Consider the following 72,089-nt stretch of genomic DNA (forward strand, 5'->3'; position numbering starts at 1 on the left):
AAACCACCCCACCACCTGGCCTTGCCCCATTCACCATTCCTCTTTCCTGATGAAGAAAACTTTCTTGCCCAGCAGGTGGTGGGGGGGGGGCCCACAGTGCTATGCAAAGCTTCTCCTCGCTTCTACTCTTCAATTCATGACCTCACTGGTAAAGAGCCCCATCTTTATTATTGTTAGAGCTCGGCAAAGCCAGCTGGAAGCCAATCAGCGTGACTCCCGCCCCCACCCCAGGCAAATGAGGGGAGCAGGCAGCCTGGCCCTAGAGCCGTTCTGGGGCTTCAGTTCTGTGGGTGCAGTATGAGATGTGCAGCCTGTGGCTGGGAGGGGGAGGAGAGAAGCGAGCCCTGCCTGCCGATGCCTGTCCCCATTGGATTCTCTGGGGCAGCTTTGTTGTACTTCTGGGGGAGTCAGTCCCCAGCACGCTGCGAGGGCAGCTGCAGTGGGGGAAGGGCCGCCTATCACGGCTCTCAGACACAAAGGGCCCTGGAGACTCCTTGACTCTGGAGGCTGACGCCGGATAACTAACCTCCCAGCCTCCTTTTCAAAGCACAGTGGTCCTGGCTGCTTCTCGATAGTGGCCACTTTATTTGTGTGCAGGACAATATATATATTGCCTCAGCAAGAGTGTTTCCCAAGTTAGAAATCAGGTTGCCGATAAGGCAACCCCACCCCACCACCCTTTACCAGAGACCAGTGATGCACTCAAGACCCTCCACCATCCAACACACTTTCCCCCTGCACCTCTTGCCTGACCTCCAAGGGATCCAGATTTAGTGCCTGGTCATCTTCCAACCCCGTTGAGCATACCCTCACCCCCACATTTGAGCAGTGTCATTTCTTCTGTTAGGCTACATTCCCTTCCTTCTTCCACCATGTCCCAATCTATTCTTCAAAGGCCATCTAGACCTGCTACTCTCCAAATACCTCTGGCATTTATTGTCTGTTTACCTTTGGGGCACTTAATATACGTCTTCGAGAATTCTTAATGTGTGCCTTTTCTGATTTTCTTGCCTCTACGGATAGATTGTTAGCTCTCCCAGGGCAGAAATTTTTCTTATATCCCTTTCAGAACTTACTAGAGTGCTAGGAAAATAGCAGGGGCCCAGTCAATATCTGTTCATTTGACCACTTACAGATTGACAACCCTTGATAGCATGGCTTAATGTTTGTTTTTCCTGCATTGGGCCTTTGCCTACCAAAAAGGGGAAGAAGGCAGCTCGGTGGCTCAGCGGTTTGGTGCCGCCTTCAGTCCAGGGTGTGATCCTGGGGTCCCAGGATCGAGTCCCGTGTCGGGCTTCCTGCATGGAGCCTGTTTCTCCCTCTGCCTGTGTCTCTGCCTCTCTCTCTCTCTCATGAATAAATAATAAAAATAAAATCTTAAAAAAAACAAAAAGGAAGAGAAACTAAAGTTTGTGTCTGTACAGTATATGGCTCACAAGCATATATCTGCCTCATTTATTCCTTTCAATAATTTTGTGAGGGTTGTTATTCCTACTGTATAGAGAAGGAAAACCAAGGCTCAAAAAGTGAGATGATTTGCTTTGGTTTACATAGCTGGAAAGTTGCAGTGCTGAATTTTAGTCCAGGTTGGTCTAATGCCAAATCCAAAGATTCTTATTTATTTGGTTTTTTAAAAATGTTTTATTTATTTATTTATTCATGAGAGACAGGGAGAGAGAGAGAGAGGCAAAGACATAGGCAGAGGGAGAAGCAGGCTCCATGCAGGGAGCCCGACATGGGACTCGATCCTGGGACTCCAGGATCACGCCCTGGGCTGAAGGCAGGCACTAAAACCACTGAGTCACCCAGGGATCTCCCCTATTTGTCTGTTTTTTACTATTATTCTGCCTCCCTGACTCTCGAGTACCAGTGTCCGGGTGGGGGTGGGGGACTGTAGTTTAGAAAGAATAGATTTTACTTTCTGATTATGCAGTCATATGTGATTCAATAAGAATTTGATTATTTTTTTTAGACTTTATTATTTATTTATTTATTTATTTATTTATTTATTTATTTATTTATTCATGAGACACAGAGAGAGAGAGAGAGAGAGAGAGAGGCAGAGACGTAGGCAGAGAGTGAAGCAGGCTCCATGCAGGGAGCCTGATACAGGACTGGATCTCGAGACTCCAGGATCACGCCCTAGGCAGAAGGCAGACACTAAACCACTGAGCCACCCAGGCATCCCAGCATTTCATATTTAGTAAAGCATTTTATATGTATCATGCTAGATACTGAGAGGGATGTGGGGAAGAACAAGACTTCTAGGAGCTCATACTCTCACAGAGGAAAAAAATACCTATTGAACCAAATTCAGATAAAAAGCTGGCCCTGACATTGAGCTATAGGTTATGAGGAAATGAGAGAGGGATTGATTTTGACTGAAACTCTCAAGGAAGTAATCTTGGAGAAGGTTGAATATTAGTTGCATTTCAATGGAAGGGTCAGGTTTTTACAAATACAGATAGAGAACCTTACAGACTAGGGGACATTTGGAGCAAAGCAACTAAGGTTGGATAAGTCCTAGGTGTATGTATGGATATGAACCTATTCTGGAGCCCAGCACCATTGGCTGAGTAGTGTTGTGGTCACAAAATCCTGGTGGAAGAGGTCCTATCTTGTTCGCTTTATGCACTATGCCTAGGCCATAGTCCATCTCTAAATAAGTAAGATTCTTGGGCTCAGTGATGCAGTACCTGAAGTCTTCAACTCAAGCGGTGAAGAGCCCAATGTAGTGAGCAACAGATCTCTCCTCTTTTGACTCAATGGCTTATTGCAGGCTCATGATTTCATGGATGGTAAAAGTTATGAAGTCTAATATGAAAGCTGATGAAGTTTAATATGAAAATGAGAAATGGGTTATTAGAAAATGAAGAAAAGGCTATCCTCATTATAAAGTAGCAAAGAACTTGGGTGATTTGTGTTCATGTTCTAGTGTTTTGTGGTCCTTGTGAGCTATGAAATTGGATATTTAAGCTGAAGAAATTTCTTTTTTTTAAAGATTTATTTATGATAGACATAGAGAGAGAGAGAGGCAGAGACACAGGAGGAGGGAGAAGCAGGCTCCATGCCAGGAAGCTGACGCAGGACTTGATCCCAGGACTCCAGGATCGCACCCTGGGCCAAAGGCAGGTGCTAAACCACTGAGCCACCCAGGGATCCCCAAGCTGAGGAAATTTCTGAGCGAAGTATTAAAGGAGTGGCTTGGCTTTTCCTGACTGCTTATAGCAAAATGTGAGAGAAATGACTTAAAGGTGGAATTGCTAAGCAAAAATGAAGCAGAACTTAAAGATTCGGAAAATTCTCAGCTTATCCATAGAGCAAAAATGAGAGCACTAATGGTGTGGTCAAGCAAGCATTTGATAAGGCAATCAGTATGGACCAGCTGTCTCAACAGACACCAGGCACTATTCTTCAAGACAATGGAAGAATGACCCTGAAGGTGATACAGAGATCATCAGGCCTGCCATTCACATTGCAGGCCCAGGGTGCACAGCTCAGAAGACATGGCTGCCTCTACTTAGGTTTCAAAGGGCAAGGTAAAGACCTCAGTCTAGGAGAACCACAGGCACAGGACTCCAACCTGGGAGAGATGCAGGTGTGAGATCCAAGCCTGTCAGAGTTGCAGGGTTCTTGCAGAGGTGCTGTGTGGGTGGGGCCCAGGCAGAGAGCGGCTGCAGAACCAAACTCCCTTGTAGGGATGGCGTCACTACCCTAGTGGATCTGGAAGGTGAGCCATCAAGCCAAAGGGCATCATTAAATCATTCTTGAGCCTTAAGATTTAATGTTGTTTGCCCTGAGGAGCTCTGGGTGGCTCAGCGGTTTAGTGCCTGCCTTCGGCCCAGGGTGTGATCCTGGAGTCCCTGGATTGAGTCCCACATTAGGCTCACTGCATGGAGTCTGCTTCTCCCTCTGCCTGTGTCTCTCTCTCTGTCTCTCTCCTCTCTCATGAATAAATAAATAAAATCTTATAAAAAATGATGTTGTTTGCCCTGTTAGGCTGTGGACTTACCTGAGACCCATTATCCCTTCTTTCCTATTCTTCCCTCATCTATCCTATGCCTGTTTCAACATTGTGTTTTGGAAGCACACTTCCTTGATTTCCAAGGTTCACAGCTAAAGAAGAATTTGCCTTGGGATGAATCCTTACTCAAGTCTTACCCATATCTGATTTAGATATTAAGATGAGGCTTTAAACTTAAACTTTGGAGTTGATGCTACAAGTTAAGACTTATGGGGCTGTTGGGATAGAATGAGTGTCTTGTATGTAAGAAGGATATGCATTTTGGGAGATGAGGCATAGAATATTATGGACTGAATGCTGATGTCCCTCTAAACTTCGCTTGTTGAAATCCTAACCCCCAATGTGGTGGTATTAAGAGGTGGGACCTTTGGGAGGTATCTGGTCATGAAGATGAGGAGCCCTCATGAATGCGATGAGTGCCTTTATAAAAGATGCCACAGAGAGCTCTCTCCCCCATTCCTCTATGAGGATACAGCAAGAATACAGCCATCTGTATTCTCCAGCCACCCCAGGAAGTGGGCTCTCACCAGACTTTGAATCTGCCAGCACCTTGATCTTGAACTCCAGAACTGAGAAGTGTTTATTGTTTAAGTCACTCCATCAATGGTATTCTGTTATAGAAGCACAAACTGACTAAGACAGTCCATGTGGATGGGAAATTCTGGTTGCTCTCTTAAGTCCCTATCTACAGGCAAGAGAGTGTCCTGGAAAAAAGGTAGTCTTTGGAATCAGACACACATGTGTTTAAATCTCAGCTCTGCAACTTTGTAGATTCATGATCTTGAACAAGTTATGGTACCTCTTTGAACCTAATTTTCTTCATCTGTAAAATGAGGATAAAAAGAGCTTCCTTGCTAGGTTATTGTGTGGATTTAAACAGGTAACATATATATGGTAACTGACTCAGTACACATCATATAGTTAAGTCCTCAATATATAATACTGATGAGTCAAATTTTTCTGCTTCCAGCAGAAAGGCCCCCATTTTATTATAATCCATATAAAGGATAGGGACCTTACTTGCTTTGTCTCATACCTAATACATTGCATTGCTATTGTAGGTACTCAAATATTGGTTGGTTGGCTGATTGGTTGGTTGGTTGGATGGATGGATAGATAGATGAGAAGAACAGCATTTAGCAAAGTGTCTGACATATAGTTGACGCTTAATAATTATTCATTAAACTGACTTAAAACCAGCCCAATCGGGTAAGGGACAGGGAAACAGAGACCAGATAGTTCAAGAATCCTTAAGTCTTATATCAGCCATTTTTTCCCCACCAGTCTTTGTGAATGGAGAGTTAAAAGTTTCCCTTCTCCCCTTTTAGTGATCTATCAACCTTTCTAAGATGGAAATTAAACAGATGGTCAAAGGTTAACTTATCAACCAACAAAGTAAAAGCTGACCAGCCACAAGGGTTTCTCTTTTTAAGGTAATTGCTTACTGCTAAGCTCTTGAAAGCAGCATCTTCTGGGAGGCTGAGAGGGAAGATATTCATTGCTTACAGTGAGCTTGAAATACAGCTTTGGTAAGGTCCAGAGAGGCCTGAAATTTGTTTGGGATCCAACAGAGAGGAAAAGATAGTGTTTAATTCATTTTAGATGAAATTAAAAATCTCTACCTTGGAATTGCTATTTCTTTTCCTTTTGTCCTTCTACAGTTTGAAACCAACTCCTTGACAGTTGCTTTCCACTCACTGTAGTAGCCAACATTTGTGTAAAAGGTTTAGTCTGCTCTAAGACTTGGGCTTGTGTCTTCATTAAGGACATATTTGCTGAGCACCCTGCCAGGCCCTGCAACTCTTCTAGTGGCTCATATAAGTTTGCTGAATCCCAGGCAAGTCTCTCATTAAATGGTATTATAATCTTTGTGTGCTAAATTTGATTTCAAGATTTGTAGAGATGCTTCCATCTTATTTATGTCAGAGTAGGCAGCTGCCTCCATGGCAGTAGTGGAGGGATGTGGAAAATAAGTCTACCCTAAAATATCCCTTTCTTAGCAGGCTCAAAACCTCTACCCTTAGCGTTACCAAAAAGGTCAATAGTAAAGGAGGGAGCATTATCTTTTTTGTAGAAAGTCCTGGGTGACAAAAAATGTTTTACCATTCCTGTTAACATGGTGACCCAGTTCCTTGGTCTGCTGAGCTGCCTTGAAGCTTGGCCTCTGAAGGGTTTCCATGGGGCCAAAATGACTAATGCCACCTGAGTTGGGGGCTAGAGAATAGAATACTTGAGTAAGCAACCATGAGATAAGAGGGAGCAGAAAAGATTCCTGAATGGCAGAGCCTGGAACAAATATGATCTGCTTCATAATCTTGCTTCCAAATGACCCTGTAGATGAGCCTCTCTTAACAGAAAGCAAAATGTAGTCTGAGTAACTTCAAGTTCAAATTCAATGAAAACCATACTTTGGGACCATTGCCTACTATTTTGTATGCATTGAATGCTACTTTCTTTGTTTTCTCTGACATAAGCGCATTCATGGTGCTCTCTTTCCAAATGTCATCAGCATTATCACCTAAATTTAAGTTCAGAGGTCAAGGTATCCTTAGTCCACAATAAAAACTCTGCCAAAAAATCTTCTCAGATCTGGAGTAACTGATCTTCCAAAGTTCTAGGGAGGGGATTTTCCTTCCTCTGAAACTAATCTAGACAAACTGAGAAGTTGAAAATGGGCATGAATTATCTTTCATTACACATATGTCTACTTTAGCCCATCTCACTTGCCACAGCTCTAAATGTATAAATAGATCAGGGTACAAGGCAATGGGAAGGAAGGAGAGAGAAAACTGTTGAGAAAGCCAGGACAGAGAGATGCATGGGGACCAGGACAGAGAGAGAGAGAGAGTAAGGGAGGGGATGAGAAAGTGTAAGAACCAAGGAAATGAGAAGAGCTATAAGGCTATATTTTGTTATATGCCAGGTGTTTTTAGAGGTACAGATGATGTAGTAGGAAACAGAACAGAACAGACCTACCTAATCCTTGCTCTCATGAAGCTTACCATTCAATGGGGGGAAGGTAGAAAATAAACAGGATAACTAACTGAAATATACAGTAAGTCAGTGGTAAGTACAATGAAAAAAATCAATTAGGCAACAAGAATAGCAAGCATGCGCCAGGGACTTGCTCTTTTAGATAAGGTCAACAAGAAAGGCCTCACTGAGAAGCTAACATCTGAGTCACTTTCTCAGCTATTCCCTAACTCATAGTTCTTGGTCAGGGTGAAGGCTATTCAGTGTGGAGCAGGAAATTGCAGGATGTGAGGTGATGAGGTTTGGCTCCAGTGGAAACAGTATCTCTTCTGGTGGCAAATGTCCTCAGAGGTCATCTCCTCCAGCTCCTATATCTGCATAAAGGTGGTAAGTGATTTGCCCAAGCATAAAGGCAAGGGAGGAGCAAAGCTAAGAAATCTGTTGTTTTAATTCCAAATCCAATGTCGTTTCCATGTTACCTTGGGGCAATGGGACATAGCTATTTCCTCTTACCCCCTTGAAGAATAGAAAATGTGGATATTACCTTAAATGTTTATGTGAATCTCCTGGGAAGCTTGTTACAAATGAAGATACCAGGGCCCACCACCAGAAGATTCTGATGTAGATGGTTCACAAATCCCACTTTGAGAACTCCACCTAGGCTCTTGGGCAGAATAGTAGACCTTTTTATCAGTTTTGTTTTGAGTCATTTTCAGATCTTAGTTCCTCACTAAAGATGCTTTGAAGTCATTCCATTTGTCCAGCAAGTCTTGTCATATTTTCTCGAAATGGGTCACCATTCTTCTCATCTGTGTTCCTTTAGAATCTTCTGTTATGCTCATTGGGCATGTGAACCCATAAAAGAAATAGTCCAGAGCACAGAGACTGTGAAAAAATGTAGTGGATATAGGGGCACCTGGGTGACTCAGTTGATTAAGCATCTGCCTTCATTCAACTCAAGTCATGATCCAGGGTCCTGGGATCGATCCCCATGTTGGACTTCCTGCTCAGCAGGAGAGTCTGCTTCTCCCTTCCCCTCTTCCCCTATCATCACTTGCTCTCTCTGTCTCTCTCTCTCTCTCAAATAAATAAATAAGATCTTTTTAAAAATGTCATGGATATGAAGCTGAAAAAGAGATTTGAAGGCAGATGATAGAAGAGTTTTAAGGTCAGGCCAAGGAATTCAGACTTTTTTTTAAATTTTTTAATTTAAATTCAATTTGCCAACATACAGTATAACACCCAGTGCTCATCCCATCAAGTGTCTTCCTCAGTGGAATTCAGAATTAAACCTGTTGAAAGGACAGCTTTTATAGAGTTTTCAAGAGACAGATGATGTTATCACATTTTTTTCTCAGAAAAATAAGTCAGGCAAGATTGTGTGGGATAGGTAGTGGTGAGCAACTGATGACAGTAGGATAGTTTTATTAAATAATTTTAATATTTCAATCAAGAGCAGAAATGAGCTATAGCTATGAGCATGAATCAAAAGAGGGCATGAGCAATGGAAGCTATTGGAGAGGTTACAATCCACATGATTTGATGACTGATTGGCTCTGTGTGGTAAGAGAGGATAAAAGAGTCTGAACGACTTCAAACATTCTGGGCTTGCAGTGTCATGATCTGAGATAGGAACTGCTATCTCAGGGAAATAGGAAAGAGCAAATTTGGTAAAGCAAGAGGCAATGGGGCTGCATATTTAAGAGAGGGGTTAGATTTAGAGATCCAGATATGTCAGTGATTATTCAACAAAATCTTTTGAGCACTTGCTATGTTCCAGGTGTTTGGTGTACAACAGTGAACAAAGAGATAAAATCCCTTTCTTTTGTGGGGCTGACATTCTAGCATGGGTGAGGTGGGGGCATTAATAAACAAAATAAATATGTATATTATCTTATAAATCAGAACATAAATGCTATGGGAAAAATATTTGAGATCAAGGGAATGCCTATGATAGCTCCAGAAGAGAGGGACACAAAGGGAGAGTGCAGAGTGAGAAGCAAAGGGGGCTAAGAGCAGATCCTTTGCAACACTGACATTTAGAGTTTGATGGGAAAAAAAAGAGTTTGATGGAGAAATAACAGTGATTAACCAGCAGAGGAGACTAAAAGTGAAGTAGAAAGGCTAAGAGGAGTACAAGGTGATGGGAAGATAATGTTTCAATGAGAGAGTGAGTATCAGTGTCAAATGATGGCAGGCGGGGTCAGAAACAGAAGGCAGAGATGAGGCCATTGAGATCAGAAACTAAGAGGCCATCAGTGGAGTGGCAGAAGCAGAAGCCAACTCATAGGTGTGACTTTCATTTATAGTATGATACACAATTGTAGGAGATTAAATAGAGAATGAACAATAAAGAAGTAGAGATGAGGAATGAAGGCAACTCTTTTTAAAATTTAGAAAATAAAAGGAGCGATTAGGATTGTACCTTGAGTTAGAAAGAAATAAAGTGATGGGGAGCATTTTTGGTTGGGGGATGGTTGTGAGGAAGACTTGGGAGTGTCTGGTGGCTGAGAGAAAGGACCCAATGGGGAGGGAGAGTGTGATCATTAAGAGAATGGGAAATTACTACATGACAGTAGAATTGAGAGTATAAAGAAGAATTTATATTTTGGCACTAAAAAAAAAAAAAAAAAGGCTGAAGTTAACATTGGAAGCAAAAACCAAACTATAACAGGAGACAAGGAAAGCAACAGCCAAGGAAAACAAAAGTTGACTTGAAGATATGGAAGGATTGTGGTGGAAGGGAATGGGAACTGAAGACGTTTATGTTTTATAACTTGACAATTTGAGAAGCATGAAAATGGTCAGAAAAACAATCATGAAGAGATAAATGAGAGAATTGGGCAGCATTGTTCTTGGTCTGATTGGGGTTGTATATATGAGTGTGTTATGGGGTCACTCAGCATGAGTTGCTTGTGTGTTCACTAGGATCTCTATAGATGGGAAGGATTAAAACTATGCGTGCACTAAGGATTGAGTTTAGCACAGTAGTCTCAGAAGAGGAGGAAATTAGGGAAGATAGATTATCATCGCATTTAAAGTAGAAATGGTTGCCTCTGGTTTCCAGAATGGGTAGAACTGGAGGTAAAAGCAAGTGCTGTTGGGAGACAAGAATAGAGAGGAATCAAGAGAAAAAGTCCAATGGACTGTTGGAAGAATAGATTTAGTGGGAATGAGGGAGAGCAGAGCTAGAAGGCTCCTGTTGGAGACAGAGCTTAGAGAGGGCATTTATAATAATTAAGATCTCAAGGTTAGAACCATTTGAGGTAATAATAAAGTCATGGAGTGGCCACTGAGTTGATTGCTCAAGTACAAAGGAGATGAAAGTCACTGGAATAAAAGAGGTTGTGATATTGTGATTTATAAGAAATACATATTTGGTCAGTCAGCTGACCAAATATATATAAGAAACATACAATATAATATATATAATATACAATATAAGATTTATATTATATATTTATATACACATAAAATGTACACATAATATATAACATACTATACACATAATATATGATATATAATAATAGTACATAATATATAGCACATAATACAGAACATATATAGCATACATATTACATATATAGCACACAACACACAATATATAATACATGACATATGTTATATAACATATATACTATACATCATATACAATATATGAAAATATACTATGTAATATAATATATAACACACATATCACATATAGTATATAACACATGTAATGTATAACACATATATCATATAACATATCATATACAGCATATGTAATATATAAAATATTTCATATACAATGTATTATATATTATATTGCATAGTACATATACCATATCACATACTATATGATAATGCCATATATTATATTACATATTACCCATAATGTGCAATATACATATTACTTTATATAATAATTCACTATATATCATATATTTATTAAACCTATTATATATCATATGTAGTATATGGCATATATAATGATACATACCATATCAATATGTATATGTTACCATATAATGCATTATTTGCATAAGATATATAGAATATACCATATATTACATATGATACATAACATATCACACATCACATCATATATGCACATATAATATACACCATGTATTACAGATTGCATATAATATAATGTAATATAATATGAAATACATATAGCATAATATGCATATAACATATACAATATATGATATAATATAAAATACACATGATATATAACACAGTTATGACATATAACACACAGTATGCATAACATACAATACACACAATATGCAACACAATATATAACACACAACATATATCACATGCAGAATACCATATCACATGCAATATGTTGCATATTATATATGCTATATATCACAAATTACATACTGTACGAGCTGCATATATCATATATATGCCACATCATACATCATATATTGTATATCATACCATGATATCCCATGGTTTATTGCATATGGGATGAATTGCATGCTGCATATGCAATATGTGATATATTACATGGGACATATATGCATACTGCATATATGATGTATGCAATATAACATGTCACATATTGCATGCATTTAATATGTGGCACATTATATGTTCTGTATGCAATGTATTGTGTATCATATGTGTAATATGTGATATGTAGTATATCAGATATGATGTATGGTGCATATCTCATATGATATACAGATATGATGTATGGTGCATATCTCATATATACATATGATATATCTCATATGATATATGATGTATGTGATACATCATGTGTGGTATGTGATAAATGTAGTATATAGCATGCATGATGTATGCAGTTTATGCATGTGATATATAATTTATAGTATGTATAATGTATGTGATGAGATATTTCACATATATGTGGTGTATTATATATTGTGTTGCATATTGTGTATGATATATGTTATACCCAATATGTTATATGTCATGACTATGTTATATATTATGTATTATATATTATATCATGTTATATATTGTATATGTTATATACATATAATATATTTATATATTTCCTTATATTATATGCAATATGTAATATATCGCATATATTATATATGCATAAACAACATGTGGTTTATGATATATATTATATTGTATATTATAATTTTTCATACATATTATATATGATATATTCTATATATGATACATTCTGTATGTGATATATAATGCATGTTATACACGTATTATATACATATTAATATGATATACATTACATATTACATATCCTATATTATTATATTATTATGATACATTATGTTATATGTAATATAGTGCATGTAATAATGTATATAATAAATATTAAAAATTAAATGAATTAATATATAACAAGTATATAATGTATAAGTTATTATGTACTGTAATATATATATACTGTATCATATTATATATGTAATATATCATATAGTATGTGATATATAATATATGGTATATAATATATAATGTAATAATATATTTTTCTCATATCTATTTGGTTTTTGTACACAGTTCCTGGCTCAGAGCTCCCCAAACCCTTAGAATTTCCTGAGCAATAGGAATATCTTTTGTCATAATATTTGGTCTCTTGCTTCATGAACTGAGGATTTTCTGAAATTGCTTCAGAGCAATAAAAGTGAAATAGGTTTCTTGTTATTCTTAACAAGCCCCTTTGGCCAAGACTGGATTTATGTTAATGAGGTGACTTTCAAGAAGCACCATAAGATGGAGGTAGGTTGCCAGGGGAACCAATCCTGACTAGAGGATTGGAACTTTCAGTCCTACCCCCTGATTTGAGGGAGGGGAGACAGGCTGGAGGTTGAATCAGTCACCAAAAGCTAATGACTTAATTAATCATGCCTATGTTATGAAGCCTCCATAAAAACCCGAAAGGACTGGATTCAGAGAGTTTCCAGGTTGATGGACACATGGAGTTTGGGAAGAGTGGTGGCCTGGAGAGAGCATGAAATTTCATACCCTTTACCAAGACCTCACACTATATATCTCTTCATCTGGCTGTTGATTCATATCCTTTATCACATCCTTTACTGGTAAACATGAGTGTTTCCCTGAGTTCTGTGAGCTGCTCTAGCAAACAAATCAAACCTAAGGTGGTTGTTGAGATCTCCAATCTGTAGACAATCAGTCAGAAGCACAGGTAATAGCCTGGGGCTCCCAGCCAGTGCCTGAAGTAGGGGGTTGGGGGAAGTCTTGTAGGGCTGAACCCTTAACCTGTGGAATCTGATACTAGCTGTGGGTAGATAGAGTCAGCATTGAATTGAATTCTCAAGACACCCTGCTGGTGTCCAAGAGTTGCTTGGTGTTATAGAGGGAACTGTCCCCGCTCCATTGGAATTGGATCTGGGAACACCAGTTCTAAAAAGAGAGGTCAAGGCCAGTGTCATGTGTGGGTCACGTGAAGACTCAAGTTGTTCAAGAAGGTAAGAGGAGGATATATGATGGAAAGAATATGACAATGTGGGTTCCAGGTTGTTCAGTGGATGCAAAGGAGTGGCTATGTGGGGGATATGGAGATGATTGTGAAGATAGTTTATCTGTCAGATGATGAGGGCTTCAAAAGAGAAGGAGGAGTTATTGATGAAAGGAAGTCTAGAAGATACAGTGGGAAGTCTAGAAACTCCTACTAGTTTTCTTTACCCCAGGAATATATGGAGTGGGGATGAGTGAAGGAACTATAGTTTTGCTAATTAATGTGTAGCCTGTGGACCAGCAGCATCTGGACTCACCTAGGAGCTTGCTAGAGATGCAGAATCTCAGGTCCTACCCCTGACCTACTGAATCACAGTCTACATTTTATCAAGATCTTTGAGTGATTTAGATATATAATACAATTCAAGAAGTACTGAAGGAAGTGCCATTATCAGAGGAAAGCTAATGTTTGGTGAAGGAGTAAAAGAAACTTTCCAAAAAATGTGTTAACAAGGCCTAGGGATGTGTGTAGTTGGCCTAAGTGGAGAACTAACCAGTTACAGTTGGCACTAAGGTATGAACTTACACTGATTAAGATGTTCCTCTGGTGGGGTGAACCCAGCCAGATGATCTTTGTCCTGGGTTAGCTCTGGGTGATGGAGGGAACTGCTTGGTTGTGGCTGCTCAGGCAGCTGGTAAATCTTCCTGGAAGGTTCTTCTTAGGGAAAAACATCAGTGCTTATAGTCTGTAGCTTGGTTTGTAGCTGAGGCCTGGTGGAGTTACTTAGAATAATGAGGCTTCTTGCTGTGGAACAGAATCCATGTTGGAAGGCAATGTGAACATTTTCTCTTAGTTGATGAGATAAATCCTTTGTGAGGTGATCTGTTTTGAATCAATAGTTAAGTGTGCGATGGTGGTGTCAGCAAAGTTCTTTACAGAATGTTTACCCTCCCCACCCCGAGATTTTGAAGTGGGTCTGGGAAAAAGTTGAAAATGTCAACAAAAGAGGACAAAGGTTCTTCCAGCCAAAAACTTACCAAAGTTGCCTTTAGCTTTGTTTACTGCTTTTTCTTTCTATATTTGTTTTACTAGCTTCATCATTTTCCTTTCCAAATAAGAGGTGAATATTAATCTGGCAATATTAATTAAAATACCCTAAAAACTCGAAGTCTTAAAACTTAAATGAGTACAACGTATACTGGCTGAACATATGTGCATGTAATAATATCAATATTGCAAGCCCCTGCTGTGAGAAGCCATAGCAAAGCATTTTTTGCAGACTTACTTCTGGGATCACTAATGATTAATTAGTGTGTATCATAATGTAAAGCAAATGTCACCCTCGCTACCTGGGGTTGCTGTCATTTGAGAGCGGAGCGATTTCCTGTTGCTCCCTGACACTAAAATGTAAACTGCCTGCCACCTTGTGGAAGATGGTAGGTATCTCATGCCCAGAGTAAAAAGCAAGTGAGTCTCTGATCCAAGTTCTCTTGGGAGTTTTCATGGATGCATTGTTGCCTGCAGATAAGTGTAGTAAGAATTGAAATGGAAATGATCACATCTCAATTAAAAATTGCACAACTGCATTTCCTTTCTCATCGTGTATTTCGAAACGGAGGCATTGATACCAAATGGTAAACGAACAGTGTCTTCCCGTTGGACGGCTGTTTCTTGAAGAACCGTGAGGTGGCCAGACCTGCTCGGTGTATTGGCTAGCCCCAAGAGAAATCACAGCTGATTGAGCATTTGAGACCGCTAGCTCCGAGGCAGAGTGCTGGCTACGAAGCAGTGGACTGAATGCCACGCCAGTGGTTCATGTAGTTTTCGACCGAAGTAGGATTCTTGGCGCATTCCGGAGTTTAACCTGCTCCTCGGGGGCCCTCAAATGGCTCTACTCAGGCAGCCATCAGCTCAGTTGATTACTGTAACTCGCTCAATCCCAGGAAAATGTGTGTCCTGGGGAATAAATAGTTATTCCCTAACTCCAATCACAATTTAGAAAACAATTGCATCAGTAAAGGGCCGCTTGGAGGAGACAGGCGAGTAGAGCCGTGGAGGGAATTGGTGTTTGGAAGAGCAAGAAAATAAGACTGTCCGCAAGTTCCCTAACAGGTGGTTTTGGTCAATTTGAGGTGGGAGGGAGTTAAGTGGCTGTTTCATGAAATTGACTGGTCAATTTAGTCAAAATGGTCAATTTGGTAAACTTGGATAGACTCAGTCAGAGTTTTTTCCAGAGGGACTGTGACAACCTGGATTCACTCTCATCTTACAGCCCCAGTCCTTAGGAGTGCAGTCTATCTATCTATCTATCTATCTATCTATCTATCTATCTATCTATCTATCATCTATCTATCTATCTATCTATCATCTATCTATCTAATCATCGTCTATTGGCTTTAAATATCAAATGCACTTCTGGGCTTTAAGTTCATCTTTGCATTCCTGACTTTCTAGTAGTAGTGCAGGAGCTAATCTTAGTGATATCGAGATTTATTTTTAAAATATGGAAGGAGGGACGCCTGGGTGGCTCAGTGGTGGCGCATGCCTTCGGCTCTGGGCTTGATCCCTGACCAGGGATCAAGTCCCGTGTTGGGCTCCCTGTGAGGAGCCTGCTTCTCCCTCTGCCTGTGTTTCTGCCTCTCTCTCATAAATACATAAAATCTTTAAAAAATAAATTTAAAAAATATGGAAGGAGACTATATATTAAAAATAATGTATACCCAGGGTGCCTGGGTGGTTCAGTTGGTTAAGCATCTGCCTTCCACTCAGGTCATGATCCCAGGGGGCCTGGGATCAAGCCCCTCATCAGGCTCCCCTCTGCTGCTCCCCCTGCTTGTGCTCTCTCTCTGTCAAAGAAATAAATAAAATCTTTAAAAAATAATGCATACCTAAACACACTCATAAGTTCAGAGAATAAACTTACAAGTGCCTGAGGGGAGGGAGGATGGGCAAAATGGGTGAAGGGGAGTGGGAGATGCAGGCTTCCAGTTAATACAATGAATAAGTCATGGGAATGAAAGGCACGGCATAGGGAATGTCGTGAATGGCACTGTAATAGGGCTTTATAAGGACAAATGGCCACTACAGTTGTGGAAATCACAACATAATGTATAAATTTATCGAATCAGTACAGTTGTACACTTGAAACTAATGTAATATTGTGTGTCACCTATACTTCAATTAAAAAAATTTAAATAATACACATCTGTTGATGAATGACTTAGGATAGTTTTTTTAAATTATTTTATTTACTTATTTCAGAGAGAGAGAGTGTGCGTGAGAGCGTGCACACAAGCAGGGGGCAGGGGGCAGAGGGAGAAGCAGACTTCCACTGAGCAGGGACCCCAACCCTTGACTCATCCCAGGACCCCAGGATCATGACATGAGCCAAAGGCAGATGCTTAACCGACTGAGCCACCCAGGTGCCCCAGGATAGTTTTGATAAGAACTTAAAATTATTTTTGCTACTTTGCAGCCTATATTTTAATTGAAGGGCTTCCATGCTAGCTCTCCACAACAAATAATTATAGAGTCATCAAAAATAAACTTTCAAGTATTTATTACTATTATTCAGGAACAAAGTTATATATGAACATGTACTCAAAACTTGTATTTCTCCAATGAGAAACCACACAGTTGTACCATCAAAAATGAAATGAATAAAAAATACTACATTCACTCAGTAGAAAATAGATCACTTGGTGACCTTGCCTTTATGTTTCCTTTTATCCAATTTCTTGTAAGAATTTCAGAATGTGCCCCCTCCTTATAAATTCTGATTCAAGCATTTTTATCCCTATTAGTTACCTAGAAATGAGAACTATATCTTTGAGGAAACCCAGTAGCATTTTGACACAATAATGGCCAATGGTAAAAACAAACAAACAAAACAAACAAACAAAAAACAGTTCAAGTATATCACAGTAGTCTCATTCTCTTTGGATATGTGCTCGTGTACATTTTTTGAGACAAGCATGAAGCCGGATATGCAAGTTGAAAACAAACTAACGGGAAAAGCTCCTCATTTTCAATTATGCTCTTGACAAAGTGTGAGTTTAGCGTACGTTCTTTTAAAATATGAATGTAGCTATGTATTTATACCTATAAGAATAAATGTCAACCATGAGCATTTCAATTTTTTAAAGGTACTTAGAACTTAGTAAAGAGTTGGAATTTTGGAAACCAAAATAAGAATTTATGTTTTCCAACTGAGATAAAGCTTTCTGATGGCTGGAATATAGTCTAGGTCCAAAAAGGCACAGTGGTGAGAATAAATAAAATAAATTGCTTCCCAACTGCTGAAAGAGTATAATACCCCTCGTATGATTGTTAACAAGCTGCTGTTAAGGCTGTTCTAGGACCATTCAAGCGGTGGGTCTTAGCTTTCTCTCCCTCAGCATTAGATGATACACATCATTTAAAAAGAGGAAGTTCGTTAAATGTTTTACCCTTTATAATTTCAGGCTACTGGTGATGGACAGAACCGTATTATAATAGAGGTGGAAGTTACTGGTATAAACTATTTTCTTTCACTCATTAGGAAACACTGAGTAGCTCACTTAAGGTTATGTTACCCTGGGGCACAGCTATTATACTTTTAACGGAAATATTCTACTAGACTTGAAACTACTATGCATTTTGTTTATTAAAATAGTGTTTAAAACTACATGTTTGTTACAGAAGATTACACACTAAACAGGAGAGCAGCAAAAATAGTCTCCTTCTATAGTAGAGGACTCAAACTGATAGCGAATCCATCTGCAATTTAAATTCCTTTTTCTATAGGTATTATCTCAGGTCCTCTTTGTGTGTTTTCTCCTGTTTTTCTTTGTGTTAGCTATGGCTTGTGCAATATGAACACTGTGCCTTGCCTTTGGCCCACAGTTGAAGCAGGTTTCATGACATCAGCGTCATCTTGTTCCTCCTCCTGATGTGTCTTTGTTTGATATGCAGTTTCATTTGCTGTCATTGTTTAGCTTAAGCAGTTGGCACTTGGGAAAGTCTGTGGAAACCTTCAATTCATCCAATCAGGATGGGCTGGGAAAAATATCTCTCACTAATACAGACAGCCCCATGTTTGGTTACTCAAGAATTGCATGTGAATTTCAGCCCTGATTAGAAAGAAAACCTTTGGGGGTCACACAGCTGCCAAGGTAGGGGGAGGTGCAGAGAATGGTTGGAGAGGCTTAGATGAGAAAATCTCCAAACAGGAATGACTTCAGGTGTCTAATATTTGTAGTCTTTCGAAAGGGGCATTTGAGAGGTGAAAGGAATCTGATACCTTACTGAGAGGGAGGACGCTGATTATACAAGAGCCCTGATTATATAAGTAGTGAAAATTTGAGTCAATCAGTTGGGTATTTTGAATTCACGACATCAAACAACTGATCTGGCTGTTCTCCACCCCCACTCCTGAGGGGACTAGAAGGACTGGTTGTAGACAGCCTCTTAAACCACTGTTTGGTCTTGGGTTCATGCTGATGATCACAGCTCAGGATAGGGATGTGATTACATCTGCCAGACACTAGCATGCATTTCGATTTATTTTGTTTTTATATCTTCCTTTTTTTTTGTCAATATAGACAAAACACTGGGCTGCACAGTAGAAAAAATACCAGTTAAACCAGTCATTTGGCTGGTCTCCTATCTCCATTTACTGACTAGTTCCACAAAGCCAACTGCTTCAGAAGAACTCTACAGACATAGACTGATCGTGTCCCTAGGACCAGACACAGGAATTAGGAATTAGGACTCAAATTGTACGTTTGCTGACAACAAATGTTGACAGTGTGACCCAGTTGGCAGGGATGCTGAGGTTGATTTAGTTTCAATTGTTCATTCACTCATCCACAGTATTTTTCTTTTCTTTTCTTTTCTTTTCTTTTCTTTTCTTTTCTTTTCTTTTCTTTTTTTCTTTCTTTTTTCTTTTCTTCTTTTCTTCTTTCTTTCTTTCTTTCTTTCTTTCTTTCTTTCTTTTTCTTTCTTTCTTTCAATCTAATTGGCTTTATTGATTCACGAAGTAGTCAGCATCCCATAGCAAATTGAAGGAAGCTCTTCTCATCCACAATATTTCCTGAGCAGCTACTATGTGGCAGTCACCCTGCTGATGATGAACAAGACAGATCAGTTGCCCGGGTATAAAGGCATTAAAGAGGAAAATTATAATACTGTGTGTTAAAAGATGTGTAACTGACTTTGTAAAAATCTTCTTCCCTTCTTCAACCCCTATTTTCTCAGGCAAGATGGTTAGTTCCTGCTTCCTACACTCTCTCCCATCAGGTGATGCTTTGAAATTCCAAAATGTTCTAACTAACACTTCTGTGTTATGTGTCAGCACTTATTTCGCATCAACTTGAAACTGCCACTGAGTCTGGGAGCACACATGAAGGATTTCTCTGTGGCTAGTTCCACAAAGGAAATCAATTGTGCTCCAGCCCAGCAGCTGTGGGTTGGCTTTGCTTGCAGAGTATACCCTCCTGCCTGTGAAGTGCAAAAGGATCTCTAGCCGGCCGACTTTCTAGCCCAGCTGTGATTGGGTTTGCTCTTATTCTCCTCTTGCAGATCCTGCATCCAGCCATCTCCTGCTTAAGAAGAGCTTGAGACATTGTAACAATCACTGCTACTTTGGAAGGCACCAAAGGGTGTGCCTCACCTCCAGGAGTAGTTTGACAAAGTGAAGACGGTCCTCAATTCTGTCAGTCAAAACAGAAAACATTAGCTTTGGCCAATCCTAGAAATGAGTTGTCAACAAGATCATCTTCAATAAGAGAAATTACTCCCTTTCTTTCTGTAACTCTGTACTCTCTCACTACACACACACACACACACACACACACACACTTGCCTTTTAGGACTGAAATCTTCCTGATTTGGCTCTCAGTAATCTCTTCCTCCAACCTACGTATTCTTTAAATCACTCACTTGACACTTTTGACCCTAGCTATAGTGTTGTTAATACAAGTTCTATCTTTCTCTCACATCCTACATCTAATATTTCAGCAAAATCTTTTGGCTTTTTTTTTTTGGCTTTATTTTTTAAATATGTCCAGAGTTTGACCACTTTTCATCATCTCCACAGCCAATGTCCTGGTCCAAGCCACCATCGTCTGTGTCCCAAATTACTGCAATAATTTTTTAACTGGCATTCCTGTTTCTATTCTTGACTCATAGAGTCTATTTTATATACAGCTGCCAGAGTAATTCTTTCAAAACAGACAGTAGATTGTTACTCCTCTGCTCAGACCTCACTATTGTCTGCCCATTATCCTTAGTTATAGAATAAATTATTTACTGTGGCCTCCAGGGCTCTACATATTCTGCTCCATGCCTAGTCTCCAATCTCATTTTGTTTGACTTTCCTCTCTGTTCACCAAGCTCCAGCCACAATGGTCTTCTTTTTGACTCAAACATGGCCAACCTCATTCCTAACTCAGAGCCTTCATATCAGTGATTCTGTCTGCCTGCTTCAACCCAGATCTTCTTATGGCCTGCTTCCTCGCCTCACTCTGATCTCAGCTCAAATGAACTCCTGCCTCTAGATCTTTACTTGATTAGCTCCTTTTCATCATGTGGATCTCAGCTGAAGAATCCTCTCCTCAGAAAAGCCACTTTGCCCTATCTATAGTAATTTTTCTCTCTGCTCTACACATTTTAAAAGTCAATTATGGGATCCCTGGGTGGCTCAGTAGTTTAGCGCCTGCCTTTGGCCCAGGGCGTGATCTTGGAGCCCAGGGATCAAGTTCCGCATTGGGCTTCCTGCCTAGAGTCTGCTTCTCCCTCTGTCTGTGTCTCTGCCTTTCTCTCTGTGTCTCTCATGAATAAATAAATAAAATCTTTTTTAAAAAAGTCAATTACTTGTTATCATTATATCACATAACTATTTGAAATTCTCTTATTTATTCCTTATTCATTATCTCTACAACCCTCTTCTAGATGTGCCTTCCATGAAGACAGAGACGATCTACCTTGTTAATTACTGTATCCCTAGCACCTAGAACAGTTTCTGACATATAGCAGATATGCAATCAGTATTGTTGAATAAATGAATGAGTGAATGAATGCTATGTAGCAGGCACTATTACACAATGAATTGATGCAAAAAAGGAAAATTGGATTAGTACATGATCTGAATAATGCATATGGATATGCTTTTATTTCCAGGTAATAGTTCCCTTCTGTTTTGGTGAGGTATACCAGGAATAGCCAGTGGACAAGCTGCAGTTAAAGTTCACAACTGATTAAAGTCTTAAAAATTTCACTGCTATTGCATGTCAAAAGGTGTTAGTGTTCCACCCACCATGAATGAAATGCTCTCTAAGGAGTGATAAGTTTCCTAAGGAGACTTGCAACTTTTCCTGAATATCCTCTTTCCTGCCTCATCTGTCAAATTCTAAAGAGAAGCACGGCCAGCATGAAGATAGTGGGGAATCATTTACTGTGAGAAGACCCCTTCAGGTAAGCAGCACATTTACTACTCCCCTGCCATAATTTCCCATCACCACCACCATTAACCCATGTACCACCTAAATTCCCCATTCGATACTGAGGCACTCCTCCCTTAGACTGCTGGGCATGCTGGCTGCTGATGACTCACAGCTGAGTCCCTCTCCAGGCTCTGGCCTCATCTCAAGGGAACCACCTCACCTAGCATTACACCCTTCCTCTGGAGAGCAGCTCCTATCTAGGTACTTGATATAGGACTATGGGACCTAGTCCCCTTGCCTCAGTTCAGTACAACTTTGAGGGGCCATCCTAACTCTATAATCCACTGTACGATTGGCTGGAGCCTCTATTGCAACTACATGGTGGTTTAAATTCTTCCTGTGTCCAATCCTGCTTCCCCAGTTCTCTTAGAGGTGTTATTCTGAAAGAACTCTCCTTCTCCAAAACTCCTGTATTCAGATTCTGTCTCAGAGTATATTTCCCAAGAATCTGACTTAAGACTTGATTCTAGGAAGAATATTCTAAAATGGGATTTTGGAAGTGTATTACCCACCAACAAATGCAAGTGAAAACCTTTTCACTGGTGGTAGGGGGAATTATAACATCGATTCCTGGCATCCTGTAGCTCTTAAATTGTTCAGATTTTTATCAGTGGTGAACTGGGATGTAACACCAGAGGAAATGAAGACTGGCAGGAGCAATATCTTGTGCATTTGAGTGTTTGGGTGAAGTAATAATTATAAGGACTGGGGAATTGGATGGCTTTTTTTTTTTTTGAGAGGGAGGGTGAGGAGGGGCAAAGGGAGAGAGAGAGAGAGAGAATCCTAAACAGGCTCCATGCCCAGCACATGAGACCAACGTGCGCCTCAATCTCACAACCCCAAGATCATGACCTGAGCAGAAATCAAGAATCAGACACTTAACAGACTGGGCCACCCAGGCGCCCCTGGATGGCTTTTTTCTGAGATGCTTTTGACAAAGACAATGAAACACTAATGAGGATTAGTAGCTGATTTAAGGTGGAGTGTGAATGCCAAATATCCTTGGCAGCATAGAGATTCTCATCTCTTTCAGCTGAAAGATAGAAAAAGTTGAAGATTGAGACCAAGGCATAACTGTAAGGATCTCAGGTTTCCAGGTAAGGTTGAATTCTCAACCCTAGCAAGTTGGTTATGCCAAGGTCAGGACACTGATGGAAAGAACGGGTACTCTGAGGCATGGGGTAAGGCATCTGGATCAATTCGTTCTAAGTTCTTGACTTCCAAAATTGCCCCAAACTCTCTATGCCTTAGAAATGAGTTACTCCTCCTTGTTGAAGCTTAGTACTCTCCCTTTGCTGGAAGATGTTATAGTATAGTATAGTATAGTATAGTATAGTATAGTATAGTATAGTATGTATAGTATTTCTGCCTTGCAAGAAAACATGTACCCCTCTCTCCTCAGAATCTACCACCAGCTCCCACCCTTGCTGCCATATCCATGACTTAAAATTAAGTTACATTACCCAGTCGTGGAAATGCTAGGCCTCTTAAGGGAGAAAAGTGTATCACAAAGGAGCCACAGGACCCATTCACCATGGATTAACAGGGGTTGGGGAAGTATATATGGTACTGGATTCTAAGGGTGCTGGACCAAGAGAAGCAAAACATAAAGTTGGATAAACGAGAATTTTATAAACATAAGATTACTTTACTATGATATAGAACTTACTCTGCCAAGGACCCTGTAGGGTATGCTAACGTGCTACTAGGATGACTCCTAGAAGCTTGGGGAAAGTGACCATTCAACACAAAGTGAAATAAAAATGCTAGAAATTGCATGGCAAATGGTGGAAGAAGAAATCAGAAGTCTCCAGAATTGGTCATGCCCCTGAAAGGGAACACACCACAAAACCAGAAAACCCACCAGAGCTGAAGGTTAGAGAGGTTAAGGCTCATACTCAATATCTCTTGAGTAATAATAACAGAATTGGGAACCTAGGTCTTCTGATGAGAAAGTCCAGGGATCTTTTCAATACACTAGAACTGCCTTGTGGAATAAAGGGGAAAGGAGAAAAAATGAGTGGGAAATATCAGAAAAGGAGACAGAACATGAAAGACTCCTAACTCTGGGAAACGAACTAGGGGTGATGAAAGGAGAGGTGGGCGGGGGATGGGGGTGACTGGGTGACGGACACTGAGGTGGGCACTTGACGGATGAGCACTGGGTGTTATTCTATATGTTGGCAAATTGAACACCAATAAAAAATAAATTTATAAAAATAAAAAAATAAAGCTGCCTTGTGACAATGCAAGAAAGAGAAAACATTAAGTGAATCAAAGACAGTCCCAGAAGACAGTAGGGCATAAGGAAAAGCATTCAGACATTTTCAGATATGTGCATATTTTTTCAACTCGTTTTTCTCCCTTAGAAATTTTAACTGACGCTTGTAGAATGATTTGATCATCCCAAATTCTTTTCTTGAGAAATCCAAGACAACATAGAAGTCATATTTATGGGGAGCCGGCTATGTGTCAAGCACTGTGCAAGATGATTTACAGAATTAGTTCTTATAATCTTCGGTTACCCTATTATTTTACAGATGAGGAAATTGTGGTTCAGAGGGGACAAATAACTTGCCCAGACTTCCACAGCTTATAAGGACCTGCACTGGGAGTTCAGCCCAGGTTGTCTGGCTTCAAAGTACTTGTTACAATAGTTAATCAATCAATTAATCTAGAAGCATTAATTGGCCCCAATTATGAGCTCAGCATTGTGAAGGTGTATACAAGGATTATAAACTAGGCTCCCTGGTCTCAGAGGCTTGATAACCTATATGGCGAGGTAAAAGATTAGGATTAACTGTTCAACTGTGTGGCATAGACTCGTACTCCTCAAAGTACAGGTCGATGGATCAGCAGCATTTTTGTCAACTGGGAGCCCAACCAAAATACAAAATCTCAGGTGCCAGTCCTATTAAATTAGATCCTGCATTTTAATAAGATCCTCTGGTTACTTGCATACATAGCAAAGTTAGAGACATTCTCATATAGATAATCAGTGCTATAGGGAGTAGGCATTAGGTGTCAAGGAGGAGATGCCTGGAACTGGGTTTTGAACTGGGGAAGGATGAATGTTACTCTTCCTGTTTCTTGCAGGTTGGCTTGTTTCTTGTGAAAGCCATTTCTAAGGACCTGGGAAGGGCCTATCTGAGACAAGTAATGGGATGAGAGAGGGAGATAGGGTTCTCTTTGCTTGAAGTATAAGGGAGGGCTTCAGGGAAGCAGTTGAAGGAACTGAGAAGTGATGGGAGCTCAAGGGATGATCGGAGGGGTCCGATTCTACCAACAGGAATGGAGAACGCAAAGATTCATTTACATCTTACTTCACAACCTTCCCTTCCCTCTTCCCTTGCATGATTACCCCCTTAGTAGTCAGGGAGGGGGCTGAGAGACAGACCACTAGCTGGCAGTCTGGGGTGTGAGTGTGTGTGTGTGTGTGTGTGTGTGTGTGTGTGCATGTGTCGTTGTGTGTCTTTGGATGTGCACATACATGCTTAAGCCTCTACCTCTGGACTCCTTTAATGCTATAGGCCTAATTGGCACATTTTAATAATAAAATCTCTTTCCAAATAAGCTCATACCATAGAGCTACATTTTCTCTGGTAAAGCTGAATACAACTGGTCTTCAGTACAATTTCCATTTGCTCTAGGGACTTAAGAACATTAAATGTCTTAGTCTTAACCAAGCACCATTCTAATTAGGAAAAAAATTGCATTAGGGAGCACATGAATGTCTGAGAAGAACACATTCATTCTTGATTTTGATATTTTAAAATATAGCAGATTGCAGAAATGCAGATTACAACGTGTATATAGTGTTAAAATTGCTTTTGCTATTATAAAGATAAAAATAGCTCTTGGTTCAAATTTCCTGCTGCTTCTTTCTAAATGAAGGAGTTAAATACTGAAAGGCAGGTGGATGCTGCCGCTCCTTTAGAATGAGCTGAATAGGGTTGATGGCAGGAGCTACAGGGAAGCTATTGAGGCTGCAGATGCATATGCTGCCCTTACTTCCCACGAAGTTCAAAGTGGGGTGAAGCTGCCTGGGTAATTGGCTATGAAATAGCAAACCCTCTGGATAAAAATGGCCCTTGTACTTAATTACCCATGGTTCTGGGCAGCGGGTAGCCACCTGGTTGATTAGTGACCCTACCTATATTCACAACCACCCAAGTTTAAGCGTGAGTGCAATTGTTAGGACACTGGCACCGAGTTCAATCAGAGGCCTGGGAGTCTCAATCACTTCTGACCACCCTAGGTCCAGATCCCCCACCTTCTAGATCTAAGCAGATGGTTCTACAAAGCCCCAAGGCAAAAGCCCATTTTATAATTGAGTGGGATGAGGACATGCATATTTGTAAAATAGCAACTACAATAGGAATGACTTGATGATAAAAAGGCATTTTATGTGTATAGTACTTAATAATTTGCCAAGCCCTTTTCCTGGAATTTCTATTATGATCTTCACAATAAGCTTGTAACAGAGGGCTGATAGCACCCGTTTTTTAGTTGGATAGATTAAGACTCAGTGAAGTTAAGTGAGTTTCACAAGGCTGCACAACTGGTAGACAACAAAACTGCACTCAAATTGGGATCTTTAGACACAAAATTCAATCTTTATTCATGGTAGTATTTTGCCCTAATTATATCCTTGCAGTTCTGCAGGACTGCTTTAGCCCCAGGATACCTTTGAGTGGGAGATACCCATGTGTGAATCATACACAGGCTTCCAGTCTGTGAAGCAGCCAATCACAGTGACTGTCTTTTATTCCTTCACTCAAGTGTCATAACCTGTTCTAAAGTAGTAACAGTGGCCAACACTTAGTGTGGTACTAAGCATTTCACATGTATTTACTCACTTAAGCCTTACCTTACAACTGACTGTATCATGTATGTTTTGTTTGGTGGTTTTACCAACTCTTGCCTTAATTTTTTTTCCAACTTCATTGAGGTATAATTGACATAAAACGTTGTTTAACTCTAAGGTGTACAGCTTCTTTTTTTAAGATTTATTTAATTATTCATGAGAAACACACACACACACACACACACACAGAGAGGCAGAGACATAGGCAGAGAGAGAGAGGCAGGCTCCATGCAGGGAGCCTGACGTGGGACTCGATCCTGGGTCTCCAGGATCACACCCTGGGCTAAACGGGGCGCCAAACCGCTGAGCCACTGGGGCTGCCCAGGTGTACAGCTTCTTGATTTGATACATTTATATATTGCAATATGATTACCACCATAGTGTTAGCTAACATCTCCATTGTATCACATAATTACCATTTCTTTTTTGGGAGCCTACGCCCTTAGAGACTTTCAAATATATAGTACCATATTTTTATCTTTAATCAAAATGCTGTGCATTCGATTCCCACAATTTACCCATCTTTTAACTGGAAGTTTGTACCCTTTGATGAACCTTTCCCCAAATCCCCCCAACTCATGGTAACTACCATTCTACTCTCTGTTTCTAACAGTTTGGCTTTTTAAGATTGTACATATAAGTCATATCATATAGTATTTGTCTTTCTCTGTCTGCCTTATTTCACTTGACATATGACCCCAAGAGCCATCCATGTTGTTGCAAATGACATGATTTCATTCTTTCTCATATATATATATTCATATACCCATCTTGAGTGCCCATGGCACCTGAAAAACATTTTTCATCAACAGATATGGTAGTTGTAATGTCCATGAATATAGGTACATAAGTGAAAATGGTCATAAATCATTCTTATCTATTCCTTATATATATATCTATATATATATGGAATTTCTGTCTGTGTCTGTCTGTCTGTCTCTCTCTCGTCTCAAGAAAAGGGTAGATAGATATACATTGCGTATGTTACATTTTCTTTATCTATTCATCCACTGATGGATACTTAGTTGTTTCCATATCTTGTCTATTGTGAATAATGTTGCAATAAATATGAGTATGCAGACATCTCTTTGATAGCCTGTTTTCATTTCCTTTGGATATATACCCATAAGGGAAATTGCTAGAATATATGGTGGTTTTATTTTTAGTTGTTTTGGGGATCCTCCATATTGTTTGGTATAGTGACTTCATCAATTTACATTCCCATCAACAGTGCACAAGGATTCCCTTTTCTCCACATCCTCACAGACAGTTGTCGTCTCTTGTCTTTTTGATGACAGTCATTCTGACAGACATTCTGACACACAACCACATTGTGTGTGGTTTTGGTATGTATTTCCCTGAATTCATTGATTAGTTCAGTTTTTTTCCTGAGTCTTTAGGATTTTCTGTATGTCATACCATCTGCAAATAAAGACAGTTTACTTTTTCTTTTCTTATTTGGATGCCTTTTTTCCTTTCTTTCCAAGCTGTGGCTAGGACTGCCAGTGCTATATTGAATAAGAGTGATGAGAGTGGGCACCCTTGTCTTGTTCATGATCTTGGAGGAAAAGCTTTCAACTTTTCATCATTGAATATGATGCTAGTGGTGGGCTTGTCACATATGGCCTTCATTGGGTTAAGGTATGTTCCTTCCACACCCAATTTGTTGAGAGTTTTTATCATGAACAGATACTATATTTTGTCAGATACTTTTTCTGCATCTATTGAGATAAGCATATGATTTTTATTTTTCATTCTATTAATGTGTATCACATATATTGATTTGCATTTGTTGAACCATCCTTGGATCCCAGGGATAAAACCCACTTGATCGTGGTGTATGATCCATTTAATATGCTGTTGAATTCAGTTTGCTATTTTGTTGAGAATTTTTGCATCCATGTTTTTAAAAATATTTTATTTAATATTCATGAGAGACACAGAGAGAGAGGCAGAGACATAGGCAGAGGGAGAAGTAGGTTCCCCGCAGGGAGCCTGATATGAGACTTGATCCCAGAACCCTGGGATCATGACCTGAGCCGAAGGCAGACACTCAACCACTGAGCCACTCAGGTGCCCCTGCATCTATGTTCATCAGGGATATTGGTCTGTAGTTTTCTTGTAGTGTCCTTATCTGGGCTTGGTATCAGAGTAATGCTAACCTCATGGGTTTGGGAGTGTTCCTTCCTCTCAGTTTTTTGGAAGAGTTTGAGAAGGACTGGTGTTAATTCTTTAAATGTTTGGTAGAATTTACCAGTGAAACCATCTGGTACTGGAATTTTGTTTGGAGGTTTTTGAATACTGATTCAATCTCCCTAGTTGTTATTTGTCTGTTCATATTTCATTTTCTTCCTGATTCAATCTTGGCTAGTTGTATATGCCTAATAATTAACCATTTCTTCTAGATTACCCAATTTGTTGGCATATAATTGTTAATGATAGTCTCTTCTGAACCTTGTAGTTGGTTTTTAATCTCCATTTTATGGTTGAAGAAACTGAGGCACAGAGAGATTAAGAAACTTGTTCATGGTCATATAGTGACAGAGCCAGGTTAGAGAGCCAGGTTAGAAACCCAGGCAGTGTGGTCCCTGAGTCTACCATTTTAGCACTATGTAAAATCACTTCTCTGTGGTAGAATTTGGAAATTCATCCACAGGTCTTAAGATACATATCTAAAATTGATCCATATCAATCTTGTAAATGCCTCAGAAATATGCATCTTTTTTATTGAATTGGGAGTGGGATGTATGAGGGTAGATGGCCGGAGGTAATTGCCATGCTGAGGTGAAAGGAGAGATGAAACTATGAAACTAAAATTAGAGGGGAGGAATATTCTAAAATTGACATCTACATAGTACCAGGTATTGCATTAGTCAATTCACCTATGTCTTCTTTCATCATTATAAGATTTTTTTTTTAGGCAAGGAAACTGAGGCTTAGTGAGTTTAAATAAATTGTCTAACATAGCTAGTAAGTGGCAGATTCATGATTGCATCCTAGGCAGTCTGATTTTATTTATTTTTATTTTTTAAGGGAGGGCAGGGGCAGAGGGAGAGGAAGAGGAAGAGAGAGAATCTTAAGTAGACTCCATACCCCGTGTGGAACCTTATGCAGGGTTCCATCCCATGACCCTGAGATCATGACCTGAGCGAAAATCAAGAGTTGGATGTTTAAATGACTGAGCCACTCAGGTGCCCCATAGGCAGTCTGATTTTAGAGCTTGCTACTTAACACCATCAGGGTCACATAATGACAGTCATTAAACATTACCACTTACTGGGGACATGCCAAGCATTACTTTGAATATTTTATCCGTAACAGCTCACTTGATCTTTACAGTGACCCTGTGAAGCCAGTATTATCATTATCCCCATTTTGAAGATAAGAAAAAAAGATACAGATCCAGTAAGCGGTGAAACCAGGATTCAGACCCACTCTTGCTTATATCCAAAGTTGTTTCCAGTAGAGAAGAGATGGAGGAAAGCTGAGCTTAGTCTGTGATTACCCAGGGACACTGGTGGCTATTTGCTTAGCTGACTCTGGGATTTCAAGAGGAACTCGATAAAAAGCAGATTTTCTTGGATTTTCTCCATAATGAACATCCCAACAATAAAACAGAGGTTGCTACTTCAATGTCACCTTTCTCTTGCCAAACAGTGGGCTACCCTGTGCCCATCTTTGAGTGCCCATGGCACCTGAAAAACATTTTTCATCAACGGATATGGTAGTTGTAATGTCCATGAATATAGGTACATAAGTGAAAATGGTCATAAATCATTCTTATCTATTCCTTAAAGCAGATGTCCTAAGGATTTCTACTCATTAGTGGGTTTCATTCGTTTTATTGATGAACTGCACCTTTTGATTGAAGGAACTACATCTTTTCATTATAAATCAGAACAAAATAACTGATACTTTCAAACGCAATCTTTTGGTTAATTCTGTTCAATCCCCTCCACAGTTACTGAGATTTTTCTGTATTTTGTTTTATTTTTAGTTTTTCACATATGCTAAGGTTTAGGTTTAGAATTAAACCACAATCAATAAGGAAGCTGGAAATATGACAGCAGTGTTTCCCACAGTCTAGAAGTTATGACATATGTTCTAGAACCAAATTGCCTGGCTTAAAATCCCAGCTCTGTAACTAACTGGGAAACCTTGGGCTGGGTATTTAACTTGTCTTTGTCTCTATAACCCATCTGTAAAATGAGAATATTAACATTCTTTCCTTGTAGCCTTGTCAGGATTGAAGGAGTAAATACATATAGGTGCTTTAAACAGTATTTCAGTGGTAAATTCTCAATACACATTAGCTGTTATTTTCTTAGTTGAATCCACAGAAAATAGCAATTTGAAATATCCTGAAGGACTGTATCAATGATATTTTCCTTTGGTGGAAGACAGGTGAGGGTGGGTTATATCTTTAGTTCAATAAAAGGGGTAAGTGGCTTAGGTTGGAACTGGGCTAGGCTGAGATGCACAAGTTTGTCTGTGATCAGTGTCTTAGAAGAGAACATGGCTTTGAGGTGGTAGTCACAGTATAGGAAGAATGCCATGTTCTAGGATAATTGCATAATCGCATCAGGGTTCTGATCTTGCAATTGACTAAAGATTGTTAAAGCTGAGGTCTAAGATAAGTTCCGACACAGATTAACTCACATTAAGTGTTGAATGAGTGATTACATAATACATACAATATGTGTAAACACATCAGTTAAAAAATTAGAGCATATATTTTTATCACTTACTAATGTCAATGTCATGAAAGTTACTCAGTCTCTTTATCTAAATAGCCCACCATTTAATTGAGAAAGCAACTTAGATTAGATCCCAAGATGAGTTTTATAACAGAATCAGTGTAAGTTTCCTGCCAATGTCTACTCAAAATTCATCTCTGTAAATTGAACACTTTTTTCTTTCTTGCCAAGGGATCAGGCTCAAATTACTTATGATATAAGCCAAAAGTGCTACAGAGTTAAAGTCCTTGGAAACAGCCCTAAACCAATGACAAAGGAGGAGTCAGTGGACATATGATTGAGCCTTAAACAATGCAGGGGGGTTAGAACTGCTGACCTTCAAAACAGTCAAAAATCTGCATATAACTTTTGACTTCCAGAAACCTTAACTGCTAGTAGCCTACTGTTGACCAGAAGCCTTACTGATAACATAAACAGTTGATTAACACAATTTGTATACATATCAAATACTATATTCTTACAATAGAGTAAGCTAGAGAAAAAAGAATGTTAAGAAAATCATAAGGAAAAGAAAATACGGGCAGCCCGGGTGGCTCAGCGGTTTGGCGCCACCTTCAGCCCAGGGCCTGATCTTGGGAACCCGGGATGAGTCCCATGTCGGGCTCCCTACATGGAGCCTGCTTCTCCCTCTGCCTGTGTCTCTGCCTCTCTCTCTCTCTGTCTCTCATGAATAAATAAATAAAATATTTTTAAAAAGTAAAAGAAAATACATTTATAGTGCTGTACTGTAATTATAAAAAAATCCACATATAAGTGGACCTACATAGTTCAAACCTGTGTTGTTCCAGGATCAACTACATACTGCAGCTTATGGTCCCTCCATTGACATAACTCTGGAATTTTCTTCCCTGTCTCCCAGAGTTCCCAGAAGGATTGAGTTCCAGTTGTCCACCATGGCTAACTGGCTTGATTAGCACACATTTTATTGTCTTCCTTTCCTTTGCTGTCACATGTGCTCACTTCCCTCTCAGTGCTTACTGGGATCACATCCCAATAGACTCCTTGCACTGGGATACTTATTTCAGGGTCTGTCTTCGTGAGGGGAACTGAAACCAAGATAGAAAATAATTAGAAACCGTTTAACTGATCTATGAAAATGAAATTCCCATTTTTCTCCCCAAATTTCTTTTCTTCCTCTAAACTAGAACTAGAAGGGTAAAGCTATCACTGGGCATGTTGTTTTCTATTGCTCCTTTTTGCTTTTTCTTGTCCTCCCACTCCTTCATAGCAAGTAAGGCAACTTCAAGACTTCAAGCAGCTAGGCAGACTTCCCTTAGAGGTAGCCCTCTGGTTCATCACGTAGACTTTATTCTCCTTCCCTGTAAAAGTTGCAGCGAAGTACAGTATGCTGTTTTGGGTCAAATATTATAAGACACAACCCCATCTTTATATTGAAGTGCATTTGAGCGTCTCCTATATCAGAACGTTGAGATACAAACATATTTTGGAAAGAGGGCATTTCATCACCATTGTATTTACAGTTTTCCGTCAAACACTAAGCTGATTCTGGCACAAGACACACCTTGGGATTTGGCCCCAAATCCATAAGGCTTGTTGTTTCACCCAGTTAAGTGAGGGTTATACTAGATAGAAGGTTATTTAGGTAAAGAAATAGGGTATTTTTCATGATGTAGGGCTTAGTAAGGAATTAAATATGTCGTCCAAACACACACAGTCTTGCTCTTCCCAACTCACATGATAGGAACACAGTCTCTGTGTGAATCTCCCTTGACAGATTAATTTTTTCTATCACAAGACATGGGTATTGAACAAAGGTTAGTCCCAGAGCAACACTCATATTTTTCACTTTTGTTCCTTTCATTTCCAAAGAATCAATTCTAAATGTATTCTGGTGCATGAAGAAGAGGAGATCAAGAATGATTTCATTGTGCAACTTCACAAACCTAGTAAGGTTTTCAGTTATTTAGAAGTTTTAGTAACTCACTCTGTATTAATTGAGCCAGGAGGTTCAGCTGTGTCAGTGTATCCTGGGGTGCTATTTCTCCTAAGGCTTTGTAGGGAAGAAAGAAAGTACAGATCTAATTTTTCTTGAGCTCATAGCTCTGAGAAGAATATAAATTGATCATGTTTGACTTGTATTTTTTTAAGCTTGTGACTTGCTGTTTCTCAGCGCTGGAAAGGGCTTTGGGTGAGTGTGTGTCCTATGCTCTTCCTTTGTGAGTCCCTAGAACTCTACATGTACAGGTCAACTCCCACCATTTTGTCCAATCTGGATACATTAAGGATTAGATAAAGGAAGGAAAACCATTGCTTTCTTTTGTGTGTTTACCACCCAAGCTAAAGATAAAAGGCTACATTTTTAGTCAACAAGTAACCTTTGCTCATTTCTAATCATGGTATACTTCTTGTGGTGTGGAATGTAAGAAAAGAAAAGAGAAAAATTAGTCACTGTCTTGTAGAAGCCTGAGTATGTCTTTGAAAAGAAATAATTGACAAGTGTTCTTTTGTCATTCTCTGACTTATTTCATGTAGTATCATACCCTCTAGGTCCATTTAGTCAAAAATATTATAATAACATTGTTTGGTGAATGATGATGACTACACTTATAGAGTAACCTACAGAATTGTTGAATCCTTCTGTTTTGCATCTGCTGGTAATATAACACTATATGTTAACTATACTTCAATAAAAAAATAAAATATCTATTCCTATACTTCCCCCTTAAAAAAGGATCTTTTAAAAGTGAAGGAAAACACATTACTGGAAAATAAGACAATTGCAGAACTGCAGTAATAGAGCATTGAGAATAAACCTAGAAGTCACCCAGCCTAGTGTCCTAACCAATACAGGAATTGCCTCTTGAATTCTGAGTACTTCCAGCGATGGCATCTCTACCACCTCCTCAAGACAGCCACTCCATCTCTGGATAGCTCTAACAGTTAGAAAATTATTCCTTATACTGAGCCATTTTCATTTTAATGCATATGAAGATGCTAGAAAAAAAATCAAGCAAGCCATTTGCTAACAAAAGATTCCAAGGCACTGTCTTTATGATGAGCAACTCATGTTAAACCAATTTAATTTCCTTCTGCGATAGAGTTGCAGGTCTTGAATAAAGAGGAGAGCAATTGGCGTAGGACACATCTGGACTTCGCTAAAGCTTTGTGGATCTGCACGGCATTTCCATTAATGAGTTAGGGATATCAGGTCTGAGCTATCCTATTATAAGTGTCTATTCCAAGGGCACTGCACAACTCTTAGAGAGGAACCTGGGACAATATATCCCAGGAACTGCAGAGGTTTGTCCCATAGCTTTACGTTTTTTTCTGGCAAGGTCTGAACTGAGAGAAATAAGAGAATTCCAACTAAATTTGCAGAAGACACCATATCGGGAAATGGGGCTGGAGAATAGGGGAAATGAAAGCTGAAAATTCCTTGCAAGCAAGAGCAGAATCTGAGGTGACCTTAACCAATTAGAAAAATGGTCTGTCAGAAAGAGGCTGACATTTGATGTTCAACAGGGACAGTGCTGGGCAATCCATGTGCTTCCCAAATCCAAACCACATGAATACCTGCTGAGGAATGGCTGGGGAAACCATCACTCTGAATCACACCTTGAATAAATGGAAACAAGACAGGGCCATTGTGTAAAGAGCTGGTATGGGCCTGGGTTTTGTGAACAGAGTTATGATGTACAAAAGCCAGGACATAATTCCTCTACCCTATATTCTGCATTAATAGGGACTTTATTAGATACATTCAGACACTCAGCACGTTAGTCTTCATATAAACCATGGAAGTAGAGAAGCTGGAGAGACTATCAAGGTAAAAAGGATAAAAAGCAGTCCTCCTACAGAATTCGTGAAAAAAGTTGAAATGACTAGAAGACTCACTGTTGACTCCTCATTTGCCTTTCTTTTAGCTGATTTCTCCACACTTACATGACTATAATACCTCCTCTCTGCATTGTTTATGAAATTCTATCTAAAGATATCCCTGTTCAGACCTGTTTATCAGGGAGGATATTGCAAATTTGATTTAACTTTGGTCATGTGTCATGTAGATAAGCCAGAGTGGAAGAAAACATTTGGTGCTAAATGATATTGCCTTGTACCTAGCACTGGGCTGGCACACAGTAGCTACCTAATGACTGACTATGTGTTGTGGGAAGGAATGGGAGGAGGAAGTCAACTAATTGGTTTTTTTTAAAAGTCTGGATCCTCTCTGTCAAAATCAAGTTAATACAAGAATGCTGTGAGGAAGAATATGATTAATTATAAGCTGAAAGTTGCCTAAGGCATTGGGAGGAATCTCTGGAAGAGCACTTAGTTAGAAGAAAGGGAAGATGTAAACCTAGGGCAGTATTATTGATGTCTCTAATTGGTGACATGCTAATATGATTTAAGATAATTATTTGTTTTTCTAATAACTTTCCTTAATTAACCTGCCTCAATGTGTCTAAAGCACCTTGCATGATAACCTGGTACGTACTAGGTAGCAGATACATACTAGTTGTTGTTTTGTAAATTTCAGAATATTTCTTCAATTAAACCAATTATACTGGCACTGATTTCCCTGATTCAGCATTGACATTTCATGCTGTGCTTTGAACTCTACTGAAAACATACTGTAAGAATTTACTTAACTGACCTCTGAAGCATAAAGTCCTATGGCTATCCAGTTTAGCCTTTCAGAACTGTTCAATTTAAAAACCTACTGAATGACTTTTCCACTAAGATCAGGTAGCAGGCAAGACTGTCTTCTCTTACCAGTCCTTTTTAGCATCATAGTGTAAGTCCTTGCTAATACAATAAGGCATGAAAAGAAAATAAATAAACATACAGATTGGGAAGGAAGAAATAAAGCCGTTTCTGTTCACAGATGATGTGGTCATTTATGTACAAAATCTGAAAGAATCAACAAAAACACTCCTGGAACTAATAAGTGATCTTAATAAGGCTGTAAGATACAAGGTTAATATATATAAAAGGCAATCACTTTCCTATATGCCAGCAATGAAAAAGTGGAATTTTAAATAAAAAATCACAAAACCATTTTCATTAGCACCCCAAAAAGTTTAATACTTAAGTATAAATCCAACAAAATATGTATAAGATATATATGAGGAACACTAAAAAGCTCTGATGAAGAAATCAAAGAACTAAATAAGTGGAGAGATTTCTCTATGTTCATGGATAGAAAGACTTAATATTGTCAAGGTATTAGTTCTTCTCAACTTGTTCTATAGATCCAGTGCAATCCCAAACAAAATCCCAGCAAGTTATTTTACAGATGTTGACAAACTAATACTAAAGTTTATATGGAAAAAAGATAAAGTTTATATGGAGAGCCAAAAGTCCTAGAAAAGCCAAATCAACATTGTAGGAGAAAAGGTCAGAGGATTGATACTACCTGACCTCAAGACTTACTATAAAGCTATAGTAATCAAGACAATGTGTTATTGGTGAAATAGAGACAAATCAATAGAACATAATAGTGAGCCCAGAAATAGACCACCTAGATATAGTCAACTGACCTTTGACAAAGGAGCAAAGGCAATATAATGGAGCAAATAGAGTCTTTTTAACAAATGGTGTTGGAACAGTTGGACATTCACATGCAAAAAAATGAACAAAAACCCCAAGTCTAGACACAAACCTTGAACCCTTCACAATAGTAACTCAAAATGGATCATAGACTTAAATGTAAAATACAAAATTATAAAATTCCTATATGACAACATAAGAGAATACCTAGATGAATACTGAATAAATAAGTAATTAAATATCTTTAAAATGACACTGAGCTATCACTACATACATACTCGAATGGCCAAAATCTGGAACAGTAACAATAGCAAATGCTGGCGAGGATGTGGAGCAACAAGAAGCTTCATATATTGCTGGTGAGAATGCAAAAACAGCACAACCACTTTGGAAGACAGTTTGGAAGTTCACAAAACTAAACATATTCTTACCATATGACCCAGCAATTGTCCTTGATACTTACCCAAAGGAGTTGAAACATATGTCCGCACAAAATCCTGCACACAGGTATGTATAGCAGCTTTTTTCCTCATTGCCAAAATTTGGAAGCACCTAGATGTCCTTCAGTAGTTGAATGGATAAATCAGCTGTGGTACATTCAGGCAGTGGAGTATTCAGCACTCGAAAGGAATGAGCTATTGGGCCATGAAAGTCATGTAGGAACCCTAAATGCATACTCCTAAGTGAAATAAACCAATCTGAGAAGACTACATACGTTATGATTCCAACTACGTGACATACTGGAAAAAACAAAACTATGGAGATAATAAAAAAAATCAGTGGTTGCCAGAATTGGGGGTAAAGGATGTATAGGTAGAACAGAGGATTTTTAGGGCAGTGAAAACACTCAGGCATGATATAGTAATGAAGGATATACTTAATTATATATTTGTCCAAATGCATAGAATGTACATCAAGAAAGAACCCTAATGTCAACTATGGGTTTTGGGTGATTATGATTTGTCAACATAGGTTTATCAGTTGTAACAATTGTACCGCTTTGGTGAGAATGTTGATGATGCGGGGAGGCTATGCATATGCATAGTGCAAGGGATATATGGGAAATCTCTGTACCTTCCTCTCTATTTTTCTGTAAAAAAGGGAGGTGGGTGGAGGGATGGGGTAACTTGGTGATGGGCATTAAGGAGGGCACGTGATATAATGAGCACTGAGTGTTATATGCAACTGATGAATCATTAACTCTACCTCTGGGAAAAAAAAAACTCTACCTCTGAAATGAATAACACATTATATGTTAATTAATTGATTTTAAATAAAAAAATAGGTAAAACATTTAAAAAATGCTCAAAAATTAAAATCCTTTAAAAAAATCTACTGAAGCTGAGGTTCTGAGTCACTATTAATCTTTCTCAAATAATGAAGGTCAGTATCTTATTGAAACTTCTAATATTAGAACACACTATAAGTTTTACATATAGCGATGGTGTTTAATTAAATGGTAGATTTGTTGATTTTTTTTAAGTAATGGTAGCTATCCTGGGTGCCTATTCATTCAAGATAAGCTTACTGTAGGTGACAACAATGTAAGTTCAGAAGAGATATTTTTAGTTGAAATGGAAAGAAAAAGTTTTAATGCTTTGTAATGTAAATTTCAACTAAATTGAGTTTTCCAGTTTTATTGACACTTGTATTCTGTGAAATTGAGTGCAAATGACTGAAGAAGGGGTTGCAGATGCAACCAGTCAGTGAGAAAGGACTCATTTCCTTCACTACCACACCTACGGGTCTGGGAGGCTGGGTGAAATTTGGCTCCCTTTATCCTTAGTAAAAGGAAGATTCCTTGAGCAACAGTTGCAGTATGCTCTGCCAATAGAGCTCTGGATGAGCAATCAAAAGAGCCAATTCTTGTTCTTTATATGGCACTTCATCCTGAGGCAAGAAGCAAAATCTTCAGTTGCCTTGCACTCTCAAATATTTGTAATTGATCACTATTCCTGAATGGTCACTATTCCTGAATAGTTCTGAGCAGAACTAGTATAATATTTTTTTTTAAAAGCTAATAAAAAAGATGTGTCAACATGCATTCTCCAAAAGAACCATTGTGAAATGGAATTCCACTGTGCTATAATCAGGCTGATTACTGATCTTGGTTTGCCCTGGATTATCCCATATTTAGAACTGAAAGTCCTGCCTCCTGGGAAGCTCCTTAGTCCCAGGCAAACCGGGACATCTGGTCATCCTGGCTATGGTAGTCTGACTAAATAACACTAACCAGTTGTGTGACCTTGGGTAAATCACTTCTCTCCAGGCCTTAGCTTTCACCTCTGTGAAATAGGGGAATTGGAATGGGCCCTCTCTGAGCTCCATGATTCTATGGAAGTGCATCCTCTGGGTCTGACTCAGTATCTGACTAGACAGAGATCTTGAGATGGTTGCAAGGCCAAAGCTGTCTTCCCTAATATTGGCCCCCAAAACTACAAAAGGTCTCTAAACCTTCCTACCTTCCTTGAATAAAAAACTAGACCTTTGTGAACCAGGCATTTGTGTGGATTTATCTACAAAGCTACTTTTATTTTATACCCATATCATGTTCTTGAGGTAGTAAGTTCCAGAGTATTGCTTCTCATTTTGTAAAATAGTATATCCACGCTGCATTCTAAACTTGCTGCTTTTTCTTTCTCCAATGTTTTAAGTGTCTTCCTTAGCTCTCGGATGCTCAGACTCTTAGTAGTTTTGATGAACAAGCTTACGTTCATATTACCCATAGTGCTCATTCACTGCTGCAGTCCTGGCTGTCTGGTTTGAAGTGTGTGGTTGATGAATTATTGATTAATGAACAGAGGGCTCTCTGAGAGTCTTGCCTTGTCTGTAAATGGGGATAATTATACCCACTCTCAAGGGTTGTTGTGGGGATTAAATGAGATTATGTATTGGCAAGTGCCTAAGACTGCCTGTCTCCTGGTGAGCGCTAGGTATTCCCACCCCCTGACTTAGCACCTTTTCTACCACTACCGTCCCCCCCTCCCTATTTCTTCAACTTTTTGAGGCCTGCTGCCCCCAAACATTGTTACCTTCCTGATCTTTCCACTTGGAATTCATCTCTCCTTATTCTGTACTTTCACAGAATTCTGCAATATTATTTATTTCATTCTGCTTTATGTTACGAGCTCTAAACGCACCCTTCTGTGTTCTGTTCCATGGTGCTGGGGCCAAGACTTTGCCAGCCACATTTCTGCTTCACTAACTGGCTCTCTGTTTGTGTTGGGCTTGGCCATTAGAGGTCACAAGGAGGAGACTACAAGGCTGGAGAAGGAAGAAAGGACCTGCTCTTAAGTTCGTTCCCATTTGGCCTACTGCTTGCTTGCTCATCCTGTGAGGATCAGCCCAGCCTTGCTGCTTTACTTGGTGGAAGGTGGACCTGTTTGCGGCAGCCGCTGAATCCAGTTGGCAGTTTCTCCAACGGTCTCTTTACAGTTTCATCACACTCCACCCCACTTCCCCTTCACCCCAAAGATATCAGCACGAGCCAGCAGCTTTTCCTCAGATGTTTGGGTCCCAAAGCCACAGAGCATTTTCTCTGAGAACAGACACCGCTGCCCCCTCACCTCAGGGGGTGTGGGACACAGGGTTGAGCGGCTTTCCCTTCCCAGATGTTGCAGGTTCAGCTCGGTGGATACCTCCTCCAGACTTTTAAGTCTCAATGGTTCCAAATTTCCCCTCTGTTCTTCCACTTGAGGGGTGCTAGCTGCTCCTCCCAGTCCTGAGGTCCTACTTCTGTGACACCTTAGAGTTCTCATTTTCTCTTTTCAGTCATCTGCGTAACAGCTTTAGGCCTAGTTAACAATCCTTTACAAATTCTGCTCAAATAACTGGCATGGTTTCTGTCTCTTATGGGACGATGTCCATTACAAGGGAGCTGGTTACAGGAGTCACCCCGCCATTCTCTTTGAGGTTCTTGAGGGTGACACCTGTCTTATTCATCTTCCTTTCATTGCTGCGACATCCCCCCTACCCACCATGTCTCACGAAATACCTAAGAGTATACAATAAATGTTTGTTGCTCTTTTTCGTTGATTTGATTGAACTAATTTGGTGAACCCAATGAAATTGTTTCGTTCTAGCATATCTCTCTCCGAGTCCTGAAAAATACTGCCCCTTGTTTTGGTCAAACAGGTGAACTCAAGGGTATGGAAGCAAATCACTGACCTAAAAATGTGTCTGTGGATGTGTCTATTCAATCTAACCTTCTCAAAAATGTGGTCCTGGAACCATATTACAATCAATTTTGAAAAATAGTTTCCCGATGAATGGATAAAGAAGATGTGGTTTATGTATACAATGGAATATTACTCAGCTATTAGAAATGACAAATACCCACCATTTGCTTCAACGTGGATGGAACTGGAGGGTATTATGCTGAGTGAAGTAAGTCAGTCGGAGAAGGACAAACATTATATGTTCTCATTCATTTGGGGAATATAAATAATAGTGAAAGGGAATATAAGGGAAGGGAGAAGAAATGTGTGGGAAATATCAGAAAGGGAGACAGAACGTAAAGACTGCTAACTCTGGGATACGAACTAGGGGTGGTAGAAGGGGAGGAGGCGGGGGGTGGGAGTGAATGGGTGACGGGCACTGGGGGTTATTCTGTATGTTAGTAAATTGAACACCAATAAAAATAAAGAAACAAAAAAAAAGAAAAATAGTTTCCCACGTGATTCTTTGAAACACTATAAAGTTTAGGGCAATATTTAGCTCAATAATGGTTTGAAGGTCCATATATATTACATACTCATATTTCTGGGTTTTTGCATAAATTCTTTCCTCATTCCTGACACATGCATTACCTCCTTTCTTTGACTGAGCCCTCCCTTACTCCCAGGGCAGAATCTGGTGTCCTGTGTCTATGCTCCCATGCCAACCATCCCCACATCTCTTCATCATACTAGTTGTTGCACTGATCATCTATGATTTTGCCCTCCCCATATGACTTGACCTCTTGGAAGGCAGAGGTTGAGTCTTTCATTTCCATGTAGGCACTGTGTATGTTTTGGGAAATGAATGAAGGATTTATATCATCAATACTTGTGGGGATTTGATTTTACATGCTTGCCTAATTATTTACAGAAAGATTAAACAAAGTCCTAGGGTTGATCCTGGGCTTCTACTATATATTCTTCTCTACTATTTATTCTTATTCCTTGGCCCTCTAAAAATTTATCATTATTGGTAATTGCATTTACTCAGCAGATGTCCTTTCCTCTAATAACTTACTAAGGATTATTACAACTTGCCTAGTAAAAGGAACTTTTTGAAATATGCTTTTTGTTGTGTCTGTTTTATTTATAGGGAAAAAGTAACTTTGGGCTTGTAGGAAGGAAACAATCAAAGAGCCTCACTTTTAGATGACCTGTGTTTGCTCTTATTTGGTTCTTACAACAACCTAGATTTGAATTGGTAACAGCAGACATCAAATAAAATATACAAAGATGGAATCGCAGAGAAAGATTATGTTAACAGCAATTTCCAACTCTATGGGAAAGTGCATAAATTCATGGATTGGCAAGGAAAATTGTCTCCCTTGACTCTTTTGTGGTATAATGAGGACCTTCTACATATTTTTAAAATGAAGCCTTTAGAAGCTAGCAACAAAAAGGGATCATTTATATTTTTAGGAATGGATGTTTTAAATCATTTTTCCAAGTTACAGAAGATTTTAGTATTTCTGTGGCTTCATTTTTCAGCCTCCTGAAGGAGATGTATGGCTCTTTGTGAATTAAAGGGATGTATAGAAATGCAAATGTTGCAGATTATAAAATTGTGTAAAAGGACCGTCTGCTAAATTGATTTCAAGCTATAGGGGACATTGTCTGTACACTTAAACAAAAGAGAACAGTAAGTTAACATAAAAAGGAGAGATTTATGTAAAGAACTTAATGCAGAGAAGTGGGAATGGATGCATAGCTTACTTAATAAAAATGGATTTGTATAAAAGCCAGATATCAGATTGTTCAGTTTAATTATCTACCATCTTTAGAATACAATTTTTTTACTTTCAAATTGCACCAGCTATATAAAACAGCATTTTTATTTCAAAAGTGGGACAGTGTGAGAGATCTTAATTCAAGTTATACTATGGGAAGGAATTCATGGCATACACCTTATTAAGAGCAAATTCAGTGTGGATCAAGATATATATTTTGATTGTTTGAGATTTGAGAGTTCTGTATATGTAAATCAAGCCTGTATTATTAGAATTATTAAGATTATGCTGACAGAGGAGTATCATTTAAAAACTTGTCAGAAAAAAAAATAAAAAAATAAAAACTTGTCAGAGGTCTTATTTGAAGAGAGGGGGCAACATGGATTAAAAGGAACAGTGATTAGTTTTAGGGAGTTGTTAATAAGGTTTATAAAGACAGTGAATATCAGCTTATCTAAAGTCCAGATGCTTATTTTCAAATTGTTCTCCTTCCTTCTCTCTGTTATTAACTTTCTGGAAAGAGGTGCTTTATTCCTTTATATTCTCTCTGTTCATTTGCAAAGGGAAATCCAAAGTGGGTTCTAGAGTTGAAGCATTTTGGAATGTGAGAGTAATCTTTTGCATTGGAGACTGAAGATAAGCTACTTCTTCTGGTCACAGATTTTATAACTAACTCAAACCTCTCAGCTTGCCATTTCCTAAATGGAGAGTTCCTCATAAAAAACGCATGTCTCAGCAGAGATCAATGACCAACATTAGAAACCATGGCCCAAGTTCATGTCTTGATGGAAAGGGTAGCTGCATAATGAGCAATGGTTATAATGTCCCATGATGAGCCAGACAGATATTCTAACCCAATCAACTAATTCATCTTGAAAGCATAGTATTTGACTGATCCTTTAGAATTCACTGAACCTGTATTACTTTATTGTTCCCAAGTCTCTAAGAGGTATTTTTTCTCCCATTTTCCTCTTATTGATTCATTGAGCTTTATTCCCTCCTCCACAGTCCCTAGGGCCTTGGCTTATGCCCCTATTATCGCATCTAGTTCATTCTGCCTTTTGTTAATTTTAAAAACAAAGAAGCCAATTTATTGAGCAGTTATTACATGCAAATCACCATACCAGGTGCTGCTACACAGGAAGAGGATACTGGGATGAATAAGACATCTGCTTTCAGAAGAGTTTACAACTATATGGTAGAGTGGACTGAGTTTGAGGAGGGGGAGAGAAGGAAGGGAAATGTGAATATCAGTTTATTGTGGAATTCTAACTCTGCAAAATGAACTATTGGTGGCGTGTTGTGCTCTAAGCTTTGGGCCATTATTGGTATAACCCCCACCCCCACTAGTATTAATTGGTACTACACTGTGAAAAAATGACATAGAGGCTTCTCAGTAATATTGGTAAGTCCCTTTGACAAATTAAACAAACACAGTTGGTGGTTGCCTGGGAGTATGCCATAATAAAGATCTTCTCTGAAACAATAGAAATGTTTTGGGAAGTCTTATATTTTCCTTTCTCCATTCCAGGGGCCTGGTTAATAGCCAATAGCCAGAATTTTCTTCCCAAATACTAACTTAGCACCAGCATTTATTTTTCTTGTAGTTTTGTACTCACCTAGTCTTGCTATCTTTATATTGTAGCCAGAAATAAGTCACAAGGAGGTTCAGATGTTATTTACTAGCTTATTAAACCCATATGACTTTAGGGACACATTTTCTAGGACCCAGAAACTCCTGCAAGCTTTGAAAACTTACAGAATGTAATGTAAGATTCCAACCTGTTAGCTAACGGCACTGTAAATATCACCAATTATTCTCTTTCTTAAGAGCAGTATTAGTAGCTCAATCAACTAACTAACTGAAAGGACAAATGACAGAATGGGCAACTGGCTGCATTATCAAAGCTTTGCATAGCCGCTCAGAGAACACCTTTCCTAATGAGTGAGGTGTCAGGCCCTAATAGCTGGTTGGTTTGGATTTGATAATCAGAAATGAAGTAGTTAAAAGGATTGTTAATTTTAAAATCCATGATTAGGGGTCAGGATGAGACTTGGAAGAGATCTGTAATGACAGTGTACTTTGGGGCAATGTGCTTGCCTAACACAACGGGGTATCCATTAGCAGTCATTGTCCTGCTTCCTTTGGTGTCGGAAGTGCAGAGTGATCTCAATCTATGAAATTGGAAAGATACTATTTGTCAATGGAAGCACAGGTAGTCTTTCCAGGGTGTTAAATTCAGGGGTATGTAGGAGATGGGGGTGGCAGGACACACTAGTGTGGCATACTGAAGGGAGCTTATCTTCCTGCCGGAGTGATCTTGTCCTGCATACGCTTGCTTATTAACTTTCCTATCCGGTTTGACCCATTTGGTAGGAATACCACACTCATGCATCAAAACTAGTACAGAAGTGGGGAGGACTGGGAGACACATTTTACTATTTATCAAGATTTAAGTGTCGATGTTTCAATTGTTTTGAAGAGGGAGTGAGAAAAACACCGTCTCTGTTTCTATGGTCTCTCGGTAGTTTGATGGGAGTAACTTGTGTTGTTTTCCTAGTCAGTCTCTGGAAGCAGTTTATTTAAGGCTGTGCCTAACACAGTGCATGTTACAAAGTAGGAACTCAGGGACAATTTGTTGTGAAAATTAAGGCAGTATGAAATGTATAAAAGACACGTGGTCCATGGTTTATTATCTGAAAGGAAGAAAATCAATGGGAAGTCCGTTCAGGAATATTACCCTGCATTAATATATTTTCAAGAAGTGTGATCCTTTCTATCATAAGGAGAATTTTTTTTCTTTTTTTAAAATTTTGTATCTATATGAGATGATGGATGTTAACCAAACCTATTCTGGTCATCATTTCACAATATATGTAAATCAAACTCTCTTGCTGTATACCTTAAACTTATACGGTGATAAATGCCAATTATTCCTCAGTAAAACTAGAAAAAAAATATGCAAACAATGTTACTTGTTTAGCAAAATTGTAGTCTAGGCTAGAGAGAATGAAACTATTTATATGAATGATATAGTCTTTCAGTTCACATGGGGGCAATGTAGCTGTTTCATTAAAATGGTAATCACCAGAACCTTTGAAACAACCCATTTTGGGTTCATTTGTATTTGGGTCAATTGATCCATCTTAGAAGTAACATATATTCTTAGTTCCAAATCATAGGCTTTTTGTGATATATAGAGAGGTATAATCCAGAGTCAAACCATTCATCCCAATATCCGTTCGTTTATTCGACACGCATTGGATTTCTACACTGGATGAATTATTGTGCAAGGAGCAGAGGGATAAGTTTCCTAAGGGCAAGAACCTTGCCCATTTTTTCTATACTGTATCCCCAGCATCTAGCATAACACATTGAAGGTATAGCCTATCCTTAGTAGGTACTTGTTGACAAGGGGATAGATAAATGAATGAGGGAGGTGACAGACATGCAGAAGTAATTATAATGCCAGACAAAGTAGAAGATGCAGTGAACTCCAGCTTGGGTAAGGTTGGTCATGAAAGGTTTCAGGTAGAGCCCAACATTTGGATTACTACTTTTGGATTGAATAAGATAAGACAGGCAATGCACACACATGCACAGAGGAAGAAAAGCATTCAGGGCTATGGTGACATCACAGATAAAGGATGTAGCAGCATGAAAGCATATGCCATGTTTTGGGAATGATAAGAGTACCAGCGGCTGGAAGGGCAAGGCCAAGTCACATAAGACTCTAAATGTCTTACTAAGGTGTACACCATTGGAAGGTTTTAGAAGTGAGTAATTGGATTCAACATATTAACCAAAGCTTTATGAAACTCTCATTAAGTGTCTATATTGTAGACTGTAGGGAGTATTTGCCTTCACCAAACTTACAGTTAGGATTTGCCAGCAACTGGCATTTCCTTCAGGAAGTATTTCTTCACCCAAGTCCATGCCACTCTATATTTCCCTCATCATAAAATTTATCATTGTGCATTATAATTGCTCATTTAGTTTTGAGTTTCCTTCACTGTACTGAGAGCTCAGTGAGGGCAGAAACAACGCCTGCTTTGTCACTGTAATCCCACTACCTAGGATAGTTTCTGGCATGTAAGTAGGTATTCAATAAACATGTGTTGAATAAACAAGTGAGAAATCAATGAGTCAACAAATCACGTGATTGTACACTCCATCTGCAAAATGCAGGGGAACCATTCAAGGGGTATTTCTCCTGTGAGATGACGAGAATTCATTTGTGAGATTGGAGGGGGGATTGGGATGTCTGTGTATGTTATAGGTGAAAGGCCTTATGATAAAGGGCAGGTATCTGTGAGATACTGGGGACTCATTTACAAGTTGTGAGTTTCTGTTTAAAGTTAGGATTTCTCCAGGATGCTTCAAGTCTCAGGGTTACAGCCCAGCAAATATTTGTTGGAGGACTAGATCAGTTATGTATGCAAAGTGTAGGAGCCCAGTAAATATTTGTCAAAGGCCTACAATCATTCGTTGTGGCAGGTTGTATTTTTCAGAATGACCCTACCCACATATTCATCCTATCTCCCTTACTGATGAGAAGTGGAGTCTGTGTTCTCACATCTGGAGACTGAGTGAATCTTTGTAACCGCTTTCACCAATTGAATACATTAGAAATGAAGCTGTGGGAATTCTGTCTTCTCATAGAGAGAATCCACCCCCAATCACTTTCTCCTTCTCTTACCCCTGCCTTTCTAGACGCAAAATCAGGGGAAGATGGGCAGATTTCTAAAAGCAGTAAACAAACAAGAAAGCCTATAGAGTTAATCATTGAGTAAATGCTAATGAACACAATTCAGTAAATGGTTGATATTTTTCTCATATTTCATTGGGAAGTTAAATTTAAGATACAACAAAAATTATTTCTCTTGATCATCATTAAAATGCAATACAAATAAAAATCTCTCTTCTGACCTCACTATTAAAGCAAGTGTTTTCTTTACCATCTCTCTTCATTAATAATTGCTGTGCTCTAATAAAATTAGAGGATGTGGAAAATAATACTTATTATGAATTCTCTAACACTGGCATGCAAACATCCTTATTAAAGCCGGTGATCTATGTTTTGTTGTTTAAATGTCTGTAATTCTTGCCTTTTATTCTGACTATCCATTTCTTTGCTGAAGAAGCACAATCAAGCTCTGACAGTGTCAACTCCCATTTTTGATGGTAATAAAAGGAAGGGTCAATATCCCTGAGGACAAATGGAATTGTAGAGGGAGCTCCAAAGCATTGAGAAGCATAGGACAACTGCTTTTTGCCGTCTCTTCTTCCTCAATCATACTTTGGAGAGTTAACACAGGGAAGGCAGCAAACAAGTGTCCACACAGATCCCTGGAAGCATATTCTGCGGGAGGAATATTTGGCTTATGGAGATGTCCTCATCTGCACCACACATGGGGAAAGCAGCCTACATCTGGGCCAAATGTTGATGGCATAGAAGAGTCCACTTGCTTGCTTGGTAAATGACAGTGATGAAAGTCATACGTAGGCATGCCAATTGACTTAATCTTTCTCTACTTTCCCAATCACAAACAATTTGGCTTTGCCTATTAATTTTTGTAGATACCACTAAAAGGAATACCATAGCTAATGTTATATCAGACCCAATTACGCTAGTGAACTGCTTCTATTTTTTTTCTTTCATGCTGTGGCATTTCCTTTCCCCTGAAAACACTCTTTCACTCAGTCTAGCAATTAACTGCTTGAACAGTATAATAAGGAAGCAATTAAGAGGTGACAGAGAAAAATTAACACTCCATTTCACATTAAAGGCTAAGTGAGTATCCTTGCCATTGTGAGTTAAATGTGTCTTTGAAAACCTGTAGTTTGGATGTATTTTCCTTTTGAATAAGGAGCCCAGCTCCATGTTTTTTGTCTAGCATCCCAATCTGAAAATGGATGATAACTAATTGGGTGCTGTCTGCTTAAACAGGCTATATTAATTGCAGTTTGTTCTCCTGTAAGTGTCAAGGAAAACAAAATCTTTGTAATGTGTAGGCATAATGTACGGCTGCCTTCATTTGAATATGCAGGCCATGTCCTAGTGCAAATAAAGCAAACTCCTGGATGCAATGTTGCCATGGCAGGCAGCATTTGCATAATAAATAACAGCTATCATGAGACTTTCTTTATGAAGTTCTCTGTTGTGTTGTCAGCTGTAAGAGCCTCCACTAAAGCAGCCAATATTGAGGAAGTAAGAGTGTGTTTTGCTTGCAAATGCAACACCCCAACCGGAGTCACTGTCAAGAATCCATTATTTTAGTTTTGCTGGCTAAATGGGATGGATTGTGTTAAGTACGTACAAGGAATACATAGTGAGCAGTATCAACACACATGCCTGAGATGACAAAAATATGACTTAACTCCAAGACACTTGGTCAGATGAGCTCAGGAACATATCATTAGCTGCTATTTCGTGTCAAGGTCTTTGAGCACAATAGGGGTATCTGCAACTTCGTCCTCTTAAGTATCACTTAAGCCTGGGTCAGATACCTTAGAAAATTGCTCTTGTTTCTGGTGCTATGGATTAGAATGATATTTTAAGGGATGTGGGACATTCCGAATAGCTTTATCCTGTGAGATTCAGTTCTCATACTATCTTAAGGCTACTAGAAGTTTCCTGGTACTTATTTGGGAGCTTTCCTTTAGGCAGTGTATAAATTTTCTTTGATTTGATATTAGCATTCTTTTTACCACTTTCAGAAACCCTTCACCACATATTCTCTGGGACTCAGAGAGATGGAAGGTTAACTGTGTGTGTGTGCGTGTGTGCATGTGTGTGTGTGTGTTCTAAATGGAGGCCTAATAGGTTGTCTTTTATTTCCAAAAAGAAAAAAAGAAAGCGCGTGGAATGAGATTAATAAGAGCATTGCCTTACATGGATTTACACATTCTGCCAATCTCTTTGATGCAGATGAGATCCTCTATTTTTGTTTCCAAGGGAAAAAGTCATGGTCACCATCATCATCATGAGTTGGCTACCGTTTCTTGTGTGCCTATTAGGCCCCTGACCACTGTGTTAAGTGATAACGTGTGCCTTATCTCGTGTAATCCTTATGATCTGTAGAGACTCTATTTTAGGCCTGAGAAAAGGGATTTAAATTTTGTGTTATTTCCCTTCAAAGCTCATGTTCTTTTGGCCACTTAATGCCCCCAGGGCAGAATTTTAAAAAGCGAACATTAATGAGAGCTTCCTGAAACAATGGCTATGTTAATGACTACAAACAGCACTGTATTTTTTTCTAAAGCCAATGAAAATAGCAATATTCTTGACTCTAGGGAAGAAAGGTGTCACAAATCTGGAGCTGATTCTCACCTCTTTATAGCCTGATTTACAGGGGCAAAGAAGTTAGAAAGGAGTCTGCTCTAGATGGAGGCTTAATAGGTTGTCTTTTATTTCCAAAAAGCAAAAAAGAAAAGAGAAAGACCAACTGCAAAACTTCAACAACTCATTTTCAACTTTTAAGAGCTCAGAAATACAGTCTAAGCTATTAAAGACTATTTATTATCCTTTTTTAAAAAACATTTCATCATCTTAAAATATCCCCACTCATACGAGAACTTGCTGTTCAGGTGTCTTCATAGAGCAATTTTCTGTAGCCAAGTTACACATCTTAAAATAATGATTCATAATGGAGATAGGGCAGGAGGTGACCAGAGCATTAGCTAAAGAGCACCATTAGAATATGCTGTTTCAGAAAATAATAAACACTTGGATACTTCAGCTTTTAAAATAAAACCCTTAAAAGCTAGGCATCGGTGACAAATGCAGTAATAATATTTAATAATTGTGGAGGGACTGGAGGAAATGGCCAAAAGTGACCAAACAGTTGGAGAACTTGGGCAAGTTGTGTAGTTAAGATCTGTCCTGCATCTTCCAGAAGGATTTAGGTATTAAAGAGAATTTCTTGCAACCTAGTTTTTTTTCTTTCTCTTCCTTGTGGTTCTTTATATAAATGTCTGATCTGCTGTGGGGTTGGGAGCTAAGGTTTTTTCTTTTTTCCATATTTCTTTTCAATAAGCATGTTCTTCAAACTATACCATGGCCTGTCCAGCCAAGTCATTCTTTGATTATTAGAGTTTCTCTTTGCTGCACCTCATTGAACTTATATTACCAAGGAGCCCAGCTTTTCTTTTACTCTTGAAAATCAATCGTTTCAAAAATAAGATCGCAGTTCCTTTGCGTTATTCTAATAACATGCCAGTCCTTTGATGCGAAGCAGTAACAAATTCATGTTTCATTATTAGGAAATAGCTGGGCTCTTTTACCATTGGTAAACTTGGGCAGCATTTTCCCCAGTGTCTGTATTCCTGGCTCACCCATGACCACATTTCAAAGAGGATGTCGAAATTTAACTATAGCACTAATCATTTGGTCCACTACTACCTGGTCAGAAACTTGGCACAAAACAGCCCTTCATCTTCTCATGAAGAGGATGAGTCGGGGGGAGCAGAAGAAAGGGGAACATTTATGTAAACATTTCAAGTGACCTAACTCATGTTTGAGACCCCAAGTACTGTATGTGTGTGCATGTTGGCGGGGGTGGTATTTAAAAGTCTGTGCATAATGACTTTTCTCCAAAAAACGTGGGAACTTTGCAAAATTTTCAAAGAAGAGAAAGGCCAGGATTCTGTGATGAGGTCGCCATTAAGAACGGAATATTTGTGTCCCTCCAAAATTCTTATGTTGAGACCTACTCCCCAGTGTGATGGTATTAGAAGGGAGGACCTTTGGGAGGTGTTTAGGTCATAAAGATGGAGCCCTCCTGAATGGGATTAGTGCCCTTACAAAAGAGACCCCAGAGAACTCTCTCTTCCTTCCCACCCCACCAGGACATAGGGAGAAGACACTCATTTATGAACCACGAAGCCGGGTCTATTCAGAGCTTGACTGGGCTGGCATCCTGATATTGGACTTCCAGCCACAAGAACCATGAGAAATAGATTTCTGTTTCAGGCATCCACTCTATGGCATTTCATTATAGCAGTCCGAGCAGACTGGCGATCATCCCCATGAATGCCAAATGGTAGTTGCTGATGGGTCCTAACTCTTTGGCACACTTAATGCCCTCTGAAGAGGAGAGACAACTTTCTGATACTTACTCTCCTCTCCTCTTTAGTCTACTGACCACGGCAATACAGAGAACTTCCAAGTCTCTGATTCCTTCTTGTATTTTCTTCCTGGTTCTAGAGATAAGAATATTAATACCTAATATTAATACTAATCTAATATTAGATATTAGATATCTAATATATAAGATATCTTAGCATCTTAGATATTAGAAGCTCACCACATCCATCACCCCAGAAACAGAAACGATCGGTTCTTTAAGACATTCTCTCCACCAGTATCCCTGAACTTTCCTGAATTTGTCAAGGACTCTGTAGCCAGTGCACTAAGGCAGTCCTTTATCAGGGCATTTTCTGTTAGGCTCATCCACTGTCACCACCCAAGACATTAAAGGAGAGGTCCGGAACATTTCCAAGATAAATATCCCTTTTTAAAAATATTAGGTAACTCCACATGATCTGGTGACTGATAAAGTACAAAACACCTAAATACAACTATAAATCATGAGTGTCTTAATGTGAAGATGGAGTTTTGTACTATGAAATACAAGGAGATAAACAGTTACCTGCAAAACAAAAAGTAGGTGGAAAATTGTGATATACGTATGTGAGAAATAGCACGTATACTGTCTGCATAGAATGCGCCCTGAGTTTTTTTCCAAGAACTGTGGTCCTCAGGCTGGGAACCTTGAGCATAAGTAAAGGGGTTTTACACTTTAGCTAAAAAAAAAAAACAAAACAAAAACAAAAAACAAAAACAACCCTGGAGGCTCTCTTGTCCTTTCATTTCCCTAATTGCCACTCCTTGCTAGTGGGGTGGGGAGCAGCTCCTGCCCCTTCAGGCATTTACAGAACAAACTGCACTTCAGGGCAGGGTGACAGTCCTCAGTTCCATATCTGGTGCAAGCGGATTGTGTGTAACTCACCACAGTGTGATAGCAGAGTCCCATTTGCCATGGCTGGTTGAAAACAAAACAAACCCAGCTTTCTTAGTCCCTGTTTTTTCTCAGCTACTCATAGAAAGAAAAAGCCAGGTCTTTTGTAACGTCTTTCTCCAGAATCATCTATCTGCCCTTCTTCTTCCGGGACCCAGCCCACCATGCACACCCAGGCCAGCCACTTTCTCTTAAATCCCCAGACTCTGACATATGCCCAGCCTAAGACAGATTCTATCCCCTTTTTTCCTCCTGACTTTCTAGGCTGAATTTAATCCTTTCAAACAGTCCTTCCTAATTGGATACCTAAAATAAATAAATAAATAAATAAATAAATAAATAAATAAATAAATAAATAAATATACACATAGTACTTGCAACATCTGTGCCGCCATATCTGCTCAGTCCCCTTGGGGTGAGCGTGGGAGGGTGACAGGGCCGAGGAAGGAGTGTTCGTGCTTCTATCCTAGAGCCATCTTTCAGACCCTCAGATCTCTTCTTCCCCTTTGTTCTCTTTCCTGCCAGTCAAATTCTGTCTCATTATAGATGAATATTTTCAAGTGCCCACATTTACATATACCATCCATAAGATAACTTTTGTCTACTGCAAAAAAAGGAGGATGATTACATTTCACGTATAATTGAAAATGGGCTTGTTCATCATGCACATGAAAACCTCAATCAATTATTTGTAATTTGTCTTTGGTCCTCACATCAGTGCCTTGCTGAAGCCTTTCATTGAATGCGTATGTTACTTACCTCGTGAAAGAACTTTCTGGCAATATATTTGTATTCATTATGTAATCATTGGGACCAGTAGAAGATATTTAGCTCTCTAATTCTGAAGCTGTCAGTAAAGCCTCATGGAGCTACAGCAGAATTTAAAATACAAGCAATAGAGTCTTCAGATAGAAAGCCAAAATGCCACTGGGAAAAGCCAGAGTTAGCTGGCCTTTATGCCCTTACAGAGTCTTACATTGTACTTTTGCAGAGCTTAAGAATATCTTAGCATCTTAGAGCTGGATGAAGCTTTGAGATCATTTAGCCCAGCACTCTAATTTAGAAACTGGAGAAACTGAGGTCCAGAGGGAGGAAGGAACTCACCTCAGGTCATATGTTAGTCAGTGGCAAAGACAGGAACCAAGGTACTCAATACAGCTCAAAATTAACATTAGAAATGTGGTTAAATTGCATAATTAATTTCGACACCCTTATTGCCCCAACAAAGTTTAAAAAAAAAAGCACATAAGGAATAACAATATGAATTGCAGGTTTGTTACTTACAGCCAGTAGTACTTACTTCAGTTACAAATGTGTTTCTTTCCATTTCTGATCCCAGATCTAATCCAGAAGCACAGCATGTGTCAGTTCACACTGTGTCATGTGACATAAAGCTACTTAATATAACCTGACTCAGAGTGACATTTCTATTGCACTGCATTGCAGTAGAAAGAAATAACACCTTTTTCACAAGTGGGTAATTATCTCTGCCAGTTGATATTGTTTTGCTATTTGCAGGTAGAAATGGAAAGCAGGTATGTTCTTGAGAGTGCATCTTTAAAACAGATACTAGGATAAAGAATTTATGGGAAATCTATTTGATTAGGGTCACGGGAGTTCAGGCACCATGAGTGAAAGAAAATATGTTTAATGAAAGACATGTTTGCATTGAGAAGCAGTTTGATCGGAAGGCAAAGTATAAAAATTTACATGGGAAGAAAGCCCAAAGTGGGACAGTGATTACAAGCTAAGAGCAGCTTGTCAAAAGTAAAGGACAAGTATTTAAGCCTTCTTTTAAAAAAGATTTTATCTACTTGAGGGAGGGAGGGAAGGAGGAAGAAGAGAGTGCAAGTACGGGGAGGAGCAGAGGGGGAAGAGGAAGGAGAAACAGACTCCTCGCAGAGTGTGGGGCCTCACACAGGGCTTGATCTCAAGATCCTGAGATCATGACCTGAGCTGAAACCAATTGGATGCTAAACCTACTGAGCCACCCGGGCACCTCAAACCCTCTTGATAGAGATACCCACAAGGAAGCTACCTGGATACAGAATATAAATGGTTTGACAGAAAACAAATTACACCCAGAATATGAATAGCACACACTTACTTCTATTTTGAGCATCACTCTAAGAGCTTTCTGTGTTTAAGTCTTTTATTCATCCCTACCACCCTGTAAGGTGGTTATGATTCATTTTCCAATAAGGGAAGCTGAAGCCTGAGAGATGAAATGTAGGAGCTTCCTGGGACAGCTGAAACAGAGTACCACAGCTTGGGTGGCTCAAATGACAGAAACGTAGCATCTCAGTTCTGCAGTCCAGAAGTCTGAGATCAGGATGTGGGTCCTTCTGAAGCTGTGAGGGAGAGCCTGTTCCAGGCTTCTCACCTGGCAATCTTCTCTCTGCATCTCTTCACAATATCTTCTTTCTGTGCATGTCATCTCTGTGTCCAAATTTCCCCTCTTTATCAGCATGCCGCTGATAAAAATTTGGGGCCCAGTATGACTTTTTAAAATATTTTATTTATTTATTCATGAGAGATCCAGAGAGAAAGAGGCAGAGACACAGGGAGAGGGAGAAGCAGGCTCCATGCAGAAAGCCCGAGGTGAGACTCGATCCCGGGACTCCAGGATCATGCCCTGGGCCAAAGGCGGCGCTAAACTGCTGAGCAACCCAAGCTGCCCGGGCCCAGTATGACTTTAACTTGACTATAAAGACCCTCTTTCCAAATAAGGTCATACTCTGAGGTCTTGAGAGTTGGGATTTAAATATATGAATGGGAGGGGGTACAATTCAACCTATTACACTAGGCGATGGGTCCAGTGTCACCAGCTAGTTAATATTGAGCTACAAGTCAAACCCAGATGGTCTGGCCCCAGAGTCCCCTCCAAACCACTCCTTCATAGCATCTCTCCATTTTGACATCAATATCAATAGAAATTTATGCCAGGTGGAACAAAACTTGAAAGATCTATGGGGCCTAGTGATGCAAAAATGTTTCCTCTCGATGCAAAAGTTACCAGAAATGGAAACCGACAATGGAATGCCTAGAACAGTCTCTGATGGAAACCATCACCTGGGGGTCAAGGGTGAGGCTGACTTCCCTTCCCTGACTCATCTACTGTTGTACACTACACAAAGCCTTGCTTCTAAGCATAATCATTGCCTTGCCCTGAACACTTGTGCCTGCACTTGCCTACTCCTAGGCCTCTGCTGTTCCTTCTACTTGGAATGCTTTCAGAATCCACTGGCAAAATTGTATAAACCCTTCAAAGTTTATCTCCAACCTCATCTCTCTCTTGAGATCCAGCCAAATGGTCTTTTTCTCTTTTGAACTCAAAAAACGTTTTGAGACTATCATAGGGCTTCACACCATACTTTCTCTCAGGACACTCATCATATCTGTGCATCTTAACCTTTTAATCTCCCACCCCTCAACTCCATTCACACTCTCCCACCAACAATAGCTTTTATCACACTGAGTGCATTTTTGTGTGTGCAATTCCAGATACTTTATTTAAAAAAATTCCCCAGCTTTATTGATAACAATAGACAAATAAAACTGTATATATTTAAGTAGGTATAAATAAAATAAATAAATAAATATTTAAGTAGGTATAAATAAAATAAAATCTTTATTTTGTGAAATGATTACCACAATCAATTTAATTAACATATCCATTTCTTCGCATACTTACTTTTTTTTGTGGTTGGGACACTTAAGATCTACTCTCTTAGCAAATTTCAAGCATATAATACAGTGTTATTAAATCTAATCACCATGCTATACATCGATTCCTCAGAACCCATTCATCCTGTGTAACTGAAATTTTGTACTCTTTGGTAACATCTTCCACCTTTTCCCCACCCCCACCCCCTGGGGCCCCTGGCAACTACCATTCTATTCTCTGCTTCTAGGAGTTTCACATATCTTGGCTATGGTGAAAAATACTGTAGTGAGTATGAGAGTATGTATATCTCTTTAAGATACTGATTTCATTCCTTTGGATATATACCCAGAAGTGGGATTACTGGATTGTATCTTGGCTCTCATCATCAACCCACAACAAGTATCCCCCCAACACAAATTCTTTGTTTATGTAAGTATCTTTATTTTCATTATTGAAACAACTTTATTCAGATATCTTTGACATATGAAAATTGTATATATTTAAAGTTTACAACTAGACATTTTGATATATGTATACATTGTGAAGAGATTACCACACTCAGGCTAAATAATTTATTCATCACATCTATATACTTGCCATTTGTGTGTGGGAGTGGTGGTGCTGGTGGTGAGAATATTTAAGAAGTATCCTCCTAGTAAATTCAAGTATACAATATAATATTAATAATATTATAATAATATTATAATATCATCACCATGCTAAACATTAGATCTCCATAATTCATTCATCTTGCATAACTAAGACTTTGTTGCCTTTGACCAACATCTCATTTTCCATCTCCCCACCTTGGCAACCACGATTCTATCCTCTGCTCCTATGAATTTGACTATTTTAGATTCCAAATATAAGTGAAATCATGCAGTATTTATCTTTCCACGTATATACATTCTTTAAGAGCCTCTTAGTTCTTCCTGTTTTCAAGACCTCTTCTACTTAGAAGACTCTTTCTCTACTTCACTTCCATGTTTGAAGGTCACTCAAACTCCTCCTCCTTCAAGACAGTTCAGTCATCACACTTCCCCTTTGGAAAGCCTCACAGTCTTTTCCCCAACATACACATGTGTATGTGTGTGTGCACACACACACACACAAAATGGTCAAGTTGGAGCTCCTTTTTGGTACTCTACCTCCAAGGAATCTCTTTATCATAGCACTTGTCACACTTACTATCATGATGTGATTACTTCTCTGCTTTTGTCATTGTCTGGATGTTTTTGAGATCAGAGGCTGTACCTTACTCATCTCAATGTTCAATAGAGACCTGACATGCAATTAAATGACTATTCAGGTATACTACAAATATACCCTTTATTAGGGAATTTCAAGATACTAACTATGAAGAAAAGTAGTTGGACTTCACACAATCTTTAGAAATATAAAAGTTATGAACAAACAAACAAATACATAAACACAGGAACCCCAGTCTTTCCTACTGGAGGTAAATTAGATTATATTAGGATCAGTACCCTAGGAGGAACTTTGGTTTCCCAAAAGATACAGTGTATCTTTAAAATGATTGTTTCATGATCATAGCTGCCATCCCTAACCCATATGTGCTCCTTCCATCAGGTAATTAAAGCCTCTCCCCAGAGCACATTGCTTGTAAGTAGAGCATGGGCTGGATTTCAGCATCTCTTCCACCACCTTGGCCTGGATCCCTTGTGGAGTGGACCTCAATCCCATACAAACATATGCAGTGGACCTCATGGTGTCCCCAGATCATATTCATGGATGGGTCAAAGCAAACAATGGCATAGTTATTGCAAAGTCTGGGCAAATGATCCATTTGTAGTCACTCCTCAGCTTGTCTTATCAGTGGCTATTTTCCAGTAACACTTAATTTTTAAAAAAAATTTTTTTATGATAGTCACAGAGAGAGAGAGAGAGAGAGAGAGAGGCAGAGAGAGAAGCAGGCTCCATGCACTGGGAGCCTGATGTGGGATTCGATCCCGGGTCTCCAGGATCGCGCCCTGGGCCAAAGGCAGGCGCCAAACCGCTGCACCACCCAGGGATCCCCCAGTAACACTTAATTTACAAAAACAGTGGTAGGCCAAATTTAGCCCACTGGCTGCAGTTTGCTAACCCCTACTCTAACTGAAACTCTCATCAACTCTAACCCAAGTATGAGTACTCTTACCACCCTCTAACCCATCACTTTCCCTAAGTTAGAGCCATAGTCATTCATTTGTGTATTGTTACTGACTGCTTTTTTGCTATAGTGGCAGGGCTGAATAGTTGTTATAGAGATTGTATGGCCCACAGAATCTAAGATATTTGCCATCTGGCCCTTTACAGGAAAAATTTGCTAACCTCTAAACTGAAGCAACTGGGTGTGAAGAGAAGTAGATGATTCTAGAGCTATCACAGTTGGACCTTTTACCTTGTGTTTATTCTTTTTATTCCTTTATTTCTTATTTATTAAAATCTTCGGGATGCCTGGGTGGCCCAGTGGTTTGGCGCCTGCCTTTGGCCCAGGGCGCGATCCTGGAGACCGGAGATCGAACCCCACGTCGGGCTCCCAGTGCATGGAGCCTGCTTCTCCCTCTGCCTATGTCTCTCTCTCTCTCTCTCTCTCTCTCTCTCTCTCTCTGTGTGTGTGACTATCATAAATAAATAAAAAATTAAAAATAAATAAATAAAAAATAAAATAAAACAAAATCTTCAAACACGAAGAAAAATAGTACAATGAATATTCATCACCTAAATTTAACAATTATTAATATTTTATTATATCTCTTTTTCCCTGAGGTGATATAAAGTAAACTAGATATTTAAACCATGTACATATCCATATGAATCTCTAAAAAAAAATTTAAGAACGTTTTCTCAAATAACTGTAGTGTACTTTGGGATGCCTGGGTGGCTCAGCGGTTAAGCACCTGCCTTCAGCCCAGGGTGTGATCCCGGGTCTGGGGATCAAGTCCCACATCAGGCTCCCTGCATGGAGCCTGCTTTTCTCTCTGCCTCTCTAACTCTGTGTCTCTCACGAATAAATAAATAAAAATCTTTAAAACAAAACAAAACAAAATTGTAGTGTACTTTATATACGTAACAGAGTTAATTTCCTAATATTTATAAACTCATCAGTTTAGGGGTGCCTGGGTCGCTCAGTAGGTTTAAGTGTCAGCCTTAGGCTCAGGGCATGATCCCAGAGTCCTGGGATCGAGCCCCACATCAGGCTCTCTGCTCAGTGGGGAGTCTGCTACTCCCTCTCCCTCTACTTGCTGCTCCCCATGCTTGTGCTGTCTCTCTCTCTCTCTCTCTCTCTCTCTCTCTGTGTGTCAAATAAATAAAATCTTTAAAAAAACCCTCATCAATTTAGAAAGTTTTGGTTGTTCCACAAATGCTTTTTCTCATATAGGATTCATGATGCAGATAATTTTAAAGAATTATTTCCTTGAGAACTCATGCCAACTCTAAGAAATAGATATTATTTTTATTTATTTTTTATTTACTTTTTAAATTTAAATTCAATTTGCCAACATATAGTATAACATCCAGTGCTCATCCCATCAAGTGCCCTCCTCATTGCCCATCACCCAGCTACCCCTCCCCCACCCACCTCCCCTTCCACAACCCTTTGTTACCCAGAGTTAAGAGTCTCTCATGATTTGTCTCCCTCTCTAAAAAGGAGCTGAGTAGGAAAAATTAATTATTTTTTAAAAAATCTATATTATTAGTTTTTCAATTTTATACACATAAATCTCAGTGCTCAGAGAAGTTGCTTTCTCATAGCTAGTAAGTGGCAGGGCCTGGACTTGAACCCAGGGCTGTCTTTTTTAAGTGCTACACCTCACATTATATGCTTCCAAGGACTTGGGCCCTAACTGTGAATTGTGAAGGTAGAAGTCAAAGATGAAGCCCAAAGTCTTGGATTGGAGAACTGAGGGCCATTCACTGAAAGAGAGAATTTAGAAAAGGAGCAGGTTTGTGCCCAGTTATGAACCCTTGAGTGTGAAGTGCTTATGGGATGAAAGTACAGTTTTTAGAAAGAGCCCTTTAGGGGCAGGGTGAGTAGGACTTGCAAGAGGGCAAAGACTTCTAGAGGCAAAGAGGCAGCTGGGAGTCACTACTCTGGTCAAGAAGAGAGATGATGGGCATCTGGACTAGGGTGCTAGAGATGGAGAAAAATGAGCCCTTAGGTTCCATTAGCTGAGATGGGGAACATAGGGAAAAGAAAATCAAGAAAAGGTCAGAGTGACCAGGGTGTAACCAGGAGGCACAGGGTCATGAGAGAGGAAAGGCGGGCAGTGCGAAGGTATTAAAGGGTTTTAAGGAAAGAAATGACAGGATCTTATTTATGATTTTACAAATTCACTCTGGCTTCTCTATAGAAAATGGATAAGAGGGGGCAGGAGTGGAGGCAGAGAGACTAGAAGATAATTGCAGTGTTCCTGGTGAGAAAAGGCAAGGGCCAGAACTAGAGAAATAACAGAGGGGACAGTGGTGAGATGTTGAGGCATCATAAACAAAAGGTGCCGTGGAAGGGAGTGGTGGAAGTTTTACAAAATAGCCACAATTCTTTGATACTCCTCTCATTAATAAATAAGTGGAGTCTCTAACCCTTTAAATAAATCTATGTGGGCCTGAGGCTGCTTTGACCAGCGTAGCAGGATGGAGGCATACTGTGTAACTTCTGAGGCTTGGTCATAAAAGACCAGAACTCCATCTTGTTTTCAAGAACACTTACGTTTGGAACTCTGAGCTGCCATGTAATAAGGCAAACTTTCCTGAGACTGGCATGTCAAAGAGGACACAGGTAGCTTTTCCTGTGGATAGTCCCAGCTGAGCTTGTCTTTCAGCCGTTCCAACCCAGGCACTGGACACATAAGTGATGTAGCCATCTTGGAGGTGGATGGTTCAGCCCTAACAATTGCAACCCCAAACTGTCCACATTACTCCACCTGTCATTTGAGTCATAGAATTGAGCCTTAGGCCTTTATGAGATAGAGAAGAACTAGTCCTGCTGTCTCCAAATTCTTAACCCACAGAATCCATGAACATAAGTAAATGGTTGTTTGATGCCACTAAGTTGTGAGGTTGTTGTTGTGAGGTAGTTGTTGACACAACTATTGATAATCAGAACAAGGCTAAATATGAAGATGTAGAAGATATAGTCTTTGCCTCCAAGGAGGACCATGAGAAAACAGATGCAAAAATAAAAGAATTAGATATACATGTTAATAGTTGTATAAGCCACATTCTACAAAAATATTGGGCAAAAGCAATGAAGAATACCAATGGGAAACTTGCTGTCAGGGCGCTCTACGTGTTACATATTAAATGAATAAAGTCTCATGCATTTACTCCTCACAATAAGCCTATGAGACACAGCCGCTTATGGAGCTTGTTTTTCACATGAAAAATAGTAAGGTATGGAGAAGAAAAGTACTCTATCCTAAGGTCTCAACAACCTGAATTTAAACCCATACACTTGGCCTCCACAGTCTTTGCCTCACACCCCTACAGTGTATGACTTCTTTCAGGCATGAGATACTAGTTATGGAATAACAAAGGAAGCTGAGAACATGTGCTCACATGCTATGTTATCTTCCATAGGACATTTTAGACCATTTTTTTTATTTGCAGGGGTATTACAGACAAATCCAATCATCGATGTAATTTGATAAATGATACCAGTCCCACCAAATCTTTTCTTTGCATGGATTGCCTTCTCACATTTTGTGTCTGTCTTTAGTTAAAACTCCATATTCTCTCTCTCTCAAAAAAAAAGCCCACTTCATTTGACAGTCCTCTCATTTTCTACCTGCACGCAATGATAAATGGAGGTTTTCCTGATATCAACATCCCGCAGCTACAAAGCAGCAGCAGCAGCATCTTGTGGATCCTGAAGAAAAAGGCACTTTGGGATTGTTCCATGCACCTCCTCTTCAGCTGGATCATGCCCACTCCTTCCCCTCGCCTTTCTAGAACATTTCTCCCTGATCCTGAACTCCATTCTATTCTTCGACCACCTCAGCCGTTTTCCCACACACCCGTTGTCTCCTTACTTCCCCACCAGTCTCCGAGGAAAATGTGCTGCTTCTCTCTGAGGCTCTCTGTGCCTCTGATATTCCTAATGCTGTTGTCTCACCACCGTCAAGATGATGCTACTCTGGTTACCTCCTTTGTCAGCTGTCTTCTGTCTAAATTCTAAAAGGTACAAGTCACTTGTGTCTTAAAACAGACAAGCAATCACACTGTTCCTTGATGCCACTCCCCAGGTTAGTTGCAGGTTAATTTTGGTTTCTTTTTCTCATTTTCTTTCAATCCCCTCTGTCTATGTTGTGTCTCTCTTGCCCATCTCCCTTAGCCCCCTGGCAATCCGATTCCTGAACTTTCTAAACTACTCATACTCAGAGCTGCCACAATCTCCCAAACTGAAGCCTACTGGGGCTGTAGCCGTCCTTATGTCAGTAAACTTCTCGCCAGCCCCTCATGACACTGGTTGCTCTCCTGTTCTTCAAAATCTCTCCTTTCTTACAAATTTGGGAACTAGAAGAAGGCTGAGTCTCCTCCCGTTTCAGTGATAGCACACCCCGCAATTTCTTTGCTGTCATCCCTCTGTTCCCAGCTACTGTGGTCATTCCCTGGGATTCCATCCAGTGGCCTCTGCAGAAGATAACAGAACTCTAGTCTTCAAGACTGGACATTTTCCCTGAGTTGATCCTCTAGTATCAACTCCAAATTAACATCTCTGAAATATTGTCTTCCCTTAAAGCTACTTCTCTTCTTGATAATGACTCTGAACTTCAGAGTTGCCTTTGACTTTTCCCTCTTTCTGACACCAATTATGTGCTTGGAGGCATAGAAATCCATGCTAATATTAGCATAAGAAAAAGTAATTAGGAGGCCACACCTGCCACACATACACACAAATCACAGAGTGCATTCTCAAACCAAATCTAAGTGATTTTTGGGTTATTTACTATTTCAGCACAATACGTGCTCTGGCTTGAATCATTGAGAGCTACATTAGCAGTGCCTTTCGGAGTTATGGCCTGGCATCCTAATAGGATTACATTGTGGAATAGCCATTTTATTTAATGGTTTGAAATTTGGGATCTTCCTTTCTTCTAATCCAGAAGAAAGCAATGTTCAAACCATGTTAATTGATGTGTTTTGATCAAGAAGAAGCCAAGGTTCATATGAGGCTTATTTCCACAGTGACTAAGTGGAGGAGTCAACACATCAGTCTTCCGGAGCCCACCACAGAACTCTCATTTCCATTCTTCTATCCAACAACTGACACTCTAAGTAGCTCAGATTCAAATGCAAATGCAAGCACAAGAATGCAGACACACTTTGAAATCAATAACATCGTTTTGTCAGGCAATTCATTTAGTATTTCTAAAAACCAGTGAAGTTTAAAAAACAAGGGAGTTGAAAGCTTGCTCTCCTGTTCCTCGAGTTTTAATGAGCCTATTCCTCACTGTGGGACAGAGAAGCCCTCATTATAACTTGTCAATAGAACATTAGCATCCAAGATGGAGGAAGCCCTGTGATCCCAGTTAATTTTCCTTCTTTTTTTCCATTTGGATATAGTTGAAAAATCTTCTAATGGGAGAACTAGTCATTTATTTGAACTGTTTCTTTCTAAATCATAGATTCATCGACTTAAGAATAGCATGTTACTCTTCTGTGTTGCTAAAATGTTTTTGACCCAGACTTTATATGCTGTGATATTACGTGCTCATAAATAATATGCAACTCTCCTCTCTCAAATGAGCTCCACGAGGGCTGCGGGGAGAGGCTCCAGGCAGCACACTGAAATCGGCGCTGCCTGAACACTGTTGTTTGTGCCTGTCCCACACCACCCTCCACCTCAGCCTTGGAAACAGGAAGGATTGGATTTAGGATTCTGTTTTCGAGGGGGCTTTTGGAGGTAGAGATGAAAAATAGGAGACAATTGGTGGTGGAGGGAGAACAACTCACCTACCCCCTTGACATTTCACTTGATATTGTAGACCTTGAAACCATCAACAAATGTGAGACAAAGCAGAGTGCAAGTTGCCCTGGTCTGCTTTGCTGTACCTGATGGGTGGCTTCACACATCACCATCTTATCTGAGCTATGCTTTGTTGTTTTTAGTTATTGGGACTCACTGATGGCTATGTATAACTGTGATATACAGTTTTGGAAAAAATCTCCCTGATTTTCCCCCCACTTGCTGTCCAGCCCCTGATTCAAGTCAATCTGGTGTCTGTAGTAGACCCTTTGATCACATAATCGTCTTTCCCTCTCCAGATCCTCCACTGTACTCCCTACAGCCAAGCCTAGGATTCAAAACTGAATGAACCAGGCTCACATTCAGTCTCTTCAGATGGAGTAGTCTAAGAGACTTTTAGAGAATGAACTGGTTGTCCATGTTCATTTCCAAAAGTTGTTTAAAGCAGCAAAACAGCCCCAGACCACTAGAACTTTCATAGTATTCTGTATTCTACCAGAAGTCTCATTTGGTTTGTTTCCTAGGATGGGCTGTAAAATCCTACCAGTTTAGCTATAGAGCATTCATTCAGCAAACACATATTCAGTTCTGTGAAACTTTTCATAAATATCCACTATGTGTCAGGCACTGTGCTTGGTACCAGGAATACAAAGGAGGAAATATGAGGTCCTCACTCTTCAGGGAGATTGCATTTTGTGGGAAAGGAAAGATTTGTGAACAAAAATTTTACGCTGAGATTCAAATAGAAGGAGGGAATAGCAAACAACCCAAGGATGTCTTGGCTATAATTATTTTCTTTCCTTTAGTACCCTTTGCCCTCACCAATTTTAGACATTCACAGGTCAAAGCAGTTGTCAACATGTGTCTTTGCAACAGAAATCTCGGTTAACAAAGTGGTCAAGTTCATGCCATTAGCCTGCTTAGTGATGCAATATTATTCACCAAAAATCTGATTGTCTACTACCTTTGGGGAGATTTTGTGGTTCTAATGAGACTCTAGGTTCAGCAAGGCACTCTGTTAGTTAAAGCTTAAAATACAGGATACCTAAGAGCATACTCTGACTCCGTGCTTTCTTCTTTACCTGATTCTAGAAGCAGGACAGCAATGAGTTTTACAGTCACATAAGTTCAAGTTAGAATTCTGGCTTGATTCTTGCTAGTTGTGTAGCCAGCCCTGAGCAAGTTACTTTGTCCATCAGTTTCTGAATCTGTGAAATGGGTATAATAATTGTCCCTAATTTCCAAGGACATTGTGAGACTTGAATGGGCTGATGTCTGTAAATGGCTTGTCATTGTGCCCAAGGCATAGTTGGTATTCAGGAAATATCAGCTCTGACTTATAATTCTGTGCCCCTGCTTAAGAAAATATACAAATAAAAATAATACGTGGTTCTAATCCCAGCTTTTTTTTTTTAAGATTTCATTTATTTATTTGAGAGAGAAAGGAGAGAGAGAGAACACATGAACACAAGCAGAGGGAGAGGCAGTTTGAGAAGCAGACTCCTCTGCTGAGCAAGGAGCCCGACGTGGGACTCAATCCCGGGACCCCAGGATCAATACCTGAGCCCAACAAAGATGCTTAATTGACTGAGTCACCCAGGTGTCCCATCTAATCCCAGCTTTAAGACTAGCCCCACGGTTTTGAATAAGCGGCTAGTACCTACAATAATTGCAGTTGCAATAGATGACTTCCATTGTCCCTTTTAGTGCTGACAGCCTGCAGTTGGCTCATTTCTTGGCATGACATTGTAAGCTCCCGGGCATGACAGTCACCCTGGATGTCCCGCAGGGTCTGGGAGTGCCCCACTCACTTCCTGTGCAGTATCAGGATAATGCTCTGCTTCCAGAAAGAGTTTCCAAAGGCGGCAAAAATGATGTCCCAGAAGGCCTGGTAACGATTTGTTACCCAGAGTTTTAAATGGAATATGTAACTGCTGAGGAGGCAAAGTCTTCTATTAACCCCATAGGGGTTCTCTTAACTGTGTAGAACTAAAGAGATTGTCACTCAAAAGAGATCTTAATTCTAGGGTTTATTCAGTTATGCTTTTTTTTTTCTAGCAAAGACGCTGAAAATTGAAAAAAAAAAGGAGAGATCAAGCATTTTGCCATTACTGTTTGAAATTTCTTTGAACTTGTTAACCCTGTGGTATTCTCAGAACCACTTGAGTGCTTATTATAGAACTATCCTGCATTTTTATAACACCTTGAATATAAGCAACTCAAAGTACTTTGCGACATCATGAACTCTTCTCCTATCTCTGAGGTATTTTTCTGCAATGAAGCCAAGCACCATTTCAACCATGAGTCACATTAGTCACTTTACTCTGCTAACCAGAGAAGATCATGTCCCAGGGACCTTTCTCTCTCTGTTGTCCACATTTTTTTATGTTATTTGGATTTCCATGAGTTCTGAGGCAAAGGGTCTTGTACATTAGGAATCTGTTTGATGGCATTTCTGTGTGCCTCTTCTGTCTGCCAGGGTCAAGATGAATTGTCCCTTATTTGGCTTTTCCCAGACCAAACAAACAAAACTGGGGCAAGGTTTGTGTGCCCTCCAGGGAAATACACTATTCCATTTTTATAAGTCAGCCCACAAAGACCAAGTTCATACAGTGTTATCTGGACAGGTTCATACAGGGAAATAAAGTAATAGTGATTGTGCTAGAGCATCTCTCCGAACACACTAGTTTCAAACCAGTTTATTCCCAGACTGTCCTGTGGATACACCATGTGAGACTGAATTTTGTTTTCTGCTTTTTCTTAAAGTTGCTCTCAGCCAATAAGCAGGATGTTGTGATGGAATGTTTCTAACAGCCTCAGGATTCAATCCGGCTTCTGCCTGTTTGACTTCCTCTGTTGCCATGCCCCATGCTCACACTCCGTACCCTAACTGGAGTGAACTGTTGATTTCTAGAATGAGTTATGTTCTCTAAACAACTTGAAGTGTATGCACAAGCACAACAAGTATTACAATTGCCCTCAATATGCACAAGTGTACATATGTTAAGCAGCAATTGAATGAACAGATATTCTTCTAGACATGGTAACAAGTTCTCTACATGTTCATTCTAGAAATCCAGGAGGACTCAACTTCAAGGCAACAAAACCAATAACAAATAAATCCTCATCTTCAAATGATACAAGAATCTACATTCATCAGAGAGTATTACTTATTTTCTTTCCCGTGATCCTGGTTAACTGACTCTGCTCTGTGCTCCACAGTACTTGTCCTTTCCCTAAACTAAGCATATTTACCCACCAATGTCTAGTACAATGTGTCACAATTGTTGATTGAATAAATGAATTTGTGGATTAGGTATTTTACTTTTAAATATTTATTCTGCCATTTCATATGTAACTTCATCAAATATCACAGCTTTTGTTACAGTATCACCCAAATGTCTTTAATTGAGTCTTTTTATTATTTATTTATTTATTTATAAAGATATTATTTATTTATTCATGAGAGACACAGAGAGAACGAGAGGCAGAGACACAGGCAGAGGGAGAAGCAGGCTCCATGCAGGGAGCCCAATGTGGGACTCGATCCCGGGTTTCCAGGATCACACCCTGGACCGAAGGCAGCCACTAAACTGCTGAGCCACCCAGGGATCCACTATTATTTATTTTTATTAAGATTTATTTACTTGAGAGAGAGAGAGAGAGCAGAGGAGGGGCAGAAAGAGAGAAAGAGAGTCTTAAACAGACTCTGTGCTGTGCATGGAGCCCACCAGGGGGCATGGAGCCCACCGTTGGGGCATTGTGGGACTATCTCATGACCCTGATATTACAACCTGAGCAGAAACGAAGAGGCAGATGCTTAACTGACTGAGCCACCCAGGCATCCCTGAGTCTTTTTAAATTACACCTATTGAATCCTGGTTTTGGGGGGCCTTTATGCCCTAATTGCTTTGTAATGACTTGTAGTGCAAACATTTAGATCCTTTTATTCCCTTCTACCTTAAAACTGAAATATATCCGTGGTTTAAACTGCTATGATACTAAATAGTTACACATACAGTTCAAACTCCCAACTAATTTGCCAAGGGAAATCATGGATACTGGCTACTAAACCGTCATGAATAAACGTAATTTCCCCAAAGAAGCAATGGATATGAACATCAACAAATTCTTCACTTGACCATTGTACATACTCTCTGATGAATGTAGATTCTTATATCATTTGAAGATGAGGATTTATTTGTTATTGGTTTTGTTGCCTTGAAGTTGAGTCCTCCTGGATTTCTAGAATGAACATGTAGAGAACTTGTTTCCACGTCTAGAGGAATATCTGTTCATTCAATTGCCACTTAACATATGTACACTTGTGCATATTGGAGGCAGTTGTAATACTTGTTGGACAAAATATAAATAGAGGTGGATAAGAATAGAGACTCTGGGGGATCTCTGGGTGGCTCAGTGTTTTAGCGCCTGCCTTCAGCCCGGGGTGTGATCCTGGAGACCTGGGATCGGGTCCCACATCGGGCTTTCTGAATGGAGCCTGCTTCTCCCTCTGCCTGTGTCTCTGCCTCTCTCTCTTTCTGTGTGTGTGTGTGTGTCTCATGAATAAATAAAGAAAATCTTAAAAAAAATAGAAACTCTGAATCATAGACTTATCACTGATCGAAACTATCCCATACAAAGAATAAAGAAGAATATTTGCATCCCTATGTCACTACCTGCTCAGCTGGGCCAGAAGGCCTGAAGTCCTCATTTCTTTTTTTTTCTTAAGATTTTATTTATTTATTCATGAGAAACAGAGAGAGAGAAGCAGGCAGAGACATAGGCTCCATGCAGGGAACCCGATGTGGGACTTGATCCGGGACCGTGGGATCACGCCCTGAGCCGAAGGCAGATGCTCAACCGCTGAGCCACCCATGCATCCCGAAGTCCTCATTTCTACCTACTGAAATTCTAACTAACTTTTAAAGTTATACTTAAATGTATCCTTATCAGCAACCTCCCCTCCCCATCACCACCGTGGGAAGGGATATCAGTTTCACAAAAGAGCCCAGAGATCACCTAATTCAGTGGTTCTCAGCCTTGGCAAAATGTTAGGATCACTTGAGGAAGTTTATAGAAAATGCCGAAGCCTGGGTCCCAAATGGGATCAATTAAATCAAAATATGTTGGTCTGAGGTACACCTGGGTATCAGGATGTTTCAAAGTATGCCAGCTGGTTGTGATGTGCAGCCAGAGTTGATAGCCATTGTCCCAAAAATTCACTGTGGCTAGAGCACAGAGGGTGAGGGTTAAGGGTGGTGACAAGGAAGAGAGACTGGAAATGTTGGCAAGGAGTTTGGCCTCTGTCTTGGAGGCCCTAAGAGCCAAGAAGGGGTTTTAACTAGGAAGCAATATGACCAGTTTGGTGCTTAAGGAGTCTAGTTCTTTCATTGACTTGAAACTCAGAGAAATGGGTTTTCTTTTAATCATCTGTAAAATGCAGTGAGTGGAGTAAATGACTTTTAAGGACCTTTGTCATCTAACAGAAAATTATTGGCAGAATCATCATTCCTAACCTAGAAGTGCCCAGACCAATGCCTCCTGTACAGGCTCCATCTGCATCTTCCCTTAAATACAGGCCTATGCAGAACATTGTTATTGTATTAGAGGGCAAGTTCTTCTAAGGGATTTTTAGAGAGGATGACTACTAACAATCGGCTTCTATGTCACCAAGGAGGTAACCCTGATGGAATGGAGGGCCTGCTAATTAGCAGACAAAAACCTTGCAGGCCGAAGCTTACATAAAGGTCTTTCCTTGCTCTGGAAACAGAGTGGCAGCTGTGGGAAAATAGGTCCAGACCCCTCCCTGCCCTTGTAAATATGGGTCAAGAGTCCAACCTGGGTATTTGTTGGATTGAACACTGCTTGTTAAAATTATACTTGAAATCATTATAAGCAGACAGGCCTTTATTTTCTGACTCTTTCCTTCTTGGTGATATCATGGGTAAGTGAGGCCGCCAGAGAGGTGACCTCTGGATGTGGCATTATGTCTGTGCACACATGCATAAATATGGTCAACAATTCATTACTGTGATTTTTGGAAGGGCTAGAGAATATGCTCCAGAGCCCTGTACTGTGGGTATTTCAGTGCTAGACTCTCATGTCTCCCACTTCCAGCCAATGCTGGAGCTTCTTTTTCCTCTTTCTGATTCATAGAACAACAGCACATCTGTTTGGAATTATACTTACTTTACATTGTCACCTGGAAGAAAAGGCTTCTGCTAATGAAACTGGTGAATTAATATGGAGTGCTTGGAACTCAATGTGATGGATACTCTCAACAAACACCTGCACCATTCCAGGCAATTTTCTGAGACCAAATGCTGTTTTAGGGAGGACAGAAGCTATTGTAATTGAAGTCTTGGGGAAATGTGACCCTTTATGTCTTCTCTTGCACAGAAATCATCACATGTTGTTGTGTTGAGGTAAGCATAAAATTTCAATTACATTTTGGGATCTGAAAATGAGAATGCCCTACTTTGCCCCCATTTACTTCTCTGCCTATATCAGCTGTTTATCCCTTCCCTTCCTGGGCAGGAAAAAATTAGGGATTAAAAAAAGAAGAAATTACCAAAAACAAGAAATCTTAATCCATGTAATTACTCTAATTGGCTAATGGGAGTCTTTCTTCAATAGCAGACAATTCTTTGCAGTTTACAGACACGTGTGTACATTTCGAAAGGATTCTGTGAGAGGGGCTCAGTTTTCTGTCTCTCACTACAGGGCCGAGCAGAAACCACGCATTGCGCACATCCTTGGCGAACAGATGCAGCCCTTGAATTTTCCTCCAAACAACTTATTTTTCTGAAGTTTCCACTCCACTTGTTTGTTGAGATGATGCCTAATGAAGTATTCATTGATGGCAGCATCACAAAACATAAATCATATCAGGCTCTACATCCCATTCATATGCTGGAAGGAGGCAGCGGTGTGAGCTGGTGCTTGTTTCCAGCTGTTTCCTTGTCATTAGCTTTTAATTTCAACAGCTACCTACTTGGGCCGCCCCTCTCTTTTCTCAGCTCAGGTATTTGTGCTGTTACTGTGATTGTCAGTTCTGTTCTGCTTGAAAGGTTTCAGGGTATGTTGCTATGGTTACAGGGGCCAGAATTGGAAAGAAATGAAGGGAGTATCAAGGGTTTGACGTAGCTGTGATGAAGGCTTAGTGCTGAAATGTTAGCTATTACTTTGGCAGATTTTATGTTATTTGACAATGAATCCGTTTTAATAGAATATTTAAATGCATTCTTGAATATATGGCACATCAAAATGGAAATATGGATAACTGGATTTAAAGTAAATGAATATTTTAAAACAGTTTTGAGTGCATACCTGATGGGACATGTGGGAACCAAACGAACACTGTTAGTGTAATATGTACTATCACCTGAGTGAGGACTATGGGTGATTTTATTAGCTCTCTGCGTAACCATAGAATGCCAGCATCCCCTCGTTTCTCTGC

The 72,089-nt window shown here is 39.6% G+C and overlaps 1 long non-coding RNA gene across 1 annotated transcript; it reads right to left on the bottom strand.

Moving 5' to 3' along the window:
- Window positions 1-19,357: 19,357 nt before the first annotated feature.
- Window positions 19,358-54,348, bottom strand: LOC119868526. The gene is made up of 3 exons (XR_005386464.1): window positions 54,292-54,348; window positions 32,280-32,562; window positions 19,358-20,101 (listed from the first exon to the last, which is right to left on the bottom strand). It is a non-coding gene; the product is annotated as an uncharacterized LOC119868526 (long non-coding RNA).
- Between the last annotated feature and the right edge of the window lie 17,741 nt (window positions 54,349-72,089).

This window comes from Canis lupus, chromosome X (assembly GCF_011100685.1).
Source record: "Canis lupus familiaris isolate Mischka breed German Shepherd chromosome X, alternate assembly UU_Cfam_GSD_1.0, whole genome shotgun sequence".
NCBI lineage: Eukaryota > Metazoa > Chordata > Mammalia > Carnivora > Canidae > Canis > Canis lupus.